Here is a 72,089-nt window from a genome sequence, read left to right on the forward strand (position 1 = left end):
CGCCCCGGAACCACCAGCCCCCGCCCCGAGTCCGTCGGCTTCTCCTCGGGAACCGTCCATCCCAGCCCCCCAACGCTACGGAGGGGATCTAGGATCCTGCCGGTCATTCCTTACCCAGTGTTCCCTTGTCTTTGAGATGCAGCCCCAGACCTATCCCACCGAGAGATCAAGGATAGCTTACCTGATCGGTTCGCTGAGTGGCGAGGCTCTCGCGTGGGCCGCGGCGGTGTGGGAACGCGGGTCTGCGGTCTGTCATAACTACGGCGCCTTCACGGAAGACATGCGGAAGGTCTTCGATCATCCTGTCCGGGGCAAGGAGGCCTCCCAACGTCTCCTGCAGCTTCGCCAGGGATCACGCAGCGTCGCCTCCTTTGCAGTCGAGTTCCGGACCCTCGCTGCTGAGAGCGGCTGGAACGAGGAAGCGCTGCAGGGGGTCTTCCAAAACGCGCTCAGTAGCGAGCTGAAGGACCGTTTAACCTCCTGGGAGGAACCCACGAATTTAGACCATCTTATTTCTCTCGCGATTCATATGGACAATCGGTTGCGCGAACGACGCAGAGAGAGAAGCGCCCACTCATTCGCCACGCCCCCTTTCGAGTCACCGGCTGCAACTCAGTCCTCCCTCCCGGTCGCCGTTCCACCTCGCTATGTGCGGTCCTCTTCCCCCGAGCCGATGCAGATCGGACGCACACACCTTACTCCCGAGGAGAGGGAGCGTCGTATCCGATCGGGAGCCTGTTTGTATTGCGGCACTTCAGGTCATCTTAGATCCGGATGTCCCGCCCTCTCGGGAAAAGAACGGGCTCGTCAGTAACCCGAGGGATACTGGCGAGTCGCTCTCGTAATCCCTCAGTCTCCCGTCCCCTCCTCGAGGCCGTCCTTTTGTGGCAAGATCAAACCCTCCCGCTCTCCATTCTCCTGGACTCCGGAGCTGATGATAGTTTCATCGATCAGGAATTGGTTAGGCGTCTGAGGATAAACACCATTCCTCTCGATCCCCCAATCGAGACCCAGGCGTTAGACGGGAGGACCCTCACACGGGTGGAACGCCGCACCGTTCCACTCAACCTGCTCGTTTCGGGGAATCACCATGAAACCATATCCCTCCTGGTGATTTCCAGCCCCTTCTCCCCGGTTGTTCTGGGCTACCCCTGGTTTCGGACTCACAACCCGCAGATCGATTGGGGAACCGGGCGCATCCTGTCATGGAGTACCCATTGCCTGTCCCAGTGCTTGCGGTCCGCTCAGGCCCCTCGGGCGACAGAGCTCGAGTCCGTACCCGAACCTCCTAACTTGTCCTCTGTCCCGGAGGAGTACCACGACCTCGGATCGGTGTTCAGTAAGGCCCATGCCTTGACCTTGCCCCCCCACCGCCCCTATGACTGCGCCATCGACCTCCTCCCCGGAGCCCCCCTTCCTAGCAGCCGTCTGTTCAACGTCTCCCGCCCTGAACGAGAGTCTATGGAGGAGTACATCGGGGAATCCCTCGCCGCGGGAATCATCCGCCCTTCATCATCACCTGTTGGAGCGGGTTTCTTCTTCATCAGCAAGAAGGATAAGTCACTTCGCCCCTGCATCGACTACCGTGGTCTGAACGACATCACTGTGAAGAATAAATACCCATTACCACTCATCAGTTCCGCCTTCGTCCCCCTCCATGGAGCCTCAGTTTTCTCCAAATTAGATCTGCGCAATGCATATCATCTAGTCCGCATTCGGGAGGGTGACGAATGGAAGACGGCTTTTAATACCCCTTTGGGCCATTACGAATATCTGGTTATGCCCTTCGGCCTCACCAATGCCCCCGCAGTGTTTCAGTCCTTGGTCAATGATGTCCTCCGGGACATGTTGAACCACACCGTTTTCGTCTATATCGACGATATTTTAATCTTTTCTAAATCCATGGAGGAGCACAGGGTCCATGTCCGACAGGTTCTGCAGAGGCTGTTGGAGAACAGGCTGTATGTCAAGGCGGAGAAGTGCGAGTTTCACGTCCCATCCATTTCCTTCTTGGGGTATATCATCAGCCAGGGCCAGGTAGAAATGGATCCCTCTAAGGTCTCTGCGGTGGCCGAGTGGCCCCCTCCCTCAACCCGCAAGAGATTGCAACAGTTCCTTGGCTTTGCCAATTTTTACCGTCGCTTTATCCGTGGTTACAGCCAAATCGCGGCACCCCTCACGGCCTTGACTTCCACCAAGAGTCCCTTTGCTTGGACGCCGGAGGCGGAGACCGCCTTTCAGGGCCTCAAACAGCGGTTCGTATCCGCTCCCATCCTCACTCAACCTGATCCTTCACTCCAGTTCGTGGTGGAGGCTGACGCCTCGGACACCGGAGTGGGTGCGGTGCTCTCCCAGCGTTCCTCCGCCGACCACAAACTCCATCCTTGCGCCTTCTTCTCTCGAAGGTTGTCCCCGCCGGAGCGCAATTATGATGTAGGCAACCGAGAGCTCTTAGCGGTCAAGCTGGCCTTGGAGGAGTGGCGACATTGGTTGGAGGGCGCGGAGCTTCCTTTTATAGTTTGGACCGATCACCGCAATCTCGCGTACATCCAGTCTGCAAAGAGGCTAAATTCCCGTCAGGCCAGGTGGGCCTTATACTTTGGTCGGTTCAACTTTTCCCTCACCTACCGTCCCGGCTCCCAGAATGTCAAGCCGGATGCTCTGTCCCGCCTGTACTCTCCCGAGGACCCCGGCACTGACCCCGAGACCATTCTGCCACCCACTTGCCTCATTGCCACTCTCACCTGGGAGGTGGAGTCCGCGGTTCGTCTGGCGCAGAGGCAACAGCCGGATCCCGGTCTCGGGCCCCCTAACCGTATGTTCGTTCCTGACGCGGTAAGGTCTAAAGTACTGACCTGGGCGCACTCCTCCCGGCTTACCTGCCACCCAGGTATCACCCGCACCTTGGACTTCATCCGTCGGCGTTTTTGGTGGTCCACCATGGACAAGGACGTCCGCTCGTTTGTTTCGGCGTGTGCAACTTGCGCCCGGAACAAGACCTCGACCCGCCCCCATTCCGGTTTACTACAGCCCTTACCCATCCCTAGCCGCCCCTGGTCACACATTGCCCTTGACTTCGTCACTGGTCTACCCACGTCAGAGGGCAACACCACCATCCTTACCGTGATTGACCGTTTCTCAAAGGCCGCCCACTTCATCGCCCTTCCCAAGCTTCCCACCTCAAGGGAGACCGCCGACCTCCTGGTCAAGCATGTATTCTGCCTGCATGGCATCCCCGCAGACATTGTTTCGGACAGAGGTCCTCAGTTCACCTCACAGGTATGGCGGGCATTTTGCAAGGCTCTTGGCGCCACTTCCAGCCTCTCCTCTGGGTTTCACCCCCAGTCTAACGGGCAATCGGAGCGAGCCAACCAGGAGATGGAGGCGGCACTTCGCTGCATCACCCACGCCAGCCCCACCACTTGGAGCTCTCAGCTGCCCTGGGTTGAATACGCCCATAACACGCTGTTAAGCGCATCCACGGGGTTATCCCCATTCATGGCCTCCCTGGGTTACCAACCTCCTCTGTTCCCTGATCTGGAGGAAGAGATTGCAGTCCCTTCGGTCCAGACCCATCTGCGCAGATGCCGGCGCATCTGGAAACGGACACGCACTGCACTACTCCAGGCATCCTCTCGCTCCCAACTTCAGGCTAATAAGCGGCGTCGACCAGCACCCGAGTACGCCCCCGGGCAAGGGGTTTGGTTGCGGGCTAAGGATCTTCCCTTGAAGGGGATTCCTCCCAAACTCTCCCCACGCTTCATCGGCCCCTACACCATCTCCAAGGTGGTCAATCCCTCTGCGGTTCGCCTGAACCTCCCCCCTGCACTCCGCCGCATCCACCCCACCTTCCATGTCTCTCAGATCAAGCCAGTCTCTACCAGTCCATTGTCCCCCCCCATCCCACCTCCACCTCCGCCAAGGGTGATTGATAATCATCCAGCCTGGACGGTCCGTCGACTCCTGGATGTGCGGCGCCGTGGGCGGGGTCACCAGTACCTCGTCGATTGGGAGGGGTACGGTCCTGAGGAGCGCTCCTGGGTTCCCCGGAACCGGATCTTGGACCCATCACTTATCCAGGACTTTCTTCAAGATCACCCGGCGGTGCTAGGGCGTCCGCCAAGAGGCGTCCGTCGAGGGGGGGGTACTGTTACGCCACGTCCCGCTACACGGTCCAACACCCACCTCTAGTGGCTGCTGGGCGTAACTGGTCCTCCTTCCCGCAACCCACCTGTGGGCAATCCCCAATCTACGTTCACTACTTAAGCCGGGGTTCCCCAATCAGCCGGCGCCAGTTCGTTGTTTCCCTAGCCTACTAGCAGTTCGCAACAGTCCAGCCTGTCTACTCGATCCTCGTCCCGCCTGCACCATCGTTCTCCCGGTACCAGACCTCGCCTGCCTGACTACTCGTTCCTCGTCCCGCCTGCACCATCGTTCTCCCGGTACCAGACCCCGCCTGCCTGACTACTCGTCCCTCGCCCCGCCTGCACGATCGCCCTCCCGGTACCAGACCCCGCCTGCCTGACTACTCGTCCCTCGCCCCGCCTGCACGATCGCCCTCCCGGTACCAGACCCCGCCTGCCTGACTACTCGCCCCGTCTGCACGATCGCCCTCCTGGTTCCAGATCCCCCGCCTGCCTGACTACTCGTCCCTCGCCCCGCCTGCACGATCGCCCTCCCGGTTCCAGACCCCCGCCTGCCTGACTACCCGATCGCTCATCCAATAAATCCCTTTACCTTTTACCCTGTCTCCGCCTCCCTGTGTCCAGCATTTGGGTCCCAGTCTTGTACCGTAACACTGACAACCGTTGGTTGATCATGATAAACCAACACAACCCCAATGTTGTTTACTGGCTTAATGAGGGAAACATGGAAACATTTCTCCTAATTGCTCAGAATGTGTGTGCATATTATGAGCTAAAATGTAAACTGAGGCTCTGCATGGAGCGTTTTAAACCAAGGCGGAGGTGAAGACTTTCTTTAATTGACTAGACTATGACAACAGGCGCCATGTCCCAAACTGACATTGCAAATCCTTCTTAGGCTCACACTAGTCCCAAGCCCATAATAACCTCTGTGTGCAGAAGGATTAACAACAGCTTTCATCATGAATACAACAGCGGTGCCTTGAATTGAATTTGACGCAATGAGTGTAGCGCTCACCTCATTAACATAACTTGTATTTACTGTGTCGACGACAAAGAGATGTATCCGTGTTTACTCCACTGGGGAGGCCTATCTACTGCTCCGGCTCCCACGCAGACTGGAACGGAATTAGATTTACATTAATGCAGCGTTGCAGTTATTATGTTGGTGTTTGGCTGGGGGCGCATTGCTGTGTAATGCGCATGACCGTAGTTTTAATATGAAATGAAATGCATGACGAATTACAAGCAGTGGGAAAATACTACATGGCGCTGAAAGAAACATCCAAAACATCAGAATGGTTTTAGTGAAATGACTATAAGAGACCACTTGAAAGACATCTCATCCCGGCCATCCTTCTATATATCTGTAAATGGACTGCGCTTTTATCCAAAGCGCTTTACAATATTGCCTGACATTCACCCATTCATGCACACATTCACACACCGATGGCGGAGTCAACCATGCAAGGCGACAGCCAGCTCGTCGGGAGCAGTTAGGGTTAGGTGTTAGCAGCCGGGAAACAAACTAGCAACCTGCCAACCCACTCTACCTCCTGAACCACTGCTGCCCCTGTCTTATATATATATATATATATCTGTCTTTCAATCAATCCAACCATTCATGCAGTCATCCATTTGTGTGTTCATCTAGCCGACCATTCAGCCATCCGTTCATCCATCTTCCTCTACACCTGCCCAACCATCCATCCACCTGTCTGCTGGCCCATCCATCTCTCGCTCCACCCGTCCACCCGGCATGTTGTTTTCTGAGGGTTGCTATGACAACTCCATCATTAGACACCTCTGTATTTGTGCTGTGTTAATGTAATACTGTAATACTGCCTCCATTACCCAAATGACACCTTGTCCCATAGGTGATGCAGTATTATGATGGGATAAATTTCCTAGCTTCAACTTCTGCAGGGATAGCGAGAATATTGAATAGAATAATTGCGAATCTCACTCATAAAGTTTTTATTTAGTACAATAAAGAACATTCAATATTGCCTTTGCGTATTAAGAAGTTGAACCAGCCTAAATGGTGCTATTTTAAGTTTAAGTGGTAAGTTATATTTTTTATATTATTCTACTTATCATTAACTTCAGTTTGTCAATTGATCAGATCTCAATGCAGATCCCACTGCACCAGTGCTGCCAAGATGGCGGGAAAGTTTTGATTGCTTAAGGTTTATTGAATATGATTATATTGCATGATTGGATTAGTAAAAGACAATGGCAACCTTTATTCCTTTGTTTGTTTATAGTGTATGTGTGTTTGTGTGTGTCTGTGTGTGTATGTGTGTGTGTGTTTGTATGTGTTTGTTACGTGTGTGATCATGTGTGCGCACTGTGTGATGTGGTATGTGTTTGCACACAGAGGTGTTTCTATACTGTGTGTGTATGTATGTATTCTTTGTGTAAGCACATATTGTGCTTGTTAGTGGAATTTGTGTCTAATTGCTGAGGCAGCATTCTCTCCTGCTCATTGGTTATAGCCTCACTCTGCCTCTCTTCTAGATGTGCATCTCCAAGACAATATAGGGAGACGGAGAGCGAGAAGTAGAGGAAGAGAAGAGCAAGGCAAGAGAGAGGTTTGTATCTTCCCTCCTATTTTTCCCTCCCCCACTTACCTCCGTTTCCTCCCTCTGATAATGTGTTTTTTTCAAATTCAATTTGTTGAACTAAACTCAAAAGTAAACTGAGCGTGAAAGCAGAACTTCTTTAAAAGATACAGTATATGCTGCTGGTGTTTGTCTCTTGGTTTGTTTCCGGCTGTTTTGGAGAAAGGAAACTCAGCGAGTAAACTTTTAATGAGGTCCGTATGCACTATTAGCTCCTTTAGCTCGGCTTTTGAAACTCTCTGTAGTGGCTCTGTTTCCTTTGTTTAGTGTCATGCTAATGTTGCTAAAACCACAATCTGGAGCTTAGACCCTATTTCCGTGGTTCCCAGTCTTTGTGACTCCATCTCAGCCCCAGCACTTCCACACACACTTCATTTTAATTCTATAGAAACATATGCCGGTGATATCAATGCCCCATTGTTCCCCCAAGGTTGATTTTTCTTAACCTCTTTATTTATTAATTACCTAAAAATGACTTGAGTGAACTCAACTGAAATTCAACTCAATTTATACTATTATATTGTTTTATCTGATCATGACTTACTTTCACTTACATTCTTTAAAGTGGTTTCTTCCTCTTGCTCTTCTTCGAAGAGCAGCCCGAATAACTTGGAAATGAAGGAATAACAGCCTGAATGCGTTGTCAGTGGGATTTGTGCTAAAGCCTGGACTAGCGAGGAAGCTTGAAGTGAACAAAACTGGGTTTCAGTTGGAAACTTTGGAAGAAACAGCTTTGAACAGTGCTTTCATTTCATTTCAAAACTTCAAGAACCACTTTAGAGGCATCCAAACCTAAACTCTGGTAGACACTTCTAAAAGCAGATCTTCTCCTTCAAGAACTGTATTTTGGGTGGAACCCACCCTTGTGAACACTTATTTATTTTGAGTTGCTTACAAACAAAATGTATTCTAAGCAATGTCAAGGTGCTACATGAAAAGCATGAATACAGTTTATTTCCTAATAAGATCAAGTATGTTATTATTAATACTATTATGTTCTTATTTGTGCCTTTTGCTGTCAATGACTGCTGCATGTTTTTGTTTGAATCTGATTATGAAACTAAACCTAACACGTGATATTCCCTGGTATCAGACTTTGCCAGTCAGGCTTAAAATTGATCACATTCAAAAGGTGATCTATTGTCTGATGATCTTTGGTCATACTTTTAGAAAACTGCTCAAAGATTCTTCCATTAATCCTCCAACTTTTAGATTGTGGGCAGAATCGTTAAAAGGGCTAGGGTTCACTGTCCCACGGGAATGGATACTTAATTGAATATGATGATAGTGAAGAAAGAACTGTATGAATCCTTTATGGGAAGTACAGGGCATCAATATGAGATAAAAAATACATTACAAAAAAATATAAAAACTATTCATCAAATGTAGTTATACAAACAAATGGTGATAGAAATGCAGACGCAGAAATACATGTCAAATATATTGAAAGTATATATACATAATGTTAATGACAAAAAAAAATGACAAAAAAAATCGGCATGAAAGATGACCACCAAAATATACTAACAGGAAGCAAGGGGGGGGGGTGGGGTGGGGGGGGGCTTCTGGGAATTTACCGGAGCCTCCCTCCTAATTGCATTGCGGGTAAAATACAATGGCTGGACCAAGGCCAGGAGCATAAGCCAGGGGATCTTTCCCTCATAACATGTAAAAGGTTAACTGCTGGGGTCATAAATCATTTCTAAGATCACCGGCCCCCAGTCTGTGTGTGGCTCATTAATGGGGGCCCATTATGCCACCGCTGAGGGTGGCTGCCACTCGTAATTGGAAGAACAGCACAGAATAGAATTAAATTCACACAGTCACTCAAATGTACAACCAGCGGTGACCCCACAGGTCCAATCTGGGCTATCCCCCTGCCCTGCCTTGAGGCCAGACCCTTCCTGGTCTAGGTTAAGAGCTGTTTAATTAAACCATCGGGATTGGCAGCAGGTCTGTAGATTGACTGCCGAGTTTGCCGTCATAGTGGTTTGAAATATCTGTGCTTTGCGAGTTCTTTAATATGGTTTGAGGAAGCACGGGCAGCTCTGCATTATTTAATACCCCCAGGTGATAGTTAACATACTAATGACTACCTTCACTCCTCCTTTGGATAGGCAGTTGAGCCTTCATTCAAGGCTATATTTAAACCAAAATAGGATAGACCTTGTTCTTTACATCTACGCGTTTGACCGGCTTACGTCACAACCTCACCCCGCCTTTGATGGTAATCCCGGCCCCATGGCCTCATCACCCGATCAATCCACTGGCTCTTTAAACACACCAACCCAGCCTGCTCCCTGGCTAACTGCCAGAGCATGAATCCCACAGTACAGGACCCCCGCAGACAGCTTCCATGCTGGACCAAAGTCCTCCTCCAGCTCCTCCAGATCCTCCTCTAGCTCGGAGAATGGAAGGATGGATCACTCAGGATCAGGAGGACAGGAGATCAGTACAGATGACCTGAGTTGCCTTTAACCAGAATATTTAGTGATTTCCTCTCAGAGAGTGGAGCTATGGTTCAGCCAATGACTTTAACATCTGGTCAATACCTGGACCAGGGGCCAGGATAGGTTAGTGGATGCTCCACCACCAGCCAAATGTCCAGTCTACCCGTAGACAGTCTATCCCTGAGCAAGATGCACCAACTGAGAGACACATTTAATTAAGTTGTGCATGAAAGTGTAAAAGGGGGTGATTTTTAACTGCTTGGAATGCTGCCTAAGCATTTACCTCTGAATCAAAATATGTGCTCAGTTCCCGGTTGTAAGAATGTATGTTAGAAGGAGACAACTGAACACATATTTTCCTCCTTCCCCCACTGAGCCACTCCATTGCAATCGGTGGGTCGAAGCAATAGGAATTTCCCGTTTGATCAGAAATTCACCACTGTTCACAGGACCAGGATTTAACAATCAAGAATGATAACACTCTCAGTCACAAAATCCAAACTTTTTGTTTGATTTGTTCATTTGCAGGCACTGTTGGAGAGGGCTCCCTCTCTGAGGCAGTTTGTTTGTGCTTTCTTGGGTTTGATCAAACAAAGAAACAGCTATGGGAGCTGCTTAACACTTTGAACAATTACCTTTAACCTCATGAACAGATTTCATTTACTCAGTTTGGTAAAAATCGAGACACATGACAGGAAAAAACAACTTCCTCACAAAGAACAAATAAAAACAAACAACAAAAGACAAGCCGTTTCCTGTGTGCTGAAACATTGTTTCTCGCCTTGTCGTTATGCAACCGTTATGCACCGTTATGCAACCGTTATGCGCCCGACCAAGGGTCGGGCGCTGGGACGGTCGGAAACACAGAGATAACAACAGGTGTTGTTCAAACAGAGCCATTTTGCATGCGTGCTCTCTCCCCTAATCCTTCTCAAGAGGGGAATAGCTCATGCACGCACGTGTCCACGGAGGCTACTCATGCGTAGCACTAACCGGGGTTGAACCCCTTGTACACGTGGCATACGTGCTGTGAGGCGCCGTGGCCCCTCGGGTTCCATCGCACACCACATGTGAACGGGAACGCGAAGAAGTGAGCGAAAACTGGATTAATCCAGGATAAGTCTGTGATCACATACTTACGCACAGCTCCTGCATACATCAGGGTAACTCTCTCTCTCTCTCATGCTATGTCCAGCTGCAGGTATCCACAAGCGTGCACACACACACACACACACACACACACACACACATACTTATACATGCACATGTAGGCTCTCTCGCTTTAGTGCAAAGAGACAGATGCATACATACACACATCCAAGCGCGTGCACACATAGATACCGTGGGCGAGGAGGGCTGCTTGAAACACTGACAGAACAAAGAGCTGTTAGGCTCTGTTTGTTTTGTAGCGCTCCCTTCCTTCATCTCTTTCTCTCCTTCCCCTCTCTTTTCCTTTATACACCTCACTCGCTCTCTCACTCCCCCCCCTCTCTCTCTCCCCCTCTCTCCTCAATTCACTTCAAGGGCTTTATTGGCATATAAAAATGCATTCCTTAATATTGACAAAGCAAAACAGTACCAAGGACATCAATAACACAGTAATACAAGTAATGGTACAAGACACAAGGCTCTAACTATCAATAGTAACAGTTATAATAAACAGTAATAATAGTACTAGTTACTATTAAGGTACTAGTTAATAATAATAGTACTATTACTAATAATAATAGTACATGAAGAAACAGTAATTATAAGGTACTTTGCCTGTTTATTTAAGCCTTTTTCCTGGTTTTCCCTGAAGACAGGGGAGGACATTGCTATTCAGTTTTTTCCTCAAGGATATACATTATTCTTTCAGTGCCTGGATGTGATTCGAATTCTGGATATTACTGGGTACGTATGGAGAAAACAAGCCTTTCTTATGTCTTGGTACTTTGTACAGTGCAACAGGTATAAGTGTGTTCTGGTTTCCACTTGTTTCTGAGGACAGTGTGAGCCTATCCTCTCTGGGTTGCCAGGTCTGTGGAGAGCGGTCTCCAGGGAAAGGCTGTGTCTGCTGAGTGGGTATCTGATCAGCGTACTCTGTGTACTTTAGGGCCAAATAACAATCTGTTTTGGATTGTGATTTTTTTGGAGTTTTTCCAATGTATGATCTCACTCTTTCTTTCTTGGCCCCATCATTTGTTTGGACCATGTTGCTTGTGTGCTAACCTGGGGCTCTGTCGGAACTGCTAGGACCCTGAGCCTCAGGACCGGCTGGTGGAGGGGACATTTATCTGGGTTTGTTTCTTGGTATTTTTGGGCTTTGTGGTGGAGGGTTTTGGGGGTCACTTGGTTTTTTGAAGTTGGGGAATTTGATGTCTCTTTCTTCTATGTTAATTTTGAGGGTCATTTGTCTAGCTGAATGCCTGTCAATATCATTGGCCTAGTTGAATGCCTGCCAATATCATTGGCCTAGCTGAATGCCTGTCAATTTGCAGGCATTCAATTGGGTAATGAGGCAAAGGATCATTAGCAGGATTTGTATTGGTATTTTTGAATCAGACCTATTTTGGGAGATCATGATATTTTCTTCAGGCACACTCTTGAGGGCCCAGGCCTTACAGAACTTGTTGGTTGGAGACAGTAGGACCAGGTCATATGCATATAACAGGCATTTAACCTGCTTGTCGGTTAGATCAATACAAGGAGCTGTCGATGGTTAGAGTGTTTTGGCCAATTGGTCAACATAAATGTTAAAAAGTGTGGCGGAGAGATTGCAGCCCTGTTTACCACTGCGTCCCTGATGAAAAAATGTGTTTGTTCATTTTGATTGTGCATTGGTTGTTAATTATATCATATGTTTTCCCCCCCAAAACCCATTTTTGTTAGTGTATATTAGATTCAGTCCTGCCAAATCGAGTCAAATGCTTTTTGGAAATCTACTAAGCAGGCAACGATTTCCTTTATTTTGGTTAATTTGTTTGTTGATTAATGTGTGTAGTGTATATATGTGATCTGTTCTCTGATCTCTGCAATAGTTAGGAAGAAATCCAATCTGGCTTTTACTACTTAAGAGTTGTGTTCATGATGATAATCCAGCATTCCTCATTCCTGTTAAGTGTGCTGCAGAATAGTTTCCCCAGGTTACTAGGGAACTGTTTCAGATTCTTCTATATTTGTTTGGGTCAAATGTAGCATTGTTTTTGTAGATTACTATGAACAATCCTTGGTTTCAGACATTTGGGAATATAGTTGCAACTAAGGTGGTATTGAACTTTTTGAGGATAACCAATTTGAGTTTATCGTCTAACATTTTATTTAAGATGTTATCGGTCCCTGATGTCTTTTTCGGTTTAAGATGTTTTCTTTTTTTATAGTATTTTTTTATGTTGTGTTATTTAGGTGTCAATGGGAATCTGGTTATCTTTGATTGTTTCTTCCAAGATTTATAATTTACTTTATCTCCTTTTGTTCTGTTTGGTTTACCAAAAAAAAGCTGGAGTGTAAGCTGTGTGTACCGTCCAAAAGCGCCCCCTCGTACTAATTTGATGCACCTTTGTTGCATGTGGTATGTTGTATGTTTTTACTGTTATTGATGCAGAAATTTCCCTACCCTAAGACAAATTTCTCCCCAGGGAGATGAAATAAAGTGACTTTGACTTTGACTTCACTCTTCTGCTGGCTCTAATAAAGGCCTGGCGCACAACACTGTTGGAGATGTGTCGGAGATGTGTTGTGGTATGTGTGTATGAAATAACTCTCCCTACCAGCAGGTGGCAGTAGTCTGTATTGGTCGTTCAAAAAGGGACACCGTAAGACCTAGGAGTGAGGACATGAAACATAACAGCGTTTGCCTACTGTCTCTCGAGACGCATGTGCAGAAGCACAAAATGCAAGGTGTGAACTGACGTCCACATCGGATCGGATCACCCAAGACGCATGGGAATTGCAGATGTGAGCAGACCCAGTGTGTCACCATGGTGACATGGTGTGACAAACCTTTTCTCTTGCTTTCACTCTCTTTTGCTCTCTCTCTCTCTCTCTTAACATACCTTTAAGTGGCGCTAAACATTATGAATGAACAACACAGTCTCACTCCGAGAACGTCAAATTCCGACTAGTGGCAAGGGCACTTTAGCGTCAGTCACTGATGGGAAAGGTAGCCTACCCTTCGCCGTCGTTTCAATCGGGAGATTATTTTCGATAGAATATGGTGTAGGCTGCGCAGGATTCTATGGCGCTATGGTGGTTGCCATCGACTACACGACCTGGCCATTATTTCATTTTCTGTAACATCCACTCATATATCCTGCATTTAATACATGTACACGTTATATGCACAATATTCTGAACAAACCCCCAAACATATTGATTCTAGGTTCCTGTGATAGGAGCGGGACGCTGTGATGAGGAACATTAATGTACACAATGTATGCACCGTTCATGTTGCAAACAACTTCATGAGTTCAAACATAAAAATTAATTGTAACATAACATTCATTCATAGCTCTGCTCCAAACCACGTTAACGACGTTAAGTGCGGCAACTGAGCTGCCGTCAATTGTGTTGTTTTTGTCGTAATCTAGGGTCCGCTGGCTAGGAAATAGACAACAGATATTCTAAGGTGTCCTTCAAAATTCACCTTGGAATATCTTTCTATTTTCCGCAGTTTAGACTTATAATTAATAAGTTACTTTTGTATTGAACTTGACTTTCTGACCTTTTTTTAAAAAAAATCCCTGTCTGGTGGCTAGTCACGTCACCCTGAAAGATGCACATGGACAGATTTTGTAGTGACACAGCCTATAACCTATTTGTGAAAGTAAAACATCAAGCTCATTGATTTAACAAGGCATGTTATTTGAAACAATTAATTAAATTATCAAGTGTGAGAGGTCATTCCTCCTCATGAGTGTGTATTGACTATTTCTGGTGTCTAGTGTACTCCTACTGTCCAAGCACATCCGCCCCCCTCCCCATATGGATATGGAGAATTGTTGCCACGTCCCAGTGGTGGTGGTGTCATATATATGAAAGAGGGCATTCAAATATACTACAATAATCAATTAGCAGGCCGAAGCCCTAAAGGAAGTGATGCAATAAGTAACTTCTGAGTCAAGGACAGTAACAAGTAAGCTATAGACCTGGGGTCTCTTTTTTATCAACGGGGGTCTCAAAGGACGCATACGATTATCAACTTGGGGGCACCAGCCCTACAAGAAAGTGCTCCATCTGATCTCGTTGCACCTCACCGGCTCGCATGCAAGATTTTGGCCTGAAGTTCTTCCAAGACCAAACCCTAGCCATCCAACATGCATATCTGAGAATCAGTTCAGAATCAGCAGCCTGCCCCATATTCTGTCGAAAATAATCTCCCGATTGAAATGCATTGGTTTAATATTTAATTAATTTAATATAAAAATATATATTATATATATAAATATACAATTATTTAGTCATAATATTATAAGCAGACCATGTTGCTATGTAGCTTATCGTTATAACAAGATCTGTATCTGACCATTGACCATTGACATACATATTTATATATGTATTTATTTATTTATTATATACAGAGACCACCAGACCTCCTCAAAGTTTTTTTTTAAGTTGTTAAATAAGAGAACATCATTAGGCCTACACGGTTACATAAAATAACATAACAAGCAAAGACAATGGTTTTATAGCCATGATTTAAACAGCATGCAAGCTGCTGGTTTCAGCGTCCATAGGAACCATGTTAATGTCTTCCTAATAACTATCCAATAGGAAAGATGCTCACAACGTCTATAGACCTTATTCTATAAACGTCACCGCGTTCGCGGCGGCCATATTGTTGACATAGTTGACATTCCTAACATAGGCTCTACGCGACAAACTGAGGATTTGAGCCAGCGAAGGAGAGATTTATGGCTGGCTAGAATTAATAGGCGAGACTTCAGCCGACTACTCATAGCGAAGTCTGTTCCCAACATTTCACCACAGGTAACGAGAGAGTTACCTGTGGTAGTAGTTACTGTGCGTTCACACCAAAAGACACAAATGTCGCCGTGTAGCGCGACTCAGCGAATGTTGTAGCGCGACACAGCGAAATCTGTCGCTGTGCTTAATGTGTGCTTATTTGTGTGCACTTAACGTGTCGCGGGGCGAATTTTGTCGCGGAGCATTTTGCCTGCCAACGGTCATTCATGCCAATTCATTCTCATCAACCATGGCCGAGATGTGTGTCTGTACCTGTTGTGGAAGAGGGAGAGACGTCGGAATGCCCGTCGTTTATGGGTTAATAATATAATCCGGAGGCGCACACCGCTTTGTGCCATGATATTATATATATCGTATATATTATATTATATAGATATTTATATATTATATATAGATATAGAGCTCCGGGAGTCACAAACGGCAACAATCACTTTCTCCTCCAAGCTGCGGTTCACTGAACGGTTGAACGGTGATTGGCTGTTTTACGTTACTTCACCCAGGGAGTGAACTGATTGGCTGTTACTTGACGTCACCCAGGGAGTGAACGCTGATTGGCTGTTTTACGTTACTTCACCCACGTTACCCACAGGCAGTGAACGCAGATTGGCTGTTTCAACGCGAATGCCGCGGAAAAGTTGAAATATTTCAACTTCTGCGACATCTGTCGCTCATTTGCGCGACAAAATCCACGTGAACACGCCTGCCCGTCTTGGGGAAAACTGTCGCCCCGTCAATCAAATCTTGTCGCGGGTCCCGGCGACAAAAAGTTTCGCCCTATACGCGTCTCTACGTTCACTTAACATTGAAACGTGTCGCGGGGCGAAGTGCGGTGTGAACACACAGTTAGAGTTAGATCGGGAGCGTAAACTATGTTCCCCGGTCGCGTTTTTCGTAGGTGGAATCCGGAAAAAGTTCCGCCTCAAGCGCTAGGATTGGACAGACAGCCTGTCAGGCAAACTCACACGCTGACTCCTAACCCTAACCATAACCATAACCGTAACCCTCACCCTAACCATAACCCTCATCCTAACCCTAACCATAACCGTAACCCTAATATTCATTCTTCCGGATTCCACCTACGAAAAACACCGGTCACATACAAAGCGGGGAACATAGGGATGACCCCGTTAGATCGGTCTAGCACACAGTCTATACATTATTTTATCACAGGGAGTAAGTTGTAACGTTACGATGGATGGTTTCCATTTGATAACGTGCGAACGAAGCCATAATATTGATAACTCAGAACGACAGCTCACTTCACTCAGTTCAGACAACTCACTCTCAATCAGTGTCATGTCAACAAAATGGCCGCGGCAACGTAAAAAGGGGCGTGCGAATACCCTCTATTAGAGCCGTAGTCGGGTTAATACAGGAGTGAATGGAGCACCCGCTCTGAACATCAAACATCGCCGGGGATGGCATTACATTGTAGTGAATTGAATCCCTTCTCCGTATGACGCGGAAGGGTACCTTTCCCATCAGTGACTAATGCTAAAGTGCCCTTGCCACTAGTCGGAATTGACGTTCTCGGAGTGAGACTGTGTTGGAATGAATACATATCACTTGGCTTGACTTGACGGACGTTCATAATTGAATATAACTGTACAGTGGAGCGAAAGGAGGGATTTCCATTAACCACCAAAATGTAAAAACCATCTGATGTGTCACACGTTCCATTGCTTTGATTGGTTGTCAGTCTATCCAATTGCGTCCTTAGGCATTTTGGTCTGCGCCCGTTGATAGCACCCCTTGGAAATGACAATGAAATGAGAGGTTCCAGAACAACACGCATTTGCAAATTGGTATGATGACATGTGGCTTACTTTCAATGATTAAAAGTTGAATCAGGGTTTTGTGAAGAACTCAAAGCAGCTTGCGGCTACTTTAGACTTCCCTATCTTTTTACCTTGTTACCTCTCTCCCTACGGGGCTCTGAATTGAGTAGATGTTTGAACTTGTCTTTGTTCTTCAATGAATGTCAGACTGTTCTCAAGACCTGCTGAGCTTGTATGGGAAGAAGAGTGTTAAAACAGATATAGCTAAGGTTAGACGGGTAAGCTATTAGCTGTGCCTTCTGGAGGCTAATTAAAATGGCCACCCTTTATGGCCGTTATACACCAAAAGGTATTTTAAAAGAGCAACATGGAGGACATGTACGCCAATTACCAATAAGTTGTTAATATTATTAATTCAGAATTATTTTTCAATTTGGTTCCCAGATTAAAAGTTCAATGTAACAGAGTACAGAAGATGAGAGATAATCCTCACAGTGAGGGCTTTTCCTCTGAAAGGAAACTTTTCTATGTTACTCCTCGAAGACGCTGTTTAATCTAATTTAGCTCATGAAGCACATTCCCTTCAATTGCCAAAACATTGACATAGATATACAACAAATAAACATCTGATTTCTACAGTATCCACAAATGGCTATGGTCCAATAAAAAACCTGATCCGTAACATGACCACCACACCCCCCACCCTCCACACACAAACACACACACATCTGCCTCGAACACCCTCGTTCCCCTCTCCCCCTAGCTCTCCAGCTATGACTCATACACTGGCATGATATCCCTGTGGAGAGAGGGAAACATTAGCAGATTAGATTAGTGCTGATAGCGGGTAGCAATAGCCTGCTAATAACTTAAACCACATCTTAGTAATGAATATGGTGGGGTTAAGACCAGCAAAACTTTAATCCACACTGGTAAAATAAATGAGTAGCTTTTGTAAACACAAAAGGCATGAGCCTTTTTTATATTGGCACGACTAGCCTGGTTATATTGGCACTACAAGCCATGACAATCGTATATGGTCACGAAAATCAGTTGTTGTTTTTTTCATTTTATCTAAGGATCGAATTTTATCTAAGGAACGATAAGATTCTAGTGTTTGTTTTCATTCAGTAGTTGTGTTTAACAGGAATTCTCCCAGAAACCATACAGTATATTCATCATACTAGGCCAATGTATTGACAGGTGTTAAGATTCAACACAGCCTAATTCCAGCTGAAATATATCACATTGAGACAGAGTTGTGGAGGTTCCTTGTGTTTTTATCTTTATTTAAAGAACTTTTTGTAGTCCATAAGCCCAGTAGGTTACCAGAGATGCGTGTGCTAACATGCCACCCTTTATGCTTATTCTTCTGTCCAGTGATGACTCCGTCATGGCGGACGCGATGGAATCATTAGCGGCGTAGTAGCCATTCAGAAATTACATCTCCTATGCTTCTGATTGGCTGGGGCCAGCTAATAAGTAATCCCGGTTCTCCTTCACCCGGGGGTCAAGGAGAACCCATGGGGGGGGTTGTACATCTTACCCTCTATGGCTTATGTTGGGAGTAGCTAGCTGCTACCCTGGTTAGTGCGAACTTTGACTAAGTGATGATTGATGAACAGGTAATAAAATGTAGCATCAATAATTAAGGGCTGCCTTGTTATAAATCACCTTAAGCACAGCCTGCAGTGTGCACCCCGGTGTGTGTGTGTGTGTGTGTGTGTGTGTATGGTTGTAGAGAGGGGTCCCGTCCATTATAAGGAGTGTTCAGTCTTCACCCCATACTGTGGTTTTACAGCCTGCAACCATGAAGGGGCAGATGGGGCTCGGCTGAGTGTGTGTGTTGTGTCTATGTTTGAATGTTGAATGTCAATGCATTTGTATTTGTGCATTCGTGTCCCTCACCCACCACACCTACGCAACTTCATTATTCTGAACGAGTGGAGGAGGAAGAGGAGGTAGAGGAAGAGGAGTGGGGGTGAGGCCTACAGCTCTTTTCTGTGATTATGTTTGGATTTCTGACAAGATGATGGATTTCAAATTGAGGAAGAACACCATTTCCAATCTCTCCTGTCCCCTCCCCTTCCGCACCCTCCGCCCCACCCCCCGTGGCTTAGATTGACGATGGATGGTTCTATTTATCAATTCATCCTTCCATCCATTCACCCCTCTATCCATCAATCAATCCCCAATCACTTCATCCCCCCGTCTATTCATCCCTCCATCCATGAATCTTTCACCCATTCATTCATCCCCCAATCCATCAATCTTTCACTCATCCATCCATGTATCCCTCTCCATACCTCCTGCCATCCTTTGATTCCGAACGTTCCTTCCACCCCTTCTTACTCCCTCCATCCTTCCATCCATCCCTCCCTCATCCATCATCTCTCTGGATATCATCATCTCATACCTCCTGCCCTCATTCCTCCCTCGGCCCTCCCTTCATCATTCTTCAACTCTACAGCTTTACTTGTCCCCACATCCTCTCTTCTTTTTATCGTTTGCTTTTAAGGACATGCCTCTTAGCCCCGCCCCTGTCAATGTCCCTCTCTCGTGCTATCACTGATTTGCCGCCTGCTTCGTCTATCTTTCTGTGTTGGTTGTCCAATTATAGGTCTCTTCCTGTGTCTCATTCAGACGTCTCTAAGCACCCTTTTAATTACCTCAGCAGTACCAGCTGGGGATGTGTGGAGGAGGATTAGGTAGCTTTCCCAGGTGCATATGTGTGTGTGTGTGTGTAGGGGGGGGATGCATCCTTTCTGCTGAATGTGGCTTGTGCATCACCACATCTCACTGATATGGCCGCTTCCATTTTGGAATTGTAGGAGCATTTGAATGTTAGTGATTATGTTGGTACTTACTGTACTGAGAGCAATATATTGTTTTGTCCTTCTTCACTGTACCGACAGCGATATATTCTTTCTCCTTCTTCTGAGAAAAGTACTTATTGTAAGTCGCTTTGGATAAAAGCGTCAGCTAAATGCTCTTAATGTTAATGTCTAAATGTTGAGTCAGAATTTCGCCAACAAAAACATCCTGTGATGCTTTTGATGTACAAGCTCAATATATGACTTGTTTCATGCTCACTATTGTTTGAATCTATCCGAAAATCATAACAACATTTTTGTATAATCCCCTTCTTTATTTTAATTGAGTCTTACTGCTGGGGGTGTATGAGGTCGTCATTCACAATAACTGGTCTTTTTCCCAATTGTTCATGTGAATACACACCTTAACCAGAGGTCAGAAGTTTCGGTATATCATTTAGTATACCTATGTACTGGTCGAGCTCTCTCTCTCTGACCACTCAGTGTGGCAGAACAGAGAGTTTGATTCTGTCTGGATCGAAGAAGGGATTCTGATAGTTCACATTAGGATTCTACCCATGAAATGAAAGCCTGCACTGCACCTGAAGGGAATATTGATGACTAGTGATTGTGAAGCCCACCCTGCACTATGATGGCCATTCACACCGACGCATGTGTCGTTGCTAGTTTGCACCCGGCGCAAAGCTGATTTTCTCCCGCAGCAACCAGGCGCCACTACACTTCCGCCTGGAGAGGCGTGTCGGCGAAAAGCAGGGGCGTGTTTCGGCGCAAATGATACTTGGTGCTATTTTAGTGATCTAAAAAATGTGCCAATGCAATTGCGCCACTGACCGAAAAATACCTGGTCTATAGCGGATAGCGCAGTTGTTGTTGCTATTTTGACGTGCCATGGCAGGTCGGAACTGCAACATAGCCTACGCTTACACACATGTAGGCTATACACAGCACAAACATGCAAACTATTAACCTGATTTAAATATTATGATGTCAAAGATTATTCATACGTGTGAAACTGCATAGAAATAAAAAAAAATTTCAATAGGGCTGCATGAATGAACATGAATGAAGTATAGTAGGTTATGGCATGCGTTAAAATAATAATAATAACAATAATACGTTCGAGCAAAGTATTGTGGCGACCACTGCCGTGGACGCCTGTTCGGGTCCTGCGCAGGGGAGCATGGGAATTTGCATTGCGGGAATGGACGTTCCCGTTGTATCTGTTGGGAGGGGTTTTAGGGGTGTTTAGTAGGTGGGATAAATGGGTTAGGGGGTTGGAGTGTTGTGCGGTTATCATGTTGTGTTCTTTGGGGTCGCACCATTAATGAGAGTGTCATGCATGTGTGTTGGTTGCGCTGTGTTCAATGTAAAGTGTGATTGTTCAAAATAAAGGCAACTACCGGAGTCGTGCGGTGTATGGGGCACGGAAGTTGTTTAACCATTTAAACCTGGGCTCCTGTCTCGTTCTTTCTGTGCGTCGCCACAGTATATTCCAGGCTTCCAAAACAAAATCAAATTTTAGGGTAAATGGTTGGTTAAATGATTTGGGAAAGAACAGCTGATACAGCGGTAAGTTGTACTTTTAAATCAATGCATCTGCAAACACCGTACAGCAAACACATATGTTCAGAGCTGCCAACTCTCACGGTTTCACTGTGTGACACACGTTTTTGCCTGCTTACACACACACACACGCCACACATCCACTTTCTCATGGCCAAAAAATATCATATATGTTTTAAGTTGTCTTTGCCGCAATTTACATGACGAATCAGTGTTTCTGAAGTTGAAGAAGAAAACGCTATTCCATGTGTGAATTACGCCTATTATTTGGCCATAAACTGAGCCATTTGAAGTTTGAAATTCATGTGGTCATGCATCTGTCTCAGCGGAGACTGCAAACGCGCTGTCAAAATATCAACTCGCCAAGTCAAATGCGCTGGGTCTTAAAGGGGATGGCAGGTGGAACTCTCATTGGTTTATTGCACGTTACGCCCAAAACACACCTACAGGTTTCAGCCCAACCCATTTTAGATTTGCGCCGGGCGCAAAGCTCATTTATCTCGCCGTCATAATAGCAACAGCGCCGTAGAACCGCCCACAAAGTACTTTGACTTTGCGCCTTGACGTCTGCGTTTTAGACCGTCTAACTAGGGCCCTTGAAGTCCCTCAATTGTGCCAAAGAAGAGATAGCAAAGTAGCCTAGGAACCAGATTAATCTTCAAGCTAATGTTTTGTTGTCTCTGGCATACTCAGACAGTATGTCTCCCCATATTCAGACAGAATTCCAGCCAATCTAGTACACAAGGGCCAATCAGAACTGTTTATCTAATATTGGATTTCTATACAAAGACATGAACGGCCTACACGAGTGCCGTTGAGGGATTTAATAAACAATCAAGACAGCTGCCGCTGATGTGTCACACGTTTCTAGCTCTGTTTGGTTGTAGGTGCCCAAGTTGATAATGAATGAACCTGACCAATTTGTGAATTGGTCTGGCAATGTCAGGCTAGGCAAGTACATCACCTTGTTGGTGACTTGTTGATTGCATTTTGCATTAAAGTAAACAGCTGTACACTAATGTCCACTGAAATAGGCGTCACTATAACGTCTAACTAGTTATTATCTCATACTGTAGTGTCTACCTGTATAACTAGTTATCATCTATACATTGTAGAGTCTACCTGTGTAAATAGTTTCCATCTCCTCACTGTAGCATCTACCTGTGTAAATAGTTTCTGTCTCCTCACTGTAGCGTCTACCTGTATGACTAGTTACCATCTCCTCACAGTAGCGTCTGCCTGTGTAAATAGGGACATTATACACTGAGGTTGAACCTTCCATCGATTCCTGCTGGGAGACAGGAGGAGCAGGACGAGGCCATTAAAGTTTTTCTCGCTTTGCTCCCGAGATCAATGGGGAGCGATGGCTGTGTGTGTGTGTCTGTGCGTGTGTGTGTGTTTGTGTGTGTTTGTGTGTGTGAAGGGAGAGGAGGGGATAATAATAGTGTGTAGAATATGAATAAAAGCTGTGTGTGTGTGTGTGTGTGTGTGTGTGTGTGTGTGTGTGTGTGTGTGTGTGTGTGTGTGTGTGTGTGTGTGTGTGTGTGGAAACTAGGTACCTGTGTGCATCAATAAAAGCTGTGTGTGTGTGTGTGTGTGTGGAAACGGTATGTGCCTGTGGGTGTATATAAAAGCTGTATTCACACAAGCTGTTTTTTGTGTGTGAAAATTGAAAAAAAATTGTGTGTGTTGTGTTTTGTGTGTGTGTGTGTGTATGTATGTTAAAGTGCTGTGTGTGTGTGTGTGTGTGTGTGTGTGTGTGTGTGTGTGTGTGTGTGTGTGTGTGTGTGTGTGTGTGTGTGTGTGTGTGTGGAGGCTGTAGGCAGATTCATATGAAGAAGGAGCTGGCTGTGTGGAGAAATGGATTTTCCACCATTAGGAGATAGTTACTGCTAGGTACACCCTCAAGTAAACGGCCATGACATTTATAACTCTGTGTGTGTGTGTGTGTGTGTGTGTGTGTGTGTGTGTGTGTGTGTGTGTGTGTGTGTGTGTGTGTGTGTGTGTGGGTCTGTGGCTTTTTCAAGGTGCATTTTCGTCCATCACGATCTCTCCATCATGACTCTTTCACAGCATATCATGTGAAAGAAATCGTTTTATAGACAGGATATTTATTGAGTTTGTTCACTGATTCCCAACCAGGTACTTTGAGGGGCACAAGTGTGTTTAATACTTTGAGGGGCACAAGTGTGTTTACCGGGATGATTAAAAAAAAAAAAAGCATACAGAAGAATGCAGTTATCAAGACAAGAGATTGAAATAATTGAACTTTTAATCTCTAATTAGTAAAAAGAATGAAACGATTTTAAAGATCTTTTGATCTTTTGATTCGTATATATTTATTTAATTTGTTAGCTTTGCTTTTTTCATCCATGCTTCTATTTGCATCGAAAAATGATTGCCCTCAAAGTTGCACAGTTTCATAGCAACCATATGTATCATGTGTCGACTAGCTTTAGATCGCTAGTTGATCCAACAGCTACTTTCCCACTGCTATCAGAACCTCAGAGACACTCCTACCACTGAGTTCCCATGCACAAACCACCATGTTCTTTCTCTTGTTTACCGTTGTATATAAACACGGGTGGCCCACTTTAATGTTTTAAACGTCTACAAGTTCACATGGGTGGTGTGTTGTTGTGCACCCAGAGCTCAACCACGCTGTATCGGAAGCAATTACCACCGAAAGCAATTACCCTAGTTGTGAGGAAAATACAGTTTCTGGTTCCTCGTTTATCCGCCCAGAACGTGATGGGCAAAAGGGGAACATTTAGATCTCCCTGGCAGAGGGGAGCAGGCAGGGGAGAGAGGAGTTACGAGAGGGAGAAGTAAACGATCAGTTAATATAAAACACTACAGTAGTAACTGGCGGTTAATGTAGTGTTATAGAGGGGAACTCAGAGGCCCTCTTCCGGTTTCACTTGATCCCTTGTTTGGAATCCAAATGGAATATTAGCTGGGAGCAGAACTTAGCACCAAGGAGATATTGGCAGAGAGGAGAGATGTGAAAGTTGTATATGGGAGGGAAGGGTCTACGTCCGTACACCCCGACGGAACGCACTGATGAAGAGGCCGAAGTGATGCTTGAGAGGAGGGGGAGAGAGAAAAATAGGGAGAAGGGAGAAAAATCAATGGTTAATTAAATACATGTATTAAAGTTAATAGCTGTGACTGGAGAGCCGCAGCGGAAATGCACCTCTTCTGTGTTGAGAGGGATGAATCCGGGCCGAACTAAACACACATATACATGGACTCAAAATGGATGAGGGCTTTTACTTTGAAGATGCAGAGATATTCTCAAAATCATAGCCAACATAAATAACTTAAAAAAGCAGCATTTCATTAGATGTGCAATGGGAGCAGTTAAGTCTTCAAGAACAAGGAAAGGTTTAACTCCTACGCCATAAATATACTTCTAATAAATAAAATAGCTTGAGATGACGGATGGATGAAGGGTAGATTAATGAAAGGATTATTACTTTGCTAGCTCATAATTATTGCTTTTCACTTAATTGGCCCATTCCTTGTGGTGTTTGAGTTGCATGACCGTCTCAGGGCTGAAACCCCACATCAGGGGAGAACTCTGTTGCTAAGGAGATGAGCAGTTGCTAAGGAGTCACCACACACTCCGTCCTTCAAGTTGAAAGTAAGTCAGCCATCCATTAGGGCTTTTAGTAGCAGGGGGGGAAAGTGACTAAACCCCTGAAATCCTGAATAGAACATAGTGTGTTTTCATGCATTCAGCATGAAACCATACTTAATTCAACTTAGTTTACCTTGGTCAAAAATGAATAGCAGTAAGGGAAATGAAAGATACCATCTTACTTTTAATGAATCGACTCGAGGTATATGTAGTGTTTATATTTACAAATACAGTTGGCATTTGGCAAAATGCTCATCAAAGAAAACAAATCCACTAAAATCCTCAGCTCAAACTATAAAGGAAAACACAACCACTGAATGTTATAAAAGCTTGATGTTTTCATGAGAAATGTTGCCATCAGAAGCAGTGCCAGTCAATCTGAATGGTAGTACTGCCATGGAAACCGTTGCTATTGGCGAGTGTTCTGAAGCAGCAGATGTACCTGATATAACTAGGCATTTGTGTGCGCACGATGACTGCCTCATGGAACCTGCGTCGGTTCTGACGGTTGGTGACGCACGTCCTCAGAAATGAATGCAACGCGTCCACAAGATGCGATACGCACATGGACGGTAGGGGAAGCACAGGGAGCTGACACGGTCAGAGGTCGGCAGGCATAGACACATATACATAGATGCTGCATTGACTGCTTGAACCTGTTGCTGTGATACGTCAAGGTTGCCGCCATATTGGAAAGGAAACAAATACAAGTAAATGGGGGAGCTGCGACTTTTCTGGATAAATCCACCGGAACGTTAACATTTCTGAACCGATTAGTTTTTTATATTAATATTGAATCATTCTTTATTGTAGTAGTTGACCCCTGCCCCAGGCCATTGAGGGGGGCAGCGGTCAACTACTACTATGTGAGAAGGGCTCGGTAGAATTGTTCCAGTCGGACCAGGTGTTCTTTGCTGTCATGTCAGAGCTCTTCTTGAGTGTGCGGCGACGGCTGGTCCATCCTGTGTGCATTGATTGTCTATGCACCCCAAGTGTGAAGCCTCACCCAGCCCCAAAGTCGAATCAGTGGCTGAGGTGAAATAGTCGTGGTGCTGAGTGAATCCTACTGCACCAGTATGTATTATGCGAGGGCGGATGTTATGGACGAGGCTCTGCCGTGATGACACTACAATGTTCCGAAGATGGACACCTAAGAGCACATCTAAGGTACAATGTCCAAGGCTTTCTTACAGTGTTATTTCATGCAGGCAGTATGAACGTGGACAACGAGGGGAAAAATACCACTTTCAATTCCACGGTTTCCGCATTTAGAGAATTCAAACAGCTCTTATAATGACTTGGTTGCTTCTGGGTCATTTCAGGCTGTTAGGAACCTTCCTTAGCAAAAAAGACTATACAACCACAGCCAGTCTGACTCGGGCCAGGTGAGCAGTGACGGACTGGACGGTCTGGCATTTGGGCAGATGCCAGAAGGGCCGCGGCTTCTCGTGGGCCGTTTGCCAACCCCCCCCCCCCCCCCCTCAACAATTGTGTCCGCGCGCAACCAACCTCGCGACCAACCACCCCCCCCCCCCCCCCCCCCCCTCCAACAATTACACCCGCGGCCGGTCATAATGCGCAAATGCCCGGGCCGTTTTTTGCTCCCAGTCCGTCACTGCAGGTGAGTCTGCTGAAACCATCCATGAACCACATATATATATATATATATATATATATATATATATATATATATAATTTATCCACATAGATCAACCAAAACCACTATATAAAAACGAAAATAGAACTCTTTCTCCCACTCGAGAGTTGTACACATGCATTATTATTGACTTCAGAAGCATTTCGGCAAACTTTATTATTCCTGTGGGAATATCCTTCCGTCACCAAATTCTCTGTTTAAGATTGTTTAAGACTATGCAGAGAGTACTAAAAAAATCTCCATTCTCATTGTTCAGGATGGATCAGGATGGATACTGGGCTGAGATGCTAGATGGTAGTGTACCGCGCCCCCAATGCTAATATAATCAAGAGGAGAAGACATGAATGAATTAAGTCAATTCAGACAGAGTTGCAGAAGCATTGCAGTAATAAACTGAAGTGTGCAGTCGTTTTGAAACTGTGTGAGGGTGGATATTTGATTTGACCTTTGGTCAAAAGAAAGCTACGCCGTTCCCCAGTTGATATGATAGAGTGCCACAGCTATGGTTACAGGATTGTGTTAACTTCTAACTGATCTTGTCGCTGTGGAGGTTTGTGTGTGTGTGTGTGGTGTGTGTGTGTCTGTGTGTATGTGTGTTTGTGTGTGTGTGTTATGAGCTACTTTATTATTTTTTATTTTTATTTGTACGTTTGTGGTGACGTCTTCGAGGGCGACCTTCACCTCAGGGAAGGTCACGTGAGTGTCACATGAAGTCACACTGTCTTTTATGACTATGACCACATAACTAAAATACATTTTGGCTGTCATAACGAGTGGAGAATAGATGGATAGACAGACACATAGAGGGCTTGTTACATAATGCATCATGGGATTTCATGCTTGCGATACTATGCCATTTTGTGATGAGAGATAGTTGTAGTAATGTCAAAACCTAAATCAACATAAGAGAGAGGGAGAGAGAGAGGGAGAGAGGGAAAGAGGGAGAGAGGGAGAGAGAGAGAGAGAGAGAGAGAGGGAGAGGGAGAGAGAGAGAGAGAATAAGGGAATTAGTTGAATGGTGGAAACTGCAACACTATACCCCTTCTGGTTCGCCCAAGGGAGCCTATCTATTGGCTTACCTCAGACAGATGTAGTGGAATGATTCCACCACACGTGACACGATGCGTGCAGAAAACCAATAACACCAGCCGCCAAGATAAAAGTAGTATCATCATTGTTGTCAACGTTACCAACAGGGTGAAGGTTTCTTCTTTGTATAGCGTATATTTAAGCAATAGATCACGACAGGCTGTGGTATACGGTCATTATACCACAGTTAAGGGGCGTTGTCCATCCCGACACGCAGCGGAGGGACGGCGACCCCCTTAACTGTGGTATAATGAACGTATACCACTGACTGAAGTGATCTATTGCTTTTATAAAACGGTTACGTAAGTATGGCGAAATGAAAGTCATAGACACCCTCAATTTTGAAAAAGCTAGAAAGTCGGAAAAGCATTTCTTTTAACAAATACAAAAAAGTAGTCCCTCCTGGCTGCCGGCAAAGTGTACGACGGTTGCTATGCAACACACTGTAGCGTCCTTCAGAGAGAAGGGTAGAGACGGTAGCTTGGTTCACCGGCAATTTAGCCTACTATCGAGTTCACTCTGGCACTGTGTGCCTATTGCTTTGCAACATTTCCACCCTCTCCATCAATCAACATGTTTTTTAGGCTTCAGTGAACTATGCTATTGCTTTTATATATAAATAAACAACAGTTAGAGAAACAACAGTTAGAGTTAGTCGCGGAGTGATACTGAACTCCGTAAACTGAACGGGCATCATAGCTGTGTGTATACGCTCAATATACAACAGTTGGGAACCAATCAGATCGCTTGATTTAAGCCACCCGTTTTATAAAGTCATGTATATAATGTATAGGTGGATGTAGGGGTGAAATCTCTTTAAGTCTCTTTAAGTCATAGAGGAGCAGTCAGGGGTCAGGGCTTCTTGCTTTAAGTACGCCTCTAGTTCTGGCTGCGAACATCGAACCAAGGTCCCCTGTCAGCCCGGGAGTCGAACGTCCCGAGCCCCTGGGTTACCCAGCTTCTCTTTACTAATTACAATGAACAGACTTCGGATGGCTTGTTAACTGGCTGTTCCTGAACTTTGACCCCCCCCCCCCCCCCCCCTCTGCTCACCGACAGCAATAGACCCCCCCCCCCAACCTCTGACACGGGGCGCCCTGCCAGTTCTCCTGCACCGTGTTGAACGGATGCCGCCGTGTCATGGAGGAGACACCAGGCGACAGGATTACATGGGGCTAACGGCTGAATTAGCTTCTGCCGCTAAGTCAATTACACGGCTGCTCGTCAACACCCCTAAATAATTAATATGTATTTGTCTGAGAAGATCCACCAACCACCAAGTACAGGCAGAGACGAGGGGGGGATTCTTGGTGATGAAAATGCCTCATTGCGTTGCCACCGGCGTGGCGTCATCTTGCCATTATATGTGCTCCACGGGGTGCGTTCGCCAACCGTTACTTTGTTCATTGGACACAATCCATGTACAAAGAATGAGGTCATCACTTTCTCTTTCTCTCTCTCTCTCTCTCTCTGTGTTGCGCTCTTGTGCTCTTGTGTGTGCTCTTGTTGTGCGTGTCGGTTGGAAGCTCAGTTGTGTGTATTTGCTCCCAGGGTTGAGCGTGTCCGTGTGTGTGATGGTTGCGGTGTATATAATAGGGTCTGTGTGATTGGCTGTCTTTACCTGAATGACCCGCGTTCAAGATTGATATTTCTGCAATGTTCTCTCATGTTCTCTTCCAATGTTCTCTTAAGAAAAGGTCCTTGCCACACCTATCACTCCCCACCTCCTCTCCATATCGGGACTATCATGACTTGAATCAGCTGCAAGTTAAATGACTTGTTAAATCAGCCCATCATCATCTTCTACATCTGAGATGAGTGGCGCTAATCCAGTGGCATGGAGAGTGTGGGAAGCAGCAGAGACAAGGCCACAGTTGTCTTTTTATCAGAAGGAATCTTATAGGGTTGTCGAGGTCGACCCGTAAGACGCTCTGACCCAGCCGTGGTTAATCCTGGGAAGTGCACACGATTTAAATGAAGAGATGGGGTCATCTCGGGCCGCAGTTCCACACTCTGGAGTTGACGGGGATACACACACACACGCACACACACACACACACCCTTGATGCATGCATGACACATGTCTGCATGCATGCACTAAAAACACTTTGGCATTCATAAACACATAAGCACATTTACAACAAACAAACACATTGAGATAGCTTTGAACCGGAAGGTTGGTAGTTCAATCCCCGGTTCCTCCCAGCTGAGTGGGGTGTCCCTGAGCAAGACACCTCAACCTCTTTCATCGTTGACTCCGCTGTTGGTGTGTTCATAAATGATAGTAAGTCGCTTTGGACCAATATAAAAAGAAAATATTTAGATGAAAACTGTTTTTCAGTCATTGACCCATAAACAGCTTAGTCTTACATGTCAGGGACAAGATAGTGCGGTGTTTTGGTGGTTTGACTCCCAGGCGAAAGGTTCTTGTTTCAAACAATCAATATCTGTGCTGTAGAGTAAGATGGCTTAACTCACTGCTCTTTAATCACCTGTATGTTCTTCTCTGGATGGCCTTTGATAAAAGTCTATCCTCAATGACTAACTACTCTGCTCAGTGCTCCGCTCACAAAAATAATGTGCTTTGGAACAACAATGGTAGTCCATGGCATTGAAGGTAAGCTATAAATATCTTGTTTGAACCATCTGTAATTCCACTAAGGATACGGGCGTAGAGGAAGGCATGGAACTGCTTAGACCCTGTCCTTCCAATGCTGAAAATAATTGAGACTGTATTAATATAAACCAGCAAGTAAACAAATTCCATTCACAAAGGAACCTTGTGAAAGACTTTTCAGGTTGCAATCCGTTCCCTCCGGCTAGACACTTTGCACTTGACCCCTGTTGATAAAAAGCCAGCGTCTGCTCTCGCCTTCTCCCTCTTATCACTGAGATCATTCAGCAACAATGCGTCTTTTTACTGCCATGAGTCCTTCATAGTCCACTCGTCACACTTGTGGTGGTGAGTGTCGGGTTTCCAATTGAATGCTCTGTCAGTTTCTGTCTTGTTTATATATATTATATATATATATATATATATATATAAACCTTCTGGCTGTATCTTTCTGCAGAAAAGGTCTTCCACAATGAGCAGAAACCAACGGCATAAGGTTGCCTCCAGCTTGGCGGTGGGTTGAGGAACAGGAATCGGCAGGTAGAGTTAGCTGTAATACGCTGCTTTGCTTCTTAGGCTCATCAAAGGCCAAGCATTCAGGAAGATTTCCCTCACGTTTCCCAACATCCCCTGCTGACCCTGACTGCAGCCTGTTCAGCCGAAATACCCTTAATATAAAGGACACACCCGATGACCCCACCTTTCAAACTAAATTGTCTTCCCTGGAAACAGCTCTTCATTTCAGTTTCAATAAGCACAATCCACATGTGTGTCGCAGCGACGCTCAAAATCAGCAGGGGACTCAGTGTTTCCCCCAGCACTGTATGGTTAAGGTGGCCGCCTTAACAACACTAGGGCCCTGCCTTGACTACCAATGTATTGAAAAAAAAAAAAAAATATATATATATATATATATATATATATATATATATATATATAGTATATATTTTATTATTATTACTATGCATAAACAAAGTACAAAACTCTCGTAGGGAAAGAAAACGTACTTCCATCAGGTACAAAAATTATAGATAAATAATGCATTGGTAATACTGTTTACAACAATAGTCGTGCCAATAAAGCTTTTTAAATGGAATTGAAACGGAGGCATCTGGTGGTTGTATATACAGCCACGCAGGATAAGCAAATGCTTCTTGTCAGCTGTGCCACAAATAAGAAGATCCATTTGTATTCAAATAAACAGTTGTTTATTTCATTAGTGCGGATTGGCATCTTTGAGCAAAATACCCCCAAAATGTTCGCCACGCCGCTATGCGCCGTGCCTCCTCGCTCAGGCGTTGTTTTTTTTTTAATGTTTTTTTTACCTTTTTACCTTTGACTCTCAGTTACATCTTGACTAAGACATTTCCTGGGGGAAACACTGGGACTGTAATGTGTGCCATGTGGCACAGTTTCATAAGTATATATGTGACTCCAGTGTTCCGTATAAGCAAAATGTGTGCTTTACTATGGCAAGCTGTTAGATACAATCCTATCCTGTGTAGCATATCAGAGTGTTACAGGGACCAGGTCACCAGACAATAAGAAGTTAAGCGTGCAATCGCCCATCTGTAAGAGCAATCTACAATGCAAACCCATCTTCGAGTGATGTTTGGTTTTCCGTTCTGCCATGAGAACAGTCTCTCGGCTTCATTAAGTAGTGATGTACGCACACACTGAGTCGGAGCTCAAAACCCGGCCCGCTCGCCCCCAGTGACGACTGCGCTTGTATTACGAATATCGCTTTGAACGTATCGATCAAAGCGGGCCGTGCCATGTGATGACGTGTGTGTGGAAGGTTGATTGACATCTCTTGACACGCGCTGCAGTGTTCGCTTTCCCTCCGAGACGAAGAGGAGTTAGTTCGAGGCAGGGAGGATGAGATCTGCTTTATACATCAGAGAACAGATGAACCTCTGGATGTCAAATCAACCAAACACAACCAATAAAAAATAAAAACCCGCATGCGAACACAAATGAACAGAAGCTCCATGGAAACGGATTACCCTCGTACCGAAACAGAGGCGATGCATAGGATGGTGATAATCGGCAGCAGTGTTTACACCCAATGTGCGCTAATTTACCAAAGTGATGCAATATAACACAATAGGCCTATAACTATTTTATGTATGCCTCCTGATGCATTCTAATGATCATATTGTGCGTTGTGTCGTTAAACACTCATTATAGCTGACCTCCCCCTGAGAACAGGAAAAAGCTTTTTAACTAGCTGTTGTTTTAGTTTGTCGTATTCATTTGGGAGTCAACTCCCTTTGAAAATAAAATGCCTAGTCTAGTCTAGCACTTGTTAATAATAGTTAGAATAGAATGGAGACTTTTAGATGGTTACAATAGAGAGACCATTAGAAAGGGACTGTTACAGATAGAATATAAACCTGCCTTGAAGAGGCACAGTTAAAGTAAAGTCACAGTTACTCAACTGCCAAGCAGTTATTTAAAATAATCTCTGAATGTGGTTTCAATGAGTTGTCACTCATTCCGCAGGCATTCCACATCAGAGTCTGTGTGTGTGTGTGTGTGTGTGTGTGTGTGTGTGTGTGTGTGTGTGTGTGTGTGTGTGTGTGTGTGTGTGTGTGTGTGTGTGTGTGTGTGTGTGATGCATTATGTAAATTATTAAGATGAGGAGATTAAGATGAAGAGTGGTAATGGGAGGGACACCGTTGGAATTTCTCAGAGAACGTGAGCGGAGTGAAAGAGTCGTAAACGTGTGTGTGTGTGTGTGTGTGTGTGTGTGAGGTCATGTTAAAGAGGGAGAGCTATGTGGAAAGCAGACCATAAGAAGGATGACTTGATTGATTAAATGTTATCTGGGAAGGTAGTACCATGGCCTTGAGCATACATTTATATCTGTTAACATTTGTGCGTGCATGACTGCGTGTGTCATGGTTGTGTGGTGATCCGGTAGGTTCAGGATCATGTCTTTATAAGGATGCAATCACGCTTCATTATTCATTTATTCGCTGCACATGTAAATCTGGGACAAATGGGAAGATGGCGGGCAAAAGGGATGTTAACTTGCAACTCAAAAATCATATTTGTTTTCCCACCAGGAGCTACTGGTAAATTCAGTAGCCCTCTCATTTCATGCATTTGCCAGTCATGAGCAGAAGGTGGAATTGCCCATTGCACGTAGTTCTAGTGTAAGAAGAGCTGTTACATGTTATTTATTGTTAGCTAAATGACTCCATTACCCTTTCAAGGTCTGTACTTCAAGGTCTGGAATGAAACACATTTAACAAAAGACCCTCAGACACTATGATGCAGCCATACAGGATTTGACCAACAGGAATCAAATAAACAGACAAGTGAGTGGATGTTTCGACTGCTTGTAGAAGAATAGTAGTTATCTTTAGCAAACATGTATGGACCACCTGATCTCCCTGAGGGCAGATTTATTACACCATATTCCATAAGGGAGATTCCCCAATACCAGCAACAAGTTCAAGGATTGGTTCTTGAAGACAGAGGGAGAAAGGTTAATAATAGAAGCTATAGGAAACTGACTTACAAGTATAATTGATCGGTGCATGAAAGCGTGTGTGTGTGTGTGTGCGCGCACGTGTGTGTGTGTGTGTGTGTGTGTGTGTGTGTGTGTGTGTGCTTGTTCATCTGTACGTGTGTGTCTTTCGACACATGTGCCACAACTAAATACCAGCACATCCATCACACATTCGATAGGCTTTAGCAATTAACTCGTTCCTGCATGTCATTCCAATGACCCCCGACCCTGCCCTCAAGTCAACTCCTGCACGCCACGGGATGAATCAAAGACGACAGAAAATGGAAAAACGTGGCCAAGAGAGAGAGAGAGAAAGAAAAGGAAGATGGGGGGGGGGAAGGAATTGTACCAGAGTTACAGGAACCAAATTCCAAAGCCAGAGACATAAAGGAAGAAAAGCAAGAGAGAATAAAAAGAGAAAAGCCGACCGTGAGCAAGGGAAAGAAGACGAAGGGAGGGAAGATGAAAAGCAGCGCGTTGATAAAAGCGGGGACGTGAGTGGCGCCCGTAGGCTACGAACATAGCGTGGGGGTGGGGCAGGGGGTGGGCATGGGGGGGGGGGGAGGGGGGTTGAAGGGACATTGACAGTGGGAGGGGGGCTGGCTGTGGGGGCGTAGGGGGGCTTGGGGATTAACCTATTAGCACAGGCGGTTTTGTCACACGGCTAATCCTCTTAGAGGGAGCGCGGGAAGGCGAGAGGTGGTGAGAATGTCATTTTAGCTGCTTTCCCCGCTGGTAATTACCCCCACTATCTCCAAACCGCGTGCTAATTCCGCCACGGACCGTACCGCTTCTTGAAAGTATGCGTTTCATGAGTCAAACAATCTTCAGGGAACACAACTTTGGGGCCCGCTGTCAAAGGGAAGGACTGTGAGGCAAACGTCACTTTATTTTTTACAGTTTTGAGTGTGAATGTGTAGCGTTATTATGTGTGAATGTACAACAGTGCTCACAATGGGTCAGGTTCTGATGTTCCCAGAACAGAGTCTTTTGTTGTGATTGTCTCCTGTTCCAATTGGAACACAGAGCGTTTGTTTGACTAATGTTTTCTGGAAGGATTTCTACTCATTTCTTCTTTGCTTGTTAACCACATTGGCACCTTTAATGCTACGTTATCGTCTGGTGACCATGTAAATACTATAAAGGTGTGTATATATTGTTGTTATTTCACTTACCTACTCATCTGTATTCTTACATTCTCTTGTTTGATTTGCATTTCCTTTTATGTCAAAAGCCAACAGAGCACAAATTGAGGGTGGCTGTGTTTTCCCTGTGTTGTCCCTCCCTCCTAAGTCTTAAGTCTATTTGGGATGGGACAATTCCAAACCCCTTGTTTTGTGTCTTGTCACAGCCGTGTGCTTTGGACGTTATGCTGCTGTAGCCCTGGCATTTCCCTTCCTCGGATTAATAAAGTCTTATCTTATTTTATTGACAATCAAGTCAAACTTGGACTGAACGCGGCGCCATCTTATGGTGGAACAGCTTGTGTTTGCCGGGGAACTTGGGGGAGACATGCCTCACAGCGGGGCCTTTCTCGGGGGAAACGGTTTGCGACTCCATGGCAGCCCGACGTTTCAACTGCTTGTTGTCAGCTCCCACTTCACAAAGGGAGTTATGTTCTACCTTTTGTGTTTTTCCAACTGTGGGAGCGACAGTAAGCAGAAATGAGATGCTCCAAGTGTTTTGATGGGGGTGATGGTGTCGTTACAGGCAGCTTCTCGATATACTGAAATATTGCAGATCGTTATATAATGGACGGCAGCCATGAAAGTAAATCCCACTGGTTTGAAACCCAAATTAAATCTTAACAGACTCTTAATGTATAATTTAATAGGGACTTCAGCTTCATTCATGCTCGTATTCATGCATCTATTTGTGTCTCTTATGACTGTGTGTGGTTGTGTGTTTGTGTTAATGAGCTTGTGTGTGTGTGTGTGTGTGTGTGTGTGTGTGTATGTGTGTCTGAAGGAACATATGTGTGTGTGGGGGTTTCTCTTTGTGTTCTTTCTCTATGTCTCACTCTGTCTCTCTCTCTCTCTGTATGTGAGATGTGTGTGTCTGAATACAAGCATGCGTTTGTGTGTATTTGCATCTGTCTCATTCTCTGCCTCTATCTCCCTGTTTCTCTCTCTCTGTGTTTCTCTGTCTCTGTCTCTCTGTCAGACTCTCTCTCTCTCTGGCTCACTGTCTCTGTCTCCCTTTCGCTCTCTGTTGGTCTCTATCTGTCTCTCTCGCTATCGGTCCCCCTCTCTCTTTCTGTCTCTGTCTCTCTCTGCTATTCCGTCTTGGTGAGCGGCAGAGCAGAGAGACACTGCCGCCCGTCTTGTCTCCCCTAATCTTCTGATTGGTGGAGGACAGGAAAGGAGGAGCATGCACAGCCTTGCGTGATACCTTGCACAGTGCATGAATCACTTGTGCAGCCCACAGGCACGCGATGACAGACATCCCTATCTCTCCTGCAACTTTTCAGCCAAGGGGGAGTACATAGACGGAGAGAGAGACATATCTGCTGGGCGTACCACATCAGGACAAAGAGAGAGAGAAAACGGAAAAACAGAAAGACAAAGGGAAACAACATTGGAGGGACAGAAATGGAGAGAAAAAAGTAAATGAGAGAAGGAGTAGGAGAGGAAAGAGGGAGCGAGGCAGGAAACAGGATGACAGGGAAACAGAAGCGGAGAGGGGAAAGAGTGGAAGAGGGAAGAAAAAGAGGGAGAGAGAGGGAAGGGAATCAAGAGGAGAGAGAGGGAGAGAGAGGGGACACAGGGAAACAAGTGGAGAGAGAGACCAAAGAGAAAGAAAAGCAGAGAGAGGAAAGAAGGACAACGAGAGGAAAGAGAGAGTTGAGAGAGGGAGACAAAGGGAGAGAAAGGAAAGAGAAACAAAGTAGAGAGAGAGAGAGAAAAAGATAGAGAGAGTGATAGAGAGACACACACTGCACATTACCCCAGAAAATGTGGACATTGATGATTATTGCACAGCGGGACCTCTTTTTTAGTTTGTATTTTTTTTAACAACCTTCCCAACACTGAGTACGCGACACATAGCATTTTAAACACTTTAGCCTCTTGAGTATAATGGCATAATATATAAGAATCAACAGTTTCAATATTGTAGATTATACTGGACACCTGAGGCACTTAGCTATTTATGTATCAGGGTCACCAATGTATAGTGTCATATACTGTCAATATTATCTATGGAGATGGCTAGACATTCTATGGACTAGTCCCAGGAAGTCGCACTATAAACTCAACCCTAACCTGACCAAGACCACATTATCGAGTATTATAGTACTACTTTTTACATTTCAATTTGTATTATATTGTAAAAAATTCCTGCTAGTATTTTGTGATAGTATTAGTATTTCTCATCTCATGTTGTATCTTATTTGACTTGTAAAATAAGTCTAAAGAGAGAGAGGATCAAATGTAAGAAACGGGAAAAGAGATGATGTGACAGATAAGGATTAGGAAAGATGGTGTTCATACAAAACGGGCGACCAGGGGTCGGGTGTATGCTGTATCACAGCCTTGATTTACGTTATCAGTTGTTTAGCAGAACATTTGAACAACAACTACTTCCAGGAGAGGCTGAGAAAAATCAATAATGGAACAACTCCAATAAGAGCTTCACAGCCAAAGTTACTAATAAGCAACTGGAGAGAGTTCAGAGTCGCTGTATAAATCACACACCAAAGGTACGTCGCTTAATTTGTATAGTTAATAATTTTGTCAAGTGAATATAGTAGGACTTTCAACAGAAGCTTACATTTTTTTCTCTGTACAAGTGCTGTTACAAAAAAATACTGTTACTATCTCATATACCCTCATGTGTTCATACATGACCTTTAACATGGTGGGCCAGGGAAAGGTTAGAAGTATTTTAGTGCACCCCACCTAATTTTTGATTAAATTGTGTTTGGAGTGAGTCTAATGGTTCTCATGAATTCGACTCATTTTACACTGTGATTGTGTTTTCCTGCAGTGAATAACAAAGTACTTTATTATCTTGAAGTATATCAAGTATACCAAAATTGCTACTTAATTATCAGAAAAGAAAAGAACCACAACAGAAAAGAACCACAGTCTGAACCACGAGAAAGTGATTCTCGATAAGAACAGAATATAAAGCCACTGTTTTTAAAACCCAGCCCTGCCCAACAAATTGCGATATTAGCAGATCCTTCCCCGCACAGCGTTAGACATTAATAATGGATGGCAGAGTTATGGCTTGTCTGGATCGGGGGCCAGTTGGAGGGCCAGCTCATCCATTTTTCAGCATTGGATAAACCCGCCATCTTTTGTTGGGTAAATATTTCATCTAGGCCATATCGGACCATCTCTCTCCCACTCTCTCTCTCTCTCTCTCTCTTATCTATGTCTGGGTCTCTCTATTTCTCTCTCTATCTCTCTTTCCCTATCTCTCGCCTTCCTGTGTTTATCCTCCAAAGTCCTGCTGTTAAGTGTTCTCAGGGCTACCTCTTCTTTTCATCCCTCTGTCTTTCTCTCTGTCTCTCTCTCTCTCTCTCTCACACACACACACACACACACACACACACACACACACACACACACACACACACACATACTTCCACACGCATTCACTCACATACACACAAATGGGCAAACACAAGCTTTCTCATACTCACAAACAAATCCTCAAACGCACACACAACTGCTCACTCTCCCTGTCTCACGCACACACACACACACACACTTGTGGGATCAAACCTACACACTTGGCGGGGGGCAGGTGTGTTTTATCATCAGAAGAAGGCACACATTTGCGTCATACCTGATCCTACAAACTCATGAATCATAACTGCAATGCGTGTGGGGAGCGTGTGTGAAGGCAATTTTGTACATGCATATGTAAATTGTCTATTGACGCTGTTAGACTAAATCCATTGCCCACACAGACCACTTCAAACTATCCCCTTCAGGGTTGGATTAAATAACCAGCTATTGGTATACGTGCAATAACTGATGATTTATGAGTGTGCGGATGTATAAATAGCAGCATATCTCAGAAGTTGTCCCACAGATGAGGCAACATCTGTTGGTGAAATCACACAAATCCTTCTCAATGGGATTCAATCAGTCTGCGTGTTGGAAAACAGCCATCTACGCAGCCTTCCAATTTCTCATGGGTCCTTCTGTTTAAAAACAAAACACACGCAAACATTTTGGATCCGGACCGAACCGAAATCATAAACTCAAGAGAAAGGTTGCAAACCGCCAAACGTCAAAACAGGAAACTCCTTGTTGCACTATAACTGGCTGTATTATTCCTTGAGGCTTAATTAAAGTTTGTCTCAAATTGTTTTGACTTATGCTTTCACTTATGACACAATGCCAAGGAACCTTAGTCTTCGTTCTGGAGTTCAGCTGGCCTTTGGTGCTCATCTCCTGTCATTGCGACTGGGTTGGGGAAACTTTGGTGACCCAATTATCCAGTTCCAGTCAACCATAGCTGCGAGAAGAAAGTCTTATGCAGCCTTTACTGCCAAGAAATATTCCAGCCAGAGTTTAGTTACTGGAAATAACTTTGTGTCCTTTGTGTACGTTGGTAAAGTAGGGTAAGATCCTGTATAATAAAGTGATGCGGCCCGCATCCTCACTCAGTGAGGCCCGCAGATAATTTAAGTTTTTTCGTTTTTTTACAGAAAACTCAATCAACAAAAAACATACCTTTCAGTCAAGGTGAGAAGCAGAGTATCTGTTCATAGAATTCAAAGGCAAACCATGTGTGTAGTTTGCTTAGAAACTATAACAAATCGCCGGCAGAATGGGTGGGGCTACCCAGTCTAACATCTATGCATATTAGACTTAGACTTCTTTAATGTCCATCAAACTTTACATAAAATGGAAATTAGTCTTTGACAATGGCATGAACACTCATGTATAAACAAGAGATAGATATATGTTGGTTAGACAACACAGCTGATGCATTTAATGAAGGAGGTCAGGGCATCTTGCTCAGGGGCACATACAGGTTGAACCACAGGCAGTGGAGTTTGAATCGAGAACAACCTTTCAGCTGGGAGTGGAACGACCCAAACCACTGTAGACTGTTTCACCCACACTACCTTGTTTCCTTCACGAATGCTCTCTCAGACGCAGAATAGATTCATCGTGACATTTGGGAACACACTGAAACAGATCCGGGGAAAGAGAGAAGAGAGAGGCAAAGGCGCGAGGTTTGAAATTGATAGATGGGGAGAGAAAGAAGGGTTTAAGGCTAACCTTATCAGCCCTGTTAGTTTTGGGAGGCTTTGTTTTGTCATGGAGAGAAAGGGAAGGTTAAATATGTGTTGACAGGCTGTCGTAAATACTCAGGACACAGAAGAGTGGGCACATTACATACACACACACACAAACACACGCACACACACACACACACACACACACACACACACACACACACACACACACACACACACACACACACACACTTCATGCAGACTATGTTGTCTCTGTAGTTTCATGCATTCGTCTGGACACAAGTCTTTTTGTGCTTCCGGTACTTCTCCGGTACTTATCATTTAGTCTGTCTCTCCTCTCCCCTTCCTCGTGCTCTCCTTCTCATCTCCCCTTCCTCCTCCTTAATCATTCTCTCTCCCCTCTTTCCTCTCTTCTTCAGAACTCTTCAGGATCAATCATCGTGTGTGTGTGTGTGTAATATGTAATAATGTGCAGAAGTGGCTGTGCTGTGCACCATTTGCTGTTTGTTTGGATATTGTATTGTATTGAATGTATGTGTGTGTGTTGCAATGGAAGGAGGAATGAACGTATAAAATGTTGTTTTCATATTGAAAACACAAAATTTTCCAATCAAAGTGTTTACTGAAGAAATAATAAAGAACTTGGCAATGCGTGAACAAACCTATGAGGTATTTATTTGTCCAAGGAGGAGGAGTATGAGAAGAATAGTGTGAAGATCCTTCCCCTGAAGGATGAGCAAGGGCAAAATGTCATCCCTCTCTGGGCAGACACCTCCACAGCGCCGCCTGGGACTTGAACAAAAACACTTGATAAAGGAACAATTTCTATGAAATGGGCCGCTCTCATGGTCCTGAAGTGACACACGATGCTGTGATGCACCGTCTTTCACAGCACTTTCCCAACGCTTTCACACTACTTACAATGGTGTGTGCTCACCATGCTACAAAGTGTCTACCAATGCCATGCATAGTCATGCGTCAATAGTCCATTGATGAAATGCTCTACCTGTGAAGATGATCATTTCCAAGGTTTAATTCAAAAAGGGTTTTCCAAGGTGAAAGTTTAATTCAAAAAGGGTTTGAATGGTAAGATATATTATTACATGGTTTTGTTGAATATGTTTTTGTTGCGTAGTTATCGCATTCTACAGGCTGTTATTTCAGAAGAGCAGACCACTGAATCATGACCCGGCAAGAGATGACTGAGATCAAAAGCATCAACATTGATATCCCCAAGCCAGTCCTATTCACCTTGGCAGTTCACACCAGGAAATGTTCATTTTAACATTAGAATAGAAACAGAAAATAATAAATGTTTATACAATTTCGACTTTATTGCTGGTTGATGATGACCTCTTGGCGAGCGTCCAAACAGATCACAGCTTCTTTGATGCTCTGACACCAACGCAACGTCAGAGTTCATTTCTAAAACTCAAATACATGTTTCATGAGTTATACCTTGTTGGAAACTGGTTGTAGTTTGCCAAATTAATTCCAAGCGCTTGTGGCTAGAACGGTCCACCTAGCATCCAGCACTTTGCTGCAAACTCATAGACTGGGTACCCCCGTTCTGTCGGCGATTTGAATTCGCCCTGCAGCAGGGTCTGGAGTGGAGCAATACATTTCTTTCTGCTTCCGATACGCTTTTGCAGGAGCCAATCACCAAGCCGGCTTTTCCCCCTGGTGAACTATTGGCTGGTTTAACACAATGACAACAGGGAAGCGACAGCAAGCAGCCAATTGCATACAGAGTTGTTTGAACTACGCCCATTGATCACACCTCTTGTGCTGAAGAAAATGACAGCAGCCTTCCCAGACCAAGCTCAATCTATGATTGAGCTTGGTCTGTTAATAGCCTGTCTAGCAAACTCATGCAATAACTCAATCCCCCTTTCAGTTCAGAGCGCAGTCTTTCCACACCGTACAGCGGTGGTTAATGGAGGTGGTGGTTGGACGTGTGTTGGTTGACTCGAAAGCCATGCTGATATTACCCAGAGCCTTTCATGTTTTTCCTCAATGACAGAAAGATGATAGACATCAGCGGAGGGAATTATGTTGAGCCAAAGTGGTGGTGAGGCGGTAGAATAATGACACACTAGGTCAGAGCTGGATGGTAGTTGACGGGCAAGCCAATGGAGGGAAATAGAGTCCAGGATGGAGAGACGAGGACAGAGTGGAGGGGGGTGACCTCCGTGGGAATAAATTAGTGATGTGGAGATGGAGAATGAAATAGTGTGTGTTTGGGGGGTGGCGGGTGGAAGTGGATTTGACCAATCATTTTTATGGCTGGTGTTGGCTGTGATGGTAATGACCTCTGCACACACACACACACACACACACACACACGCATACGCATACACATACACATACACATACACACATACACAACACCTACTTCACACACATAACACATTCAACTGGGAATGACTTTAGATGCTTCAGACGCGAGGTTAATTGTCTGCAAATTTATTCTATTATTGATTTTATTATCTATTATCTATTATGCTGGCATAATAGCTGGAAACCATATGAGATATGATATGATATGATGTGATGAGTTCAGGGGGGTTAAGATAGGATACGGTAGGGTAAGGTAAAAATAAACATACCTCTGTCACCGTTTTCCCAAATATTAAGAAATCGTCAGTCACGTCGATGTCAAGGCAACATGAGCATGATTGACAGCATTGTGTTAATCGAGAACCTGTGGGAATAACAGAAGTTGTTTACCTTCCACATGAATTAGGGCTTTAATTATGCATTGAGTCGCTATGGTTGCTCTGCACTCATGATTAAAAGGAATCAGTTGTTGTTATACAAGTGATAACTGAAATCGTCCCTTATTCACACTGGTTCAAGGTGCAGTAAGTGTTGGATTATATATTTCCAATTACGGGTATAGTATGTACTTTACCTCATATAAAAGCTAAACATTTGGGTCAAGACAATACCCACACTGTATATATCTCCCACTTTGTATTCCTGCTGGCTGCTGAGTCCAAGGCTAACACTAGTGGACCTACTGAATTCAAATTGTATCACACTTGTATTGTATTGAATGTATGTGTGTGTATCCCAGCACCATTGTATCCCAGCACCTGCTTCAATGGTGACGTCGGAATTGCATTCGCCGGCACATATCGTGTCGATGAAATTCCACCTTGGTGATAAATATTGACTTTCCCTTTCTTCTTTCTGGCAGTTGGTCTGTTGGTTGTTGATCGTCCACCATGACGAAGTCACTCCCTACGCAACTAGCATCACAATCAAGCCTTGATTGCACAAGAATATCACCTAGCAGCCCTCAGCCACAACGGCCTCCACAATTTGCAAGTCCGATTATTCAAGTATTTAAATGGCTTTCTTCATCGTACAACAGGGTGGCTGGTGTGTTTATGAAGACAAAAGGCACAGGTTCCCTTTCCCCACACTTCCAACACTTCCACTGATTTTCCAAGCCCACGGGCGCACCAATCGACTTACCCGTGCCTCGAGTAAGCGAGACAAAAGGAAACGGCATCGGATCACACAGTCCTACTCATGCTATAGCAACTTCTTCCATACTGCAAGGAATGGAGTTCGTTACAGAGATTTTCTACCAAAGAAACTGATTTGCCCCAGTACATACAGATCTCAGAAGTGGAATTCATTAAGTGTATTTCTACAGTGTTACATTGGTACATCTAAACAGTGTTGACTTGAACACACTATGGTAAAACAGGAAACCAGATTTGAGCTTGTCTGCCATCAGAGCTTTGATATTAACCAGTATTTGTGATTTGAGACTTGCATCCTTAAATCAAAGGCAGCCTTTCACTCCCCTGGCCTCGCCCAACCCAGCTCCTCTACCCCCCCACCCCCATGTAATCAGTTCGCTGTGCTGAGCGCTAATTGCTATAATTGCTATGCTAATATGTTTGTGGCTAAATGGTCCTACCGGGGGGGGGGGGGGGGGGGGGAGATTGCATGGGGAGAAGGTACACAGGAGCTGGGATATACATACTGGTGGCTAGGAACCCCCACACCTGGTGGCTCCAAGGTGGGACAGACCCCCGAAGGTTCTTGGCAATATATGGTCGTTATTATGGACCCTCTTTCATGTTGGTGGATGTCTGAGCATTCGGACATGGATACCCATGAGATACATGTTACGTTAAGTCACACATTAGATATCACATCAGGCATTAAGGTGCAGAGTGCCAGAGCCCTTTGGCTGGAAATGTCAAAGCTAAACCGTTAAATCTGATGGAGACGGGAAGAGACGGAGAAGCGAGCAGAGGTGACATTTTCGAGGCAAGTTGCAGCCTCTAACTATAGCCTCTATGGCTGCAACTCACTGACGGAGGCAGCGAACCTCTAATCGTGGCATGTTCAAAATGGTATGTCATCTACTTCACATTCTCTAGTTGCTAATATAAGAGAGTGCTGCGAAACATGCATGTAATAAGTGGTCCATTGACATCCTTTGTATGTAATTTGTTCCTGCTTTAGTTTCCACAAAGTGGACCTATGGTGCCCTAGGTCCAACTCCTTCAGGGGTTTTTTCCCGAGGGAGCAGAGACAATGACGCCGGCCACGATTCCTCACAACATTCGCATAAAGCAGTTCTCTCTTACATACAACAATAGATTTTGGAGTGTTCTTTTCTGCACATTCTCTCAACTAGTAAGCTGAGGGATGATTCTTCGTAGATGTGATATCCAATCTGTATCTTATGTGTTACTCAAAGAGACATCATGGGTATCCAATGTACGGATGCTCAAACTAGTTAGTGGGAAGAAAAGACACCAAACTGTGGAGGAAAGGTTCTGTTTCCACACAGCACGGTGATGACAGGTTTCCTGGGTCTTGGTTTCTTGGATAGAAATGACGGCTCGTTGGTTTGCAGTCGATTTGAGGGGGACTTGCCTTGGGTTGTCCCATCTTTTCTCTGTTGGATGCATTAAGTTGAGGTGATTCTATTTATTTTTCTGTGTCTTCTGCAGTGAGAGACGGGGCCAGGCAGTTAACGTTAACGTTAACGTTAGCGCGGGCCCAGCACTTATCCCAGTGGCACGCCCGGGTTCGGGGGTGACAGCTGAGCAGATTGATGCGGGGACTGAGAATGAATGGAAAATAGAATATTATTTATTCATTGAGGGGTTTCAGAAAGGCGCAGAAACAAGAAAAAAACGAAAGCATGTCGGTCTGGCTGCCAGTAGCGTTCCTTATAAATGGAATGAATTCAAAAGCACAGCCTCTGTGTTTATGACCGTTGACTCACAATTGACAGCGATGTTATGTATGCATAGATGATGTTGTAATCTTATTGCCTTCTTTATTTGCTGTTTGTGATTTTATTAGTGAAGTATTGTATTTTCCATATGAAATGTTTTCATATTGAAAACAACATTTTGTAATCAAAGTGTTTACTGAAGAAATAATAAAGAACTTGGCAATGCGTGAACAAAACCTATGAGGTATTTCTTTGTTCAGTGAGAGAATATCCAAACATTGCAACAGGTATTACTTTTAACTGGAATTGAAATCTTGTTATGCAGATGAGAATACATATGCATTCTACTTCTCAAACAAACTTAACCTTTCCTGTGGCTAGCCTTTGATTTTAGTTGATTATAACTTGCATACACAGCCTCTGTCTCTGATTTGAATGTTTTTTTTCTGTTGAATCTCACAAACCTTTCCACTGAGGATCAGTTTTATGAAGCTGATGTATTGTGAAGAACTCATCAGGTCATGGAGCTGGACCCTCACCAAAATTGATCCTTTTTCATTTAATCTGAAATAAAATAAGAAATCCATCCCTACTCCCCGAAGACCCTTTGCTCAGTCTGTGAAGGGCCGTGTGGCTGTGGCCAAGAATGACAGCAGACGGGCGTCAAACCAAAACTATGTCGTTAATGAAAGCATGTCCAGCATAGCAATTAAATACATGTACCTGGGCATGTGTGTGTCTGTGTAAGAGCATGTATGTTTGTATATGTGTATATGTGTGTGCACGTATGTAATTTCCATTTAGATTTCCCTCAGGTCTGTGTTGGAGCGACTCGTGTTTACCGCTGAACAGATGCACTGCGCTGCAACCTCCGGTTATTTAGCTCAGAGGTCAATGCCGCTTTAAGAGGCTCCACTCTCCCCATGCCCGCAGGTTAGGTGTGCCGTAAAGCTATACAGAGTCTCGTACAGAGGTGGGCCCGCAGTCATCTGGAACACATCATCTTACAGCACATTTCATTCCCTGATAGCTGACGGGTGGCTGTGACATTACTGACAAATTATGCTCAAATTAGAGCTCTTCAGTCTTACCTGCAGCTCCTCTTAAGGCAGATGTGCACTCAAAATATGTTTCGAGGGGGAGGGGTATTGCGTACACGCTTTGATGAGTGGAATTGATGATAAGGGTTGATGCACTGTATATTTAAATTTTAAAACATAGTGACCGTGGTCTGCAGGCTAACCCTTCAGAACGCTACCACTGGGAGAAGCGTTTTATTATACCATTTATTTAGCCGGTTACTGGTGCCTCAACCCACTATCTGATGTTTACGCTCTGCTTGCTTCTATTCACTGTTTTTCTGTTTTTTTTATGAGGTCAGTTTGAGAGGACATCCTGTGGAGATGCGCAGTGTGCTCCTGGTTTCCCTTCCTGTTTAGATGGTGACATCCTCGAGACTCAGTGGGCCCCCTGGTCCCCCTATTTATTCTCTCACTGACTTTGGGACTTCTACTCCCCCCACCACAGCCCAACACACACACACACACACACACACACACACACACACACACACACTGCACTGATGCTCCTGCACCACCAACAATTCCTACCGCCAGTGTAAAATAAGCATGTGCAACACATGTATAGTATATACATACACCAACGTAAATCTAGATTATTTTGATTTGCTCTTGTAAAGTGTACATGTCCAACACATGCCTCTAGCCATATCATTGCTTTTTAGCCTTGCAAAGCATAAGTCATTTATAAATCATAGTTGTTAATAACTTAGTGTATAAATAATTTTCATAAATATTTGAACTTCTGGTTCAATATTTTGGTAATATTTTGCTTGTATTGTAAAATAAAAAAATTCTGATTCTGATTAGGAATCAGAAAAGTGTAAAAAGTGTAAAAAAAATAAAATGCCCACAATATCTAACCGCAAGAGTACCTGCACATAGATAACCTCCTACAGCCCCTCTTATCCTTGAGACGTGAGCCGTCTCCTCTGTCTCCTTCCCCATCTCCAGCACGAGACCTTGATATCCTCACACGTCAGTGCTCATCGATGCAACAGCTCCACATACCTCCCTGTCTTTCTCGGTTTCCACACTGAGCTCCAAATGGCACTTTGCGATGGCAGCGAGTCAACATTAATTACCTTATCAATGACAGAAAGTAGGTAGAATGGACATACATGTTCTATCTATTGGTTAATGTCTTAATTAGAGATGAAATGTGTCAAGTGGGTATCCTCTGATCTTCTTTAGAGCTGTCTGTTCATTGGAGGATTTTTAACTCATGGGACCATCTGACAACGACATCGACCAATTAAAGTCTATCATTTTTGCGTTTGCATTTGTTTGTGGACTTGACATCAAACAGTTAGAGGATGCTGTTTTTCTAGTCATGTTGCTGATTGGTCAAGTGACCGAAACAACAAAGTGGTGGATTCATAGATTCTTACTCCATAGTACTTGCCACGTTGATATGCGTTTCCATTACAGATTGAAACGCTCTGGTGACTTCAGCACTGCTTGCTGTTTGAAGCGCAAAGTTGTCTCTCAAATTGTAGGAATATAGACCTATAAAAATGCAATAAACTGAGCCTTCTTGTTTTTATGAGATGCATTTCCATGCATGCAATGTATGGCAGAGCTTTTAACAACTTTATTTGTTATAATTTGGTTGTCCTATAATGTTATAACATTAAAAGACGATTAAAGTGTAATGACGATTTAGATAGAAGTGCACCCTGGGGATTTTAGTTTGACGATATTCGCTAGAAAAAACTAAATCGCTTGATGAAATATTCATATTATTAGCTCATATTGCTATTGTTTCTTTAGAATATCAAGGACATCTTTTGGCACTCTAGAAAATATGTGTGAAACTGTGTTCAATGTGTCTTCAATATGTAAACACGAATAATCTGAAATAAATCAGATCTCAATCAACTAAGGAAGCAATAAAGGGGGATTATTGAATGTCAAACTGCATTCATCATCGCATAAGTAATTGTGTGTGTTCTGTCGTTTTGATATTGCCCAAAATATTATTATCTCTTAAACAAATCAATACAATTTTACGATTTTACGAGGCTATAATATAACACTGACAAAGCTACAATAAGGGTGTGTGTGTTGTTGTTGCCATCCACTAAAGACATCAGTTAAAGACACACCTTCAAGCGGGTGGCCCTGTTGTAAAGGAGGTGGTTTTTAGAGCCGTGCTTGGCTGTTGCACTGAATCAAAGTGAGTGGAGCCAGACCAGTATAGTGTAATGAAACAAGGCCATGAGGTAATCGGATTCTCGTCGAATTGAGGACTGAAAACCCGTGCTTTGTTTAATAAGGTTGTATTATTTGGCAACGCTAGAATGCTTGATTTCCCAAACATTTTGATTAGAAATAATAAGATCCAATGTGATGCTTTGTGCAAATTTACTTAGAGGAAAAGGCCAATACTCGGGGAAAGAAATAGGCCTTTGGGTTGTTTTTTTTGTCTTGTAAGCCATATGTGTACAAAGACCCTAATATCTAGATAAGTGGATGACTGTTAGCATTAGTAACGCCTTAAGCTGCAGCAGCTACTGAACAGAAGCACAGTAAGTCTTGGAGCCCCAACAGGATTATGTGTGGTGTAATTCAGTGTAGAACGCCATCCAGCCATAGGTCAGCAGGTCAGCACCATGAGTCAAGTCAAACTCATTTCTATTGGTACAGACCACTGCGCCACAGGCCAATATCGGCCCGTGGGCCAGTGGATACCGGGTCACAGAGATTTAAGGGGAGTGTTGTATACAACAGTCAATTACGTTTGGGGGCCTTAGCCTCTACGGCTTTTTCTCACATTTATTCAGCCCCTCCTTTACTTTTTGACATTTTGGTGTCCAGGGCCATCTCACTGCTGTGCGCTACTTTTACATTTGTCTAGAATGTTAACGCACATTTACTAACTTAGTTGTGATTGGCTAGTGAGACCAGTCCCAGTGCACACGCAGAGCACAATCTCATGCATACCCCGAAGCGACAGACAAGCTGATAAAAATCTTGGACGGCCACCAGCCCTGCGATGCGGCAGCCCAAATCACCACCAGCCCTGCGATGCGGCAGCCCAAATCACCACCAGCCCTCCGATGCGGCAGCCCAAATCCCGGTGGGCCTGATGGCCAGTACACAACTAGCCCCGCCCTTAGTCGCCCCAAACACTCAAAGGTAGTGCACAGCCTATTAAATGCCTGTCACTCTGTCGTTTTTGTTTGCTAAATGTAATGCATGTCCCGGCATCCATATTTGGTCATGACCCTTATATCGATCACAGATCAGGGAACGTTATAAGTCTTTTTTATTGTGTTACATAGATGCGTTATAAACTAACTAAGATAACAATGGCAAACAAACAGACTTTGATCGAGTTTGACAGTTTAGTTGAATTAGTTAGATTTGATGTGGCAGCCCCCCTATCCCTCTGAACGTTGAAGAGGGATCCCTCCTTCCAGGAATGGAAGCTGATAGGCTGACCTCACAGAGCACTCTATATCCTACCTCCCTGAAAACATATGCACAAGTCTCCCGTCAATGACTCCTCAATGAACTGCAGGTGTGCATACCCATACACGCTTCAGGCTGGGCAAAATGAACGAGCCAAACACAGCCCTCGCGGCGCACTTTAAACTTTTCTCCTTTCTGCCGAACACCTCAGGAAAGTATTTCTAAGGAAAACTGCTGCGTGTCGGATTCTGCCTGTCTGAAGTAATGGCACCCATCCCCACTCTCATTTGGAGAATGGCTGCATCTGCTTTGACGAGTCCACACAGCGTTTTTTAAATGGCTCCCCTCAGGCTCCAAGCTGGCCATCTCATGCCAGCGATGCCTGCCACTACACCTTCACGGCTTGACCTTACGGAACCCATCCTCTCCTCCTCTCTTCCATTTGATGACCCCTTTCCCCTGCTCTATGGATTTCTTACTTGTTCTCCATGCAGAACCCTGACGTTGAGTCTGGTCAGAATTAGTCCAAACATGGAAATCCAACATGGACGCAGAGACCCTGTGACGTCACTGGCAACGGGGTCATTTGCGTATCATTTGCGTAATAGCAAGTTTTTATTCACTTTTTTTTGTTTCCAAAGGCAATGCTACATTTCTGTGACACATAACTGAAGAATACTTGTTGGTTCTTTGAGGCACTTTTTTATTCCACTTCATATTATGTTGCTACTTAACTCTTATCATAAGGGACTTTTGCAGATATATAAATATATACATGTTAGGCAGGTTAGGCATTCTCTGCCCCCTCCTTTCCCATAATACACTGACAGCACACATGCTTGGACGTTTGGTGTCCTCTGTTGATAAAAAGCAATCTGCCACTATCGCTACGGCTCTCCACTCGTACGCTCTTATCGCCTGGCCTCAAGCTGCTGTGTTCCAGGTCCACTTTCTAAGTGTGTGCTCCATGCTAAATCAACTAAATTACTTCCCACTCACATCCTACTCTCCGGGCGTTACATTGGGGTTTATATCTCCCAGCACCTCTCCCTCCTAACTCCTTCCTCTCTCCTTCCCTTGACTCCCCCATTACCTCTCCTCTCCCCTCACTCGGAATCCGGTTTCTCCCAGGCCCTGTTCTCCGTTTTCGCTTATTAGTTCTGTGTTCGGGTTCTCAGCCCTGCCCAGGAAGAGGAGGTGGTTGTGGTGGTGATGGATTGGTGGGTGAGTGAGTAGGTGATAGGAGTTGGGGGCGTGGGTGGACTCAGCGTTTGACCCCGTTGTGTGCTCTCCTGTCACCAGCCTGCTATAGTGCCACCCTTGGGGGCGTGCTGGATGTCAGGCGAGGCCCTGGTGGTGGCAGAGCGCTCTGACGGTAATTGGCTGGATTGGCGCTGGCATGCAGGCTCCAGCTGACAGCTGGCGTGTGGAGACGTCTCGCCAATTAGGAATAAACAGATAGCAGAGCCTGTGCGCTGTCGCCAAGGGCATGGAGGACAGACGCACGCTTTAAGGAGAGTTTGAGTTTTTCACCGTTTTACTCACCGGCCTCACTGTTTGTTATCTTTTTTCTAATGGAACCACAAGACAGAGGTTCACACGTCTCACAGTAGGTGGGAACTTGGCTGTTTTATGTTTTTTTTCTTCTGGCTGCTAATGATTTGAAATAGTCCAAGAGTGGCTTCAACTGGCGCAGATTCCCCACACCACCAAATGGCAGTTTATGGCGTACAGAGTACAGAATTTAATCACAAAACTAAACTGCAATAGTAAACAGATTACAGAAAAAAACTCCATTCTGTCTCGTTGGATAAATGGAACATACATTAAATCAGAATATCTATTGTCCATCAAATAGTGAATTCATTAACTACAATTTGTTTTTAACTTTCAGTCAGGAATTGCACGGATGTCCGATGACTCATTTCCGAAGCCGTTTTTTTAAGGACCAGGTTTGAAATTGTGTGTGTGTGTGTGTGTGTGGGGGGGGGGGGTTGTGTGTGTGTGTGTGTGTGTGTGTGTGTGTGTGTGTGTGTGTGTATATGTGTGTGTCTTGTGTGTGCGTGAGCAAATGTTGTGTAAATGTAAGTGTGTATCTGATCTAAGTAAGTTTAAGAGCATTTATAACCCCAAGAGAAACTGAGATTGATGCATTTTTCTGAATCAATTGTACATGGTTGCACTGGTAAATACATTGAACAGGGTTGGCTTTTAAAGCCTGAATAATCTCATATAGCATGACCACCAGCAAGCCATTCTGGACTGCAGTATGTGTTTTTCGCCTTAGAATAAGAGAGGAGGGAGTGTGCTCCAAGTAACAGTCACTAGTTTGAATTGGCATAACACAGCTAATTGGTTGATTGCATTCATTTATGGGCCTTTTTCCCTTACAGAGGCCATCTTGGTTCCATCTTGGTTCCATCTTGGTCTTAAATGCTAGCTGGGTGGGGGAACTGAACACAGAATTCAACATTCAGCTCCCCCACCAGGCTAACGTTAAGAACTAAGATGGCAGCTATTTGAAGGCTTATTGATCAAACCTCAGCCCTATAAGGAAAGTTTGTAGCGAAGGAGACTTTAGCAGCAAATAAATTCAAGATGCCTAACCCCTACCTGCTACACAGTGACTCAATTTAAGCCGGTTCGGATAAAAGCAGTCAGCTTAAATGACTCAATAGTTTATCCTACAAATGGGTGGCCGATTTTGCTCGTGACATTCAGCTACGGTAGATAGTGTAAACATGGCAACAATCACAAGGTCTCTTGCAGTGCTAGTTCATTCTCATTGTATAAGCTATTTAAAATTGTCCTAGTGTTCTTCTAGTGTTATTTATAACCGTTCAAAGACAATGAAGACTGATATTCATGTGTGTGTGTGTGTGTGTGTGTGTGTGTGTGTGTGTGTGTGTGTGTGTGTGTGTGTGTGTGTGTGTTTGTGTGTGTCTGTGTGTGTATGAATTTAGATTCGCATCACAGACTATACAGAAGCCAAATGTCATCAAATGCAAATGATTCAAATCTTTAGAAGTTGCCCTCAACCGGCTTCTGTAGTCCGATAGATTGAGGGGACTACGTTTCCCATATTTGCACAGCTACACCGCGTCCTCTGGTTTGGTTTTATTATGCAATGACATTAAAAACTGTGAACTCAATGCTCTCTGCTGAGAATTATAATTAAAAGATTATACTCCTTACCTGACAGGCCATAAAACAGCATATGTCTCCATCGAAGATTTATGGAGCTTCTACCAATGTTTGCCGAACTAAAATTGGTCTGCAAGAGGCTCAGAGGAAGAGGAACCTGACAATATGGATTCCAATAGGATTTACATTTTATTTTCCAAGTTGATCCTATTTTTACGTTAGCTAATGTTTCTTGTTGAATAATGTTACCTCTGTGTCGCGTTTCCCTTCCATCATATCACTACTTCGTGCCTCTTTGCCCATTTCAAATATTAGTAGAGGAAGACATTGTCAGAATTATCAAAATGTTCTCTCAGTATTGTACTGGTAACAGTAGGCTTTAGGATATAGTTGTACGCCTGTATTGAAAAATAGAGAAAGAGAATAGAGGGAGAGAAGTTAGAAAAAGAGGGGAAGAAAGAGAGAGGTCATAAAAGCATAAACACAAAAGATGTGGTTGTGTTCTCTGCTTGGCTTGTGTTGCCTTTCTTCCTTGCATGTGGTTCTGCTGTACATTTCCTTTGAATCTACCCCCATGCCAATGTTTCATCAGTGTGGACCCAGGAAGGGTGTGGATTACAGAAACACAAGCCAGCAGTGTTTTGATCAGAAAGCCACTGTATTCATCTCTCCCCTGGGACAACAGTCATCACAGTAGCACCACACATGATGAATAATTCATCCGTTTGAATGAGGGGTTCACATATGAAGAAATACATCCACAGTTAATGAACATGTTTCATATTAATAATTTCCTAATTGCCTGCGGTTTGCTCTTCTTGTAACCTTCTTACCTCGCTGGGGGGGGGGGGGGGGGGGGGGATGACTTTATCTCATCAACTCTCAGAGCAACAGTAAATCTCCTAAGATATCGGGGAGGATCGTGTGGGTGCTGCAGTTCCAAATCTGATGGAGGGGGATATTATCGCTGCAGACACTGCCTGATAGTGAGCCAGGACTCAAGCCCTGTGTGTGTGTCTGTGGGTAAAGGTTGTGGTATAACCCCTGCCAAACACTGTTCCTGAAATTAAGTTCTGTGCATCTGGTAAAGGTCTGTATATTACTATTGCCAGAGCCTAAGCCGTGCGTGTGTGGCTGACAAAAGTCTTGGTTTATCTGCCAGATACTGCTCCTTAAATTAAGCTGTGTGTATCTGGAGATCTTCATATTAACACTACCAAATACTGATTCTCAAGTTAAGCCTGTGTGTGTGTGTGTGTGTGTGTGTGTGTGTGTGTGTGTGTGTCTGTGTGTGGGGTTAAGGTCTTTGTATAACCACCACATAGAGAGTGCCCGAATGGGAGGGATTTCCTTCACCAGTGCTTTGACACAAATGAACACAAATTAATGCTTTCAAGCTACTGCAAAGCATCTAGTCGATCAAATGTCAGAGGCATGAGAATCAGTTCTAATCAGTTACCTTGCAACAAAGAGCGCTTTGTTACAAATTGCCTATAAAATAAAAATCTAATCCCACTAAACTTAGTTTTCTGCCTTGTTTTTTGTTGTGGTTCAGTCCATTTGGACACAGAAGGAGGGGGTCCCTATTCTGTGGTCCTTCTACCCTCTGGGTTTGAGGGGATTCTTTGCCATTCAGAGGGCTCAACGTTTGGGGATGTCATAATGTGTGACCTTTGATGCCGCGGGAGACTCTTACTGTGATAAAGGTAAAAAAGAACTGACTTGACTTGGAGTGTTGACTTTCAATGTAATCCGACTCATAAAACGTTAATTTTGCCCTATTGTCGCCAGCTGGCTTTTTTGCTAGCACGGTACCATTTTTGGGAGGGGCGTTTCCCCACAATGTTCCTCAAATAGCGACATCCTTTTATCAACGCCATTCACCAGCCAGTCGTTTACGTGCCGGCGCTCTATGCTAAGAGCAGCGCGGCCCTGAAGCCCCCTCGACGTTCCCTCCGCCTCCCCCCGTGTCGCTGGTAAGCGATCTCACGCGGGCTCTTTCAGGCAGGGGATGTTTTCTACCACGTGTCAGCCGTCGAAGACATCACGATCAGACCGGATCAGACCTGTTTGCCTCAATGTCTTTCATCCATTTCTCTCTCTCTCTCTCTCTCTCTCTCTCTCTCTCCCTCTCTCTCCCTTTCCCTCTCAATCTCTCCATCTCCTTCTCCTCTTTTTGATCAATTACTCTTCTGTATTGCGGGGGCTATTCATGATGATTGACGAGCCACCCGGTGCCGGGGGCTTTGAGAGGGAAAGAGGGGATTGTGGTTGATAACAGGCAGCGCAGCGGCTCCCGCGGGGGGCTCCTGCGTAAATTGGTTTAGCTTCAGAGTAAAGTGACAGGTACTGGTGGAGGGGCACGCTTTAGCATGCAGTGAGCACCGTTGCCTGTGTGTGTGTGTGTGTGTGTGTGTGTGTGTGTGTGCATGTGGGTATGTTTGTGTGTGTGTGTGTGGGTGTGTGTGTGTGTCTTCGAGTGTGTGTGCGTGTTTGTGAGAGTGTGTGTGTGAGTGGATGTTTGTGTGTGTTTGTGAATGTGTGCATGTGAGTGAGTGACAGTGTGTGTTAGTGTGTGTTTTGATACTTTATACCATGCAGGTCTCTCATTTAGCATTTCTTAAGATGGGTCCCAACTATCAACATATTCTTTCCCTCAATGTCTCCATTCAATAGATAACAATATTTCCACCCTGCAATAGAAAAGTGGTGAATGCCTGAACGTCATTCGACACCACATCCTTGTATAAGCTCAGTTACTTGCACTGTGAACCCACTGCCTCTCTCCCTGACTGTAAGCAACAACAAGCACAACAACTGGATTACCTATTATGGGTAAAGGGTGACAAAAATCTGCTGTAGAAACTGGTTTTCTGGCTCGTTAGTTTCAGAAAAGCAGAGGAGGGATGATTTGCAATGGAAGATGAGCACTACTCTGTTCTATCTATGAAAGTGTCTGCAAGTTTTTCTGTGTGTATGTGTTTGTGTCTGTGTGTGTCTGTATGCATGTCTGTGTACGTTTGTGTGTGTGTGTGTGTGTGTGTGTGTGTGTGTGGGGGGGGGCGGGTTTGTATGTGTTTCTATGTGTGCATGTGTGTGTGTCTCAGTGTGTGTGTCTGTGTGTGTCAGTGCATGTGTGTGTGTGTGTGTGTGTGCGTGTGTGTGTCTCAGTGTGTATCTATGTGTGTCAGTGCATGTGTGTGTGAGTGCGTGCGTGTGTTTGTGTGTTTCTCTTGGTGTGTGTGTGTGTGTGTGTGTCAGTGTATGTGTGTATGCGTTTCTGTGTGTGTGTGTGTGTGTGTGTGTGGGTGGTGTGTCCCGTCAGGTGGCTGTCTACACCTTTCCCATAGTCCTGGTAATTGAAGGCGCTTGTCGGCTGCAGCAGCAGCAGCCAGCGTCTCTGCTCCAACGTTGATCATCCCCATTTCATTGTGCACCTCCTCCTGTCGCAACGGATGGTTAACCGCCACAGAACAGATGGGGAACGGGGCTGCACACGCTGATATGCTGGGGAGGCGTGTGTGGATGTGAGTGGGAATGTGCACGTGTGACGAACCAACTTTGAAGGACAGGACACCGAGATAGAAAAATGTTCACCACGTGGCGTGTGTGCATGTGTATGTGTTTAACGCTGGCTGTGTGTCTTACCAACGGCATCTACTGATTGGTCGGCTGTCTGAAATTGCAACATTGCTTTTCATCCCACTTTTTCACAGTATGTATTGTCATTAATGAGAAAACAATGTAGCTCTTTCCCCCGGCTCATTATTCTTTGGAAATCGATGTCAAGAGATGAATTATGTTTATAAAACCTGTGTGTGCGTGTTGGCTCATGTTGAAATGTTTCCGACCTTCCCTTGACAGGTCTTCCTCCTTTTCAACCACATTTATTCCACCAATTTGTTTTAGAGAGGAACGAGAAGGATAGAGAGATAAAGAAGGAGAGGGAGGGAGAGAGATAGATAGAGAAAGAGAGAGAGAGGAAGAGCTAGAGTCAGGGAGAAAGATGGTGAAATAGAGGAAGAGCTAGAGAGAGTGAGAGAGCTATAGAGAGAGAGAGAGAGAGAGAAAGAAAGAGAGGTAATTAAAGGATAGCTCCTCTCCAAACATCAGACCATATGATTGTACGTAGGATGATTCCATCCCATTGATCATCTCGCTGGCGTGAGCGTCTGTATTCGTACAAAGACATATTCTGTTAATGAACGTCAGGCCAACACAACGCGGCTGGATTCAAACATGTACTACATCATACAATGTCAGAAAACCGGAATTAACTGGAGAATCTAAGACAGTTTGGGATTCTGTGCACCGGAATGCTCTGTGTGTGTCAGTGCGACTGCGGTTCCCTGTCAGTTCAACCACCCAAGAGCAAGAGAGATAGCTGGTGTGTGTCGGGGGGGGCGGGGGGGGGGGGAATGAAGTAGGGTTGGTAAAAAAAAAAGACAACTGTAAGTGGAATAAGCCGATACTGGAGCATGCCGATCAGGATTGATTTAGCAGCATGATCCCAGAGCCAGGCCAGTAGTCAGCCATACCCGGCTGTAATTAGTGTAAGAGTGTGTGTGTGTGTGTGTGTGTGTGTGTGTGTGTGTGTGTGTGTGTGTGTGTGTGTGTGCGTTTTTTTCTGTCTGTGTGTGCGTGTGTTTCTGTGTATTTCTGCCAGTGTGTTTCTGTGTGTAGGGGTCAGTGTGTGTTTGTGTGTGTGGGTGGAAAGTGGAAGTTTGGATGGAAGGAAGTGGATGTGTGAGTGCTTTATAATGATTTCTTTACACATAGAGAGAAGGATGGAACGAAAGTCAAAGAACAAGAGAGAGAGAGAGCGAGAGAGATAGAGAATGAGAGAAAGAGAGAGATAAAGTGTGTACTACTGTGTATTATTTTTCCTTTGTTTATTTCTTTTAAACTGCTTTGTTAAATTACATGATCCCTTTCCGTGCCAATAAACTTATTTCGAATTGAATTGAGACAGAATCATCATGCGAGAGAGAGAACCATAACAAGAGAGAGAGAAACATATTTAGAGAGAGAGAGAGGGGAGAGAGAGGGGAAGAGAGAGAGGGAGAGAGCTAGAGAGAGAGACGTAATGAGAGCGAGAGAGCGAGTACCGCAGGCTCCTATAATCATCTCAGTAGTTAATTAGTGTTGTTCCACAGCAGTGCACACGCCCCTGCTCGCGTTTCTATTAGCCAGGCCGGCGGGTACCGGTCTGTTGGCTCTGCACACGATTCCCTACCGAGTGCCCCCCACCTCCACCTCCCCCCCCCAAACAACCCCCTACCCCCCCTTCCCTGACACACGTCTTTCACACCCCTCATACAGAAATGCTATCGCGGCCACGGATGGTGTTACTGTTAGCTTCACACAGTCGGTACCAGATGTAAAACACACACAGAGGGGCTGGGAGGGAACGGTAAATCGCCGGCTCGTCACTGGCTGTGGATTCCTCAGAAGAAGGAACATCACGCTCATCGTTTTCAGAGATGGTGCTGCCGTGAGGGAAGCCCGGGCTTTGTTTCATACCGTCGGTCCGTCCTTCCCTCCTGCCGTCCGTCCGTGTCATTTAATGTACAGCCACCACCGCCAGGCTGTACGTTCTGGGAATGTGTGTGTGTGTGTGTGTGTGTGTGTGTGTGTGTGTGTGTGTGTGTGTGAGCCGCAAATGTGGAAAATCGACCAGGTCGTTGAGTTTTTTTGCGGCATTTGTTGCACCGTTAGAGTATCGTATCGACCATATCGGCCCTGTTTTAGGATAAAATGTGGAAGGACAAAACGGTTGAATCAAAAATAGAACGTACAAATTTTGAGGACTCTGCGATTGTGACTTCAAGTGTCGGCTTTTGCGATGTGTTCAAGTGTTTTGTGATGATAGTGTTGCCGTCACTGCAAAGGCCACATCTAAGTGCACCTCTTTGATACAACCAGAGCTGCCAACTCTCACGGTGTGACACACGCTTTTGCCTGTTTACACACGCTCACACGCCACACATCCAATTTCCCACGGCAAAAAAACAACAAATAAATCTTATTCCATCACTTCATGGTTTTATGGTTCGTTTTACACTCAATCAGATGTGTTCTTGATCCATGCTGCAAAAAAACGCAGAGAAGTGGAAAACAGACATCCGTTTGGATTAACAGCTCTGTGTTTTCAGCATTTGTTTAACTGGTGTTGGGACAGACTTGGGGGAATGACTACATTTACCGGAGGGGATAGAGACGGTAATGAAATGAACGGTGTGGAAACAAATGTGAAACATGAATGTCTATGCCACATTTTAAACCCACACAAAAATAATGCATCCTCCTATTAATAACTATGAATTTCAAAATCGGTTGGGCTTCAAACTGTTTAACTCTTGCTTTGGAAGGTAATGATGAACCGAAGAGAAAGAGAAACCGAGAAAGTTATACAAAAAGAAAAAGGAGATGAGAAGAAGGTAGAGAAGGAGAAGAGAAAAATTAAAGGGAAATTGGACAGGAAGAGAGAGGGAAACTGGTGGATATCTCAGCATTCATGACTCAAGAGACTCTCTGGGGAGATCAGGCTGAATATAGAATGCTGTACTTTTCTTTTTTTCTGCACGTGTGTACTCTGTGCTGCTTCAGTAAAGTAAAATTAAATTAAAGTAAGTATTGAAGGCCTGCTGTGTACACTGCGTCATTACTGGAGACATGAATGGAGAACTTGGTAGTGCAAACTGAAAGGAGGGAGAAGGGGTCAAAGGTTACTAAATGAAACATTACACGTACGTCATTATGAAAAATGGAAATATTGGCATTGGGTGCCTTTTTCAAGGGGTTCACGGAAATAAAATGTGTGCCATTGCCGACATCAACATAAAATTACCACTTTTTAATGGGCAAAAAAATCGGATTATACGTAATTGCCTCAGCAAGTCCTTTACACAATTACACAGTGGAGTGTTAAATAATCCAAGAGATCATTCTGTCTCTAACGGCGCCGGATAAATAATATCTGAGTAATTAGAGCTCCTAGGACCCTGCTGCCACTTCTAGACCCTGAACAAATTCGTCAAGCTTGACCATAATTCACTCCGTACAAGCTATAGAGGAATGATTGTATTCTGCACTCGCTAAGCCACAGCAATTCCCTGTCTCTTTGCTTTCCACTAATGAGTTAAATATTGCATCGGCTACCCATTGGAGTTGGACTCAAAGAACTGAAACGTGATTTGTGAGTTGGCCTTGGAATCAGAATGGGGCATCAGTTATTATATGGTAGGTGTTTCAGTCCTTATAGGCCATGGGTTTCATTCCTTATAAGAATGGGGTATCAATTATTATATAGTAGGTGTTTCAGTCCTTATTAGGCAGGGGTTTCAGTCTTTTTAAGGCATGTGTCACTGTCCCCGCAAGACAGGTTTGTGTGCTCAGATGCGGTGATTCAATTAGTGTTCCTCTCATTAGAGTGGAGCATATCTCCTGCTTAATTCCGATTGAACTTGAAGTTGAAACGCCAGAATTGAGTATGTGTGTGTGTGTGTGTGTGTGTGTGTGTGTGTGTGTGTGTGTGTGTGTGTGTGTGTGTGTGTGTGTGTGTGTGCTTGTGACCATATGCTTGCATTTACATACTGTGTTTTCTCATCATTCATTTGTATTTGTATGAATGTGTGTGTGTCGGGGGGGGGGGGGGGGGGGGGCCGGGAATTAACTTTGCTGATACAAGGAATTAATGAAGGCATCCTGCACATGTAGCTAAACACTCATGCACACATATACACACATATACACTTTCAATATTGACAGAACATCAGCAGAATGTGCTGACCCAGCAGCTTCCCAGTGTTCTGCATATGCATTACACACACACCCAGCACCTGGCTGCCACTGCCACTCCAGTAGAGACATCTGCTGCCCCATCGCATGGCCCACATTGCTGCATGGGACCAGGCTAGGATTTTATAAGAAAACGCTGTGATTCTATGCAAGTCGCCTGTGATACTATGCGGCCAGTCTGCATCTGCATGTGACCAGGCTGCGTCTGCATGTGACCAGGCTGTGTCTGCATGTGACCAGTCTGTGTCTGCATGTGACCAGTCGGTGTCTGCATGTGACCAGGCTGTGTCTGAATGTGACCAGGCTGTGTCTGCAATCTCTGCAGTTTCAGCAAATTAATGTCTGCATTAGATATTCCAAAACGGATCCCCTGTGTCCACCACTGCCAAACGGTGCTGCATCGGCTTTGAGATGCACCGCCAACAGCAAGACGTGTTACCCGGCGTGGGGGAATTACGATTAGGATGTATAGTCCATTCCCCATTGTATCCATTCTATCACCATGCTTTCTCAGGAGTCACACAAGACAGCAGGTTGATCAGCATACCCTCTCTCTCTCTCCCTCTCACTCTCTCTCTCTCTTATGGTGCTCTCTCTATCCTATGTTGCATCACTCTCGTTCTCGCTCTCTCTCGCATATATTGTTCTCTCTCTCGCTCTCTCTCTCTCTCTCTCGCATATATTGCTCTCTCTCTCTCTCTCTCTCTCTCTCATATATTGCTCTCTCTCTCGCTCTCTCTCCCTCTCTCTCGCTTTCTCTATCTCTCTCGCTCTCTCTCTCTCTCTCTCGCGCTTTCTCTCTCTCTCTCGCTCTCTCTCGCATATATTGCTCTCTCTCTCTGTACATTCTCATTAGAAAGCTCATCCATCTTATCTGAAGTGAGTGTGGAAACATGTACTCATGGATTCAGGCTTGTCACAGACACGGGTGCACACACACATAAGCACACATGCACACACAACACCACACCTGTATGCACTAAACGTTATTCTCAAAGGAAATGACACGTGAAAGCACAATCACTCAGAGGAGCACAGACACAGAGAAACATGTGTAGTACACACAGACATAAACAAACATGCAGCAACATAAAAGCTGCACAATCAACTCACAAACAAAGCCATTGATTGCTTGGAAAATGCATTGATTTATAAGGTGGGTTATGACCATGTCAGAGCTGCAGCTCCTATTGAGATCCAGGAGAGGAGTTACAACCCTCATGATGCAGCTTATGAATGCTTTCTGTGCAGTTGTCTGGTTCCCAGACCACAGCACAGCCCTGCATACAAGGCAAGCAGAGTATATTCATACAGCACCCCTGAAAACAACACCACTGTACGTGGTGTCGGAGTGCTTTAGGCTGCACAGTAGTACAAACTGGAATACGTTACATTTGTCTTTTCATTATTTTTTTGGGATCGTATACACCCAATCGGAATGCAGCCCTGGCTTCCGGAATTGAAGTTTGATTGCTGTAATTCCACCAACACCTCACGGGCCTTCACCCTAAAACGTTATAGCGTCCCAATACTCAAAATGAAGTTTCCTTTTCCAACAGAAAGTACATCAAATACAAAATAAGCATATATATATATATACATATATATATATATATATATATATATATATATATATATACTCTCTGTGGTAAGTTAATGCATCCTGAATTGCACAGTGCACCTGCCCTTTCCTCTTTACACTCTTTCCGGTTGGCTCGGTTGGCTCCAATATCAGCACCTCACTTTCGGATCGAATTCATCAGGAAATGAAGCCAGGAGGAGCACTGAATTGCTCTCTGTTTCAAACCCCACTGGGGAATGTACTGAAATGTCACACCTGTAAAGCACAGAACTTAATTTTTTGTGGGAGGAAACATTAAACAGAAATACAAGAAAGTGAAGAGTTGAAGTGTTTACCGCCTGCTCGGTGGGCATCTGGCGCTGGCCTCAGCAGGGGGGCGAGCTGTGATCCTATCAGGTGTCCCACAGTGTTTGTTTTCATTTCTGGTTCAATCTCCGCTCAATCTGACATTCGCTGCTGGAAGAAGTGGCAGTTAGTGTTTTTATTGGTTTAATAACGGCAGTAACAACTCTGTCTCTCCACGCCTGTGTTGCGCTAAGATACCGGCCCGTTTGGCCGCTTGTAATTTAAGCGTTCGCTTCTCTGCTTGTCTTGGTGGCTGATAGTCAGAGAGGACGGCCGTAGAAACCTATTTTCATTAATACCCGGGGTTTTATCTACATACGCCGGTTTCACAATTTCAACAAAGAGCAAAAGCCAGAGTTGAATTGCCACGTTTTATTACTCAGATAATGAAATACTGAACATGTAGCTAATGATGCCATGTCCATGTCTGTCATCAGCTTCACAGTAAAACATAATGACCTAAGAAAACTTTTGTTTGCTTCTTATGTTGCTTCAAAACAACCCCCACTGAACTTGAATGAATTTTGAATTGTAACTGTATTTCAACCGATGGCTCCTCTACCTGCCTGTAATGCACATGCAGCAAACAACAGGAGGAACACAGGTTGGTCTTGGCGCCTCGGGTGAGTGTGAAGGGGCCCAAAGGGGCTACAACAGGGTGTTTATAGAGTCCTTCTCTAATCCATACCACTCCTGGAAGTGCTTTACAATGATTGCCTCGCATTCATACATCCACACTTCACTCACTTCTGTAAACCCTGCCTGTTCTATGGTGATCAGGGTTTTTGTGTGCCTGTGTGGAAGTTGACTCACCCAGAAAAACCTGATTAAAACCCATTACTTTGATTCACTTCATCCTCTCATTCTCTCTCTCTCCTGCCTCTTCACCCCCCTCTCATCATCTCTCATTTCCTATTTTATCTCTTCTCCTTCCATAAATATTCTCCCCCTTGTCTCTCTCTGTCCCGCGCTCTCTCTCTCCGCCCCCCCCCCCCCCCCCCCCTCTTCATTCCCCTCCATCTCTCATTTTCTTTTCATCTCTTTTCCATAAACTACTTATTTCACCCTACGTTCTCTCTCTCTCTCTCTCTCTCTCTCTCTCTCTCTCTCTCTCTCTCTCTCTGTCTCTCTCTCTCTCCACTTCCTGTACCTCCTGGCTTCACCATCAATAATTCACAACCTTCTGCAGCAATGGAGGCCTGATGGACTGATTAAACATCTGACAGAGAGAGAGCAAGAGGGAGAGAGGCTAGAGCGATGGGGAGAAGGGGGAGGTGGAGAGGGAGAGAGATGTTACAAGAGGGGGTAGGAGAGTAGAACAGATGTAGACAAAAGACGACAAGAAGAGGACAAGAATTGTAATGATTGGTATGGGAGTCTGTGGACAGTGTTTCCAACACTGCCAGTGCTGTGCAAACTTTTGCATCAGGTGCCCAGATTTGCACTTCCTGGCAGCTGGCGAGGAGTACCTGTTCATCTCATGTTTTAGGTCAGCGTCTCCCAGGTGAATATATGTGATGTGGTTCAGATTCTCAGGCAGATTGAGTGGAAAGCTTCCGATTGCACTGTTTTGCTGTACGTTTTGAAGGAATAGATTGTGTGCAAGTGTGCGTGTGCCTGTGTGCGTGCATTTGTGTGAGCCTGTGTGCATGTGCGTGTTTGTGAGGGTGTGCGCGCAAGTGCACACCAGTTGGATACAATGTACCATGATAGTATTACAGCTTTCCATGAAAGCCAATATTAGGATTGTAATCCACAGTTCACAGACCATAACTCAACATGCCCCACATTTAAAGGGGCACTATGCTGATGATGTACCTTCCTAACGAGACGATAAATTAATAAGAACATCCCCTCTCCTTAAATCTGTCAGCACAAATCTGTGCCCCTCCTGAACAGATAGAGGACAAAGCCAGGGTCATGGGCTCTGGCTTTAAATCTACCGTTGCCATAGAAACTCATCAAGTCAGCCTGATACTTGCCATGCTAGTAACAGGCAAGGAACAGGCTGGCAACAGGCTAGTAACAGGGCAGCAACTGGCTAGCAACAGGACATGAACAGGCTACTGAAAAGCTAATGATAGGCTGGTAATAGGATACTAACCAGAGATGTATAGTAACGGAGTAGAACTACTTCACTACTGTACTTAAGTACTAAAATGCTGTATCTGTACTTTACTGGAGTATTCTTTTTTTCTCCTACTTCACTACATGTTTTTGATGAGTTTAATACTTTTACTCCAATACATTTTTCATGTGCTGAATCGTTACTCGTTACAATTATAAAAATGTTATCCCATTGATTTCTGTTGGAAGACTCATTGTCGTTGGCCGGAAACGGAAAGGGGGCTGTTTACGTTTGGTTGTAGTCTTTTCGTTCGGTTCTCCGTCTCAACAGTAGGGCTAGAACCAAACGAAAAGACTACAACCAAACGTAAACAGTCTTCCAACAGAAATCAATGGGATTTACAAAATGCAACAAAATGCGATAAAATAGCAATCAAACACGACAGAAACTGTATTTTGCTACGATACTTGATTTGGAACATCAACAAACACCACTAACCACTCGGTGAGTTGTACATTTCTGAAAACGAATGTTTAGGGTTGTTTTAAGGACATGTCGCCAGCCATTCTGAAGCAGGCAGGGGCGATTCTAAATTAGCCAAATACCCGAGACAGGACCAATAGTTCTCTATTTAATCCTAGACAAACTAGAAAGGGGGCTCAATGTTCAAAATACCGGAATTGTCCTTTAACTTACCCATGTTTGTCACTTAGCCGTTTTCTTGGAATACCCCTCTGGCCTTTGAGATGTTTTACACAATACTTTTACTTTTACTTTCAGTACTTGAGTAGTACATTTAAAAATAAACTACTTGCAATACTTAAGTACAAAACATTTTGAATACTTTAGTACTTCCACTTAAGTGGGGTGTTTAAAGAACACTTCTACTTCTACTCAAGTCACTTTTGTGATACAGTACTTGTACTTTGACTTAAGTCTGGGTCTCTAGTACTTTATACATCTCTGATACTAACAAGCTTATACAGGATAGTAACAGGATAGTTTCAGGACAAGTACATGCTAGTAACAGGCTAGTAACAGGATAGCAACAGGATAGTAACAGGATAGTAACTGCCAGACCATCCAAAGCTAAACCACAAAATTGAACACTATACCGTAATGTACTAAACTAAACTATCCCAGTAGGCAGAAATGTCTAGTGGTTGGGGTGTCTGACTGCAAGCAAACGAAAGGTTCTGGGTTCAAACCCCAAAGCCTACCTGCATACCTCCTTGAGCACCTGCTTGATGATGATGTTGATCCAAACACAACCCCTCCACTGCCCGTCACTGTGGATAAAAACCTGTGCAAAACTAAACAGTGAATACAGTCAGTACCGCACCTACTGCGGCATAACACCGCCATGTGTTGCTAGAGGAGCTACATTTAGCTGCGGGCTACAGCATCTCATATGCTCCAAATAAAATAAATATGGCTAGCCTCTGAGACAGATATATAGCTTGTAATGGTTGTGTAACTTACTCTGGCATGGTTCGGCAGGTGGAAGTGCCACTAATGAGGTATTTAACACCTCCAGGACGGAATATTTATCTCCGGCGCCCAGCTATCTGCACTACATGATAAAGAGTAATGGTTCCTCTTACCTCGTCCTGGTCCTGCAATGTGATGGTTAATAATTCAGCATACACACACTCTCCAATCTGAAACACACACACGCACACGCGCATATCTCAAACATACACACACACACGCCATCTGAAACAATCACTAGCTGAATTACAACCACGTTTGCATGCTCACTCTCTTAAACACACAAACACACACAGACACACTCCCACACTTTCTCACACACACAGCTACTAACCGTTTCTCCCGGTAATCCATTTCCCTTTGCTTTCATGTTGGCTGCAAATCACTTCACACCAGGCACTAAAGCATTGTGCTGCTCTCTCACACACACACACACACGCACGCACGCACGCACGCACGCACGCACGCACGCACGCACGCACGCACGCACGCACGCACGCACACACACACACACACACACACACACACACACACACACACACACACACACACACACACACACACACACACACTCAGCAACACCCATAGGCTGCAGAAGTTGTGGATGTAGCGTCCGTGACGTCACCCTAGTGGTTCACACACTGCGCTACGATGGCAGACCATAGCATTTTACGGAGCCTGGCAATTCTTTGCAACCATAAGGGTTACTGATCCATACTGGGCACGGTGTACACAGATCCTTCTGCAACCACCTCAAGGCCATCAGAGGAACTACGTGCTGGTCGCCTACAAACAATGAGCCTCACAAACCCTCCAGATCTCTCTCTTTCTCTCTGCTGGCACTGAGAAAACTGTGGTACTCTTCTTTGTAATACTGTCACCCCCGGAGTGCCACTAATGATGACACGTTGCATTGCCATCAGCACCGGGTAGAGCCTGTCAAACGTGATGAACAAGGCGCGTTACCCAACTGTTTCTCTGTTCATTTAAACAATCCATGTGCAGAGGTTGGTCAACGTTTGGTGTGTATCTAGTGAAAACCAAGAGCTGATCAGTGTGTGTGTGTGTGTGTGTGTGTGTGAGTGTGTGTGAGAATGAGCATGTGTGTGTGTGTGTGTGTGTGTGTGTGCATGTGTGTATTTAAGAATTTGTGTGTGTGCATGTGATGTGTGTGTGTGTGTATTTGAGTGTGTTAAAGTTAAACCAAGAGCTAATGATAGCTGCTGCTTCAGTGCATGCATTTGTTTGTGTGTGTGCATGTGTATGTGTGTGTGCGTGTGCGCTTGAGCGTGCGTGTGTGTGTGTGTGTGTGTGTATGTGTGTGTGTGTGTGTGTGTGTGTGTGTGTGTGTGTGTGTCTGAGAGAGAGGGATGTGTTCTACCTTGACACGTGTTCAGGTAACATGTTTATTCTGAGTGTGTTCCCTGCAGGGCCCTCTCAGTATCGACCAGCTCTCAGTCCTCGTCAGCGCTGAGCAGAGTGGGTTGCTGGTCGTCATGAGTGGACCCCACATGGGGGGGTATTGATCCACGGCCTTGGAGGGGCTTAAGAGAGGAGTGATCAGGGAGGGGGCCAGGGTAGGAGGGGACTCCTGAGATTAATACGATTAAAGGACTGATTTTCATCATTCTAATTATCAACAATAATTAACGCAAATGGTCATAATGATGTTACTGATAATGCTGTTTATATTAACAGTATATAAGTGTCGAAAGTCCTATGGAAATAGTCATAGACCTACTGAATAGGAAATAGGGAATACAACAAAAAATTTACGAAAAATGAATAAAACAAAATTTAACTACTTGATTATAGAGAGCAAAATAATTGGGCTCATTAAAAATACCATGTTTGTATGTGTACTGGTGAAATGGTGTGAATCGTTCATTCATTATTTTCATGGTTTCACTGGGATATGAGCTTCATAAAACATGTTTGCCTTTCTAATGAGGTTTCCTTCCCTGACTGCTGACATTACCCATAGAAAACCATAGTTCCCTCTTGGAAGGTGAATTTATTTGACGTTATTAAGCATGTGTTGTTTATTTACCCTCACTCAGGGATTGTGTACTGCAGATTAAGGGGTTCAAACCAAGAACCTTTCGGCAAGGACTCAAATGCACTGCCCACTGGCCTATTCTGCCCACATATGATTATTGGATACGGGCTGCTTGTGTAGTTCTTAATGTTGGCAGGCTAGACCAACAGTATGTTGTATGGTTTTCTATGTAAAGTCACACTCAACTCTCAAACAACTGAAATAATTTCAGCTATTTCTCTGAAAAAGTTTGCCTTGTCTGTTCTGACGTCCTTGTTGTATTTCAACGCCAACAGCCGAGAAATGCACTAATGACTCAGCCACAGACAAGAGATCAAAAGACGATATCTCACTGGATCAGCTGTTCAGTGGTTCCTCTAGATCTTGTTTGCGAAAGCTCCAACATGCCACCTGAGAGCTGGTGGGTAGCCTGGGCTCAGAACAACCTACAGCAGGCTGGTCCAATCAGGTCTATCCACTTCCCCCAAGGTAGTTGGAGGAGTCGTCTTCGTATTGGACCATAGGTCGGCATCTAACCTGTGTTGCTCGAAGGCGTATTGCCTACATTAGTTGGTGTTTAAATGGACCGATTTTATCTAAGTAGAAGTTGAGTATATCTCCACTATACATACCTACATCTATAAATACAAGTGTAGGTACATTTAAACAATGTTCTCGCCATTCTACTTAGTCTTGACATTTTTGGGTTAGGGTTAGACTAACCCTGAAAAGTCTTTGGTTAGGGTTAGACTAACCCTAACCCTGGAAAATCACTGAAGCGCATGTATGTCTTACCCCAAGCTACGGCATGGGGAGAATTATCTTCTTGAGCCGACGTATGTACATCACAACAAATCTCAACAAAAACGAGAGCAGCTGTAATTCGAAGTCTATCAACCATTGAACCCTAACCCTAACCGTTACCCCAACCCTAAACCCTAACCCTAACCTCTTTTTCTAATAAATTTCCCCACACAGAGGATATGCCCACCTGCAAGGTGCTCTCTAAGTTTCAAATGCCCCTCATGTCGCTGAATGTGCCTGGCTGCCCTGATTACACCTGCTACCTGAGGGTCTAGACCACGCCCAGAAGCCCCCCGCCCCTTGTCTCGTGACACTGCGCTGTCTTATTAAAAGTCTGCGGGCCGCCCAGCCCATTTGGCAAGACATTCATATTTCAGACTTTTATCCCTACATTATTCACATGGACAGAGTCAGTAAGTAGTTGGACCAAATCATAGCCGTCAGTCTCTCTGCTTGGTGAATACTCTTAGACCACATCTACTTTTGACATTTCTTCCTAGCCCCAACCCCTAATTTAGACCCAAAGTTAAAACCAGCTTTTATATTTAAACCTTCTCTCCTATAAACCTCAACTGACTGGTTTAAAAAGTTGGATGAAGACTTTTCTTTAATACAAACATCTTATTTTGAAGCCCACATATTCCAGAACATACAAACAAGTAATAAATCCTGTATTTCCGAGATTATAAACACCTAATCTGAGCGGCATAGCCACATTTCCTTTGTTTTCTTGTTTGTTGGTTTCTTTGTAATGGTGTACATAACCCTATTGTGTATATGTATGTGGGTCCTGGTATATGAATGTACTGTTTATTAGTGCAGCCCTGTCACAATGATGATAATCTGAGGGCGACAGACGCTCCTCAACTGGGCTTCTGAGGACGGCCCCTCCACTGGACCACAGTCTGCCTGGCTGCATGCTGATGTGAGTGTGTGCGTGTGTGTGTGTGTGTGTGTGTGTGTGTGTGTGTGTGTGTGTGTGTGTGTGTGTGTGTGAACATGTGTGTGTGTGTGTGTGTGTGTGTGTGTGTGTGTGTGTGTGTGTGTGTCTCTGTGTGTGCGGGTGTGTGTGTGTGTGTGTGGGTGTGTGCATGTGGGGATGATAAGTGCTGAATCAGGAGAAGCAGAGCCAGCAGAGGATGCTGGGCCTAGTCTAATAAACACACACACACACACACACACACACACACATACGTTCATACCCACACATACCCACACATACACACACACACACACTGTCCCATAACCCCTTTCTTCACACATTGTCCCATAGCCCTCGGACATACTTACTGTCCAATTTTGCCCACACACACACACACACACACACACACACACACACACACACACACACACACACACACACACACACACACACACACCATCTCATAACCCTCCCACAAACACACACCTTCCCTATAACTCTCCCACACACTCTGTTCCAACCCCTCTGCCCCCCCTCACAAACACACATATACTGTCCCATAACCACACCCACCCCCCCCCCCCCCCACACACACACACACACATGCACACTGTCCAATAACCCTCCCCCCCCCCCCCCACACACACACACACACACACAGAAACTGTGGCAACCCCCCCCCACACACACACACACACACACATACATACACACACACACACACACTGTCCCGTAACACATGCACAGTCACATAAACCCACACACACACTCTCCAATCTCTCAATAACTCTCTCCCCCTCACTGTTCCATCGCTTTCAATGTCCCATAGCCCACTATAGCTCGCTCTCTATTCCTCTCTCTTTCTAGCTCTCTCCGTTTCACAGCCGACTATCTCTCTCTTTCCCTCTCTCACTCTCTGCCTGTTCCATAGCCAACTATATCTATATCCCACTCTCTTTCTTTCCCTCTGTATCCAACCAATTTTTTCTTTCCTTCTCCATCCCTCTCTCTCAAGCTCTTGCTGGCTCTCTCGTGTCTCCTCTCCTCTCTCTCTCTCTCTCTCTCTTCCTATGTAATGGTCTTGACGATTTCTTCTAAATACTCATCAACACACAAACATACATTTGATATTCAGGGAAAAAACTATGGATGGAGAGAGCGATCACATATTCAAAAGCTTGCAGATTATACTATGGCATGGCGATGTGCCAAACTTGCATCTTCTCATTAAACCACACTAGTGGTAAATATGAATGGCTCGTAACCGGACCGCCTTCTCTACTCATTCCTACACAACAGCGACCCCTGGTGGACCAAAGACATCCGGGCGAAAATCATCTTGAAAAGCGAGTTTGGGTTTCGGTTCCCACTGGGGCCCTGAGTGACAGATGGTTGTGTTTTTTTGTGTCAGCCAGGGACTCAATGTATTCACTGTCCATTTAAACCAAAGCCCCAATTTCGTTTTGTTTTAGTGCTCTAGGACATCTTTGTCAATCTCTAACATAATGCAATAATATGCATGAAGGCATCCAAGCTGGAAGCAAGAGTTGTTTATAAAACTAATGTTAAAATTAAAGCTGTGAGCAGCATTTAAGGTGCCAAGCCTGAGCCGACCAATAAACCATCAAACCTAACCCTAAACCTACCGACCAATAAACCATCAAACCTAACCCTAACCCTACCGACCAATAAACCATCAAACCTAACGCTAACCCTACCGACCAATAAACCATCAAACCTAACCCTAACCCTACCGACCAATAAACCATCAAACCTAATCCTAACCAGACTATGACGCAGACCATAAACCTAACCCTAACCTAACCATTAAGTTTGATGAGGATTGGGTTAAGTTAACCCAGCCTTTTGGCGTTAAGTTAAATTTTGACCATTTTCGACGATTTTTGCATTTTTGGACTGTTGCTATAGCGCCACCTTTAGGCAGATTTAGATACAATTTTGACAGTTTCATCTTGACCCATGTGCCTTGGACTATCCCAAGTTTGATGACAATTGGGTTAAGTTAACCCTGCCTTTTGGCGTTAAGTTAATTTTTGACGATTTTCGACGATTTTTA

The 72,089-nt window shown here is 44.7% G+C and overlaps 1 protein-coding gene across 1 annotated transcript; it reads right to left on the reverse strand.

The window, feature by feature from the left end:
• Positions 1 to 23,063: 23,063 nt before the first annotated feature.
• Positions 23,064 to 56,387, reverse strand: LOC311340577 (uncharacterized protein; the record flags this gene model as incomplete). The annotated part of the gene is made up of 6 exons (XM_084465435.1): positions 23,064 to 23,174; positions 23,291 to 23,369; positions 32,876 to 32,983; positions 52,676 to 52,761; positions 55,981 to 56,140; positions 56,302 to 56,387. Coding segments are annotated over 6 exons (630 nt in total), but the record flags the coding sequence as incomplete, so codon positions are not given.
• Positions 56,388 to 72,089: the final 15,702 nt, after the last annotated feature.

This window comes from Micromesistius poutassou (genome assembly GCF_964030765.1).
Source record: "Micromesistius poutassou genome assembly, chromosome: 3".
Lineage (NCBI taxonomy): Eukaryota > Metazoa > Chordata > Actinopteri > Gadiformes > Gadidae > Micromesistius > Micromesistius poutassou.